This window comes from Triticum urartu, chromosome 7A (assembly GCF_056163025.1).
Source record: "Triticum urartu cultivar PI428250 chromosome 7A, HENAU_Tu73, whole genome shotgun sequence".
NCBI classification, from domain to species: Eukaryota; Viridiplantae; Streptophyta; class Magnoliopsida; order Poales; family Poaceae; genus Triticum; species Triticum urartu.
The window spans coordinates 637,871,127-637,943,215 of record NC_141879.1 but is presented as its reverse complement, the minus strand read 5'-3'; the positions used below and the strand labels follow the sequence as shown (position 1 = coordinate 637,943,215).

The window sequence follows — 72,089 nt, the reverse complement described above, 5'->3', positions numbered from 1 at the left end:
ATTGCTCTTGTCAGTACATTTTGTCCTGTAACGCTTGTACTTCCAGGGATTGGTAGTTGATTATGTAGCATCAATCTGCATCTTATGTTCATTATCCTCTATCCCTTCCAGTATTATCATATATATAATTACTCTCTACAAAATGTAGAGTACAAGAAATGCTTATGAAGAAGATTCTGTGCTGAAATTCTTGAGTTATCCTTCCCTTGCCATCGAGAAGGTCATTATAAAGCCGGTGTTAACTATTAATGTAAGTCAGTCCTTCTAAAGCCTTTATCCTCAACTATTGTTTAATTTGCTCATACTCCCTATCGTTTACTGCTGTTTAGTTTGCTATTTCTACCAAAATGCATGTTCGTAAGAACCATAAGTTCTAAGTTTTACTTGTAAAACCAAATTCCTTATTCATACCATGCACATTACTTAATACTCCCTATATGTATGCTTGTTTTTGTGGATCTATAATCCAGTGTGTGGTGAAGCAGCCCACGTTTGCACCTTGTCATCTCCTGTTTTATCTTACTGATGTGGCTGATGATATGAACAACATGTCATGCACATTATCCAAAATAGATACAATGATTTTCTTTGCCCTTCATCTATGCTTGTTATGTTGACATGGTAATCCAGTAGTGTGGTGAAGCTCCCCGCATTATGAACAATGCCAAATTATGCTATTAATATTTTGAATATACTCTTTATTTTCTAATTTGAAATTGGATAGAATTGACAGAACAGTTATCATCTTTGTTTATACACGTGCAAAACCTGTCATCTCTCTGCTTTGTTTCAGGGTGATATGCCTGATGGCATGCACAAGTCTGCTGAAGGCTGTGAGACAAACCCAACATATATTGCAGCAAAGAAGGCAAAACATCTTGAAGATAGCGAGACAACCCCAAAGTCTTGTCTTGATGCAGTGTTCAAGTTACTTGAGACTAACAGTCAGACAAGCTCACAGAATTCGTTGTCTGAATCAGTTCGACTTCTTCAGTCCCAAGTTCTAGGAGAAAGGCATTTTGCAACTCAACTTCGACTTGAAGTCCTATCTCTAAGAAAGATTGCGGAGAACACCAATGAGAACCTCATCGCTAAACAGCTACACCTGGAAGCTATGACCGACATGCTAGGCCGGTCTCACAGCCTTGCTCAGCAGCTTGCGCAGCAGTTCCCCCTCAAGGCTAACCTTTCTTGAACTTTCTTGGAAGTGGTCTCGGTTCAGTATTATTTTGTTACGCTGCAATGGTGCCCAATTTTTGTAATCTGCTTCTTCGTTGCGCTTTATGATCACTGGTGGCGAACTTTGATGCCCAGTGGATGTAATATACCCTAAATCCTTTATTGTGTAGTGTAGGTTTATTCTTAGTTACTATGCCGTAATTTCTTTATTGTATAGAGTAGGTTTGTTCTTAATTCCTACTAGTTACGCAGCAGCCCGAAATGAACCCTGGCCCATGATTGTGCGAATCAAATCACGAGCTTTTAACAGGCCAAAATTGTCTGGGTCCTTGTTTGGCCCAATCAGATATCGGCTGCGAGCAGGCCGGATGCAAACCGGGCCGTAGTTAGGCCCAACTATATGACGGGCTTTTAACAGGCCGAAATTAATATAGGGCCGAAATGTTAAACAGGCCCTTAACAGGCCAAAACTAATATCAGGCCGAATTACTAAGTGGGCCTTTAGCAAGTGGGCCCAAAAGCATAGTGTCCAGTTGACGGGCCGAATCTGATATGGGCCATAATTGAGCCCAAAGCCTCTTAAAGGGCCGGACCTGATCTGGGCCGTAATTTGGCCCAGAACATGGTAGGCTTTTAACGGGCTAGATCTCATATGGGCCACTATTAGGCCCGGAGCGTGGCAGGCCATTAATGGACCGGATTAAATATGGGCCGGCATTTGGCACAAAACATGGCAGCCAGTTACTTGGTCGGCCTACTAGGGTCCTCAAAATCTTGTGGGCCTACAGCTGGGCCGGCCCATTAATGTCGACGAAATATCATGGGCTTTTAGCTGGGCCGGCCCATTATGACCTGCAAGAATCTTGTGGGCCTTTACCTGGGCCGACCCATTATGGCACAAAAAAATCTTGTGGGCCTTTACCTGGGCCGGCCCATTATGGCCCGCAAAATCTTGTGGGCCTTTAGCTGGGCCAGCCCATTATGGTCCGCAAAATCTCGTGGGCCTTTAGCTGGGCCGGCCCATTATGGTCCGCAAAATCTTGTGGGCCTCTAGTTGGGCCGGCCCATTTAAACTTGTTGGGCCGTGCCACGTGTCGACGTATCATAGGCGCCTTCTGTCCAGTGAGTGGATGACATCTGTCCCGACGATGAGCTGACACGTGTTTCCTCTAGCCAATGATGATTTTACACGTGGAAATCCCCATTGGTCGGGGCTGTTAACGGGTTATCGGATCCAAAACCCGACCCGATAGCTTAATGGCGTTCCGTTACGGTGGATGCCACGTGTCGGTCACCCTTGACGAAAGCACTTCTATGACGCGTGATTTATCGTCATGGAAGTGGACACTTCCGTGATGATAATTTTGGTAATGTCATGGAACACTTCTACGACAGCACAAGTATGACTATCTTGATTCTGTCATAAATTTGTCATGGATGTACATGCATGACAAAAAAAGCGACCTACTGTGACAAACACGTATCATCACGGAAGTGTATTTTTTTGTAGTGGAGTGATTCTTCGTTGCATGTTGAGGGACGGTTATATGATCCAATTATATTAGCATTGTTGAGAGATTGCACTAGCGAAAGTACGGACCCTAGGCCTCATTTTCAAGCATTGCAATACCGTTTTTGTGCCCATTTACTATTTGCTACCTTGCTGTTTTTATTTATTCAGCTTGTAAAAATATATTTCTACCATCCATATTACACTTTTATCAACATCTCTTCGCCGAACTAGTGCACCTATATAATTTTCCATTGTATTGGGTATGTTGGGGACACAAGAGATATCTTGTTTTTGGTTGCAGGGTCATTTGAGAGAGACCATTTTCATCCTACACCTCTCACGGATTGATAAACCTTAGGTCATCCACTTGAGGGAAAATTGCTACTCTCCTACAAAACTCTGCGCTTGGAGGCCCAACACGTATCTACAAGAATAAAGTTGTGTAGTAGGCATCACATGTCCACATGAGTAAAAATGGGACGTGCGGTGTAAGGCGGAACTGGTCGGACCACGTTAGTAGATAACACTCGGTTGCCTTGAAGTTCTAGCAGAATCGTTTTGAACTCGAAGCACGAAGCATCGAAAGATGAACAAGAGTCATATGGAGATATGATCGGCAAAAGTTTTCCCACCGATAAAAGTTGTCTCCATCACTGGTGTCCACATCAATGACTGCGAACTAGATTTGCATCTTGAATCACTCATTATTAATTATGAGAGATATTAGTTTGAGTGGGAGTGCACTTTATATTAAAATATGATTCAACACTAGTGCAGCATTAATTATGTATAAGTATCTAAATCAATTTTGTTTCTATCGTTGTAGATCAATGGCCCACAATATGTTCAACTTAGCCCCTATGTTAGAGAAAGAAAAGTTGGTTTCTAATGGTGAAAACTATATGGATTGGATCTGGAACCCGAGATTTGTTCTCAGGAGTGCTAAGAAGGAGTACGTGTTGGATCAACCCCTGACTGATGCTCCCGGAAAGGATGCAACACCATAAGAAGTTGCTACTTACGCTACTCATACTGATGACTATGATCCAATACAGTGCCTCATGTTAACTTGCATGGATCTTGAACTACAGAAGCATTTAGAATGATCTATGACTCAATTTATAATTGGGTCACTAGAATTTCTATACAAGAAGCAGGCGACGACCAAATTTTTTGAATTAACCAAGGCCTTGATTGAATGCAAGATGAAAGAGGGTCCCTCAATGAGTGAGCATATTAAGGCTTGCTAGCCATGTTGATAGACTGGCTTCTCTGGAATTTGGAATTCCACCAACACTCGATACAAATATTGTGATTACTTCATTCCCCCCATCTTACGATGGCTTTATCATGAATTGCAACATGAATGGGATGGAGAAAAGTGCAAACGAGTTGTTTGATATGCTCAAAACTGCAGAAGCTGGAATGTAGAAGAACAAAACAGTATTGATGATCAACAAGACCACCAGTTTCAAGAAGAAGGGAAAGTCCAAGAAGAGAAATCTACTGAAACCGGTAAGACCGAGTCTCGGAAGAAGAACAAGGGCGGAGCCTCTAAAGAGACTGGATGTTTCTATTGCAAGAAAAAAGGACTTGGAAGCGTAACTGCAAGAAGTATTTGGCGGATAAGAAGAACGGGTTTTTCGGTAAATGTATAATCGTTATACAAAGTTAATGTTATTCTACTTGTAAATTTCTATATGTCATGAGTATTTGATACTGATCGGACGCTCTCATTTTGCAAACCGGTGCAGAGACTACAGAGAGCTCACAAGGAGAGAAGAAATGAAGTCGTGATACAAGTCGGGAATGGTGATGGGATCGCTGCTCGGAGACCGTCAAAGTCATGTCTTTAATTTACCCTCAAGATTTATCTTAGAAATGAAATAATAGTTATTTTACTTCAGAGTTATCTAATGCATTATCCTACGGATTATGCGATGGATATTCTTATAAGTTTTAACAATAGTTGTTCGGATTATTATGAGAAAATGGTTTTTTATTAAACCTCTATTTTTGTGATGGTTTATTCATGATGAATCTCGAAATTTTGTGATCTATAAAATTAAAAGCTAAACGTCTTGAGAAGACTGATAAAAACCACTTGTGTGTGGCACTGCTTAGTTATATCGGATAATTGATCTTCATAGAGATGAAGTATAAAAGTCTTTTATTTGTATTGACTGGATATATTGTGATGTATAAAGTTAACGGATATAAGAGGGCGCAGTGAATATTTATACTTCATCAAATTTATGACTAAATATGATTTACTTGATAAAAGCATAAGGACTGAAATATTTCAGTTAGTTCAAAGAAATTCAGGATGAAGATATAATATCATGATGACAAAAGATACACATGATTCTTCTCTCATGAAGAATTTAAGTCATAAGTTTAGCAAATAATTGAATAATTGAGGAATTATTATTGCCGATCTGCTCTTATTAAATTTTTGGGGATTTATAATAGAAACAACATAATATTCACAAAAGAGATGCACCATCTAAAAGGTCTAATAAAACTATAAAAAGTTCTAGCATATTTTAGACCAATGCTTGATTGTAGGTTTTGTGTTCTTCTCACAAAATTCAAAGGACAATATTTGTCGAAAAATGAATATTTTTTAGAAAAGAATACTCGTTAAAGAAATAAGTGGGAGGATGATACAACTTATTGACATTATTGAATCTACCAGACTAAACCAGAAATGTTCTGGAGTATTTTTGTCTACAAAACTAAGCAAATAATCTACTACATAAGATGTAGAAGCTTCAGTTAAGACTGTAACAAAATGCAAAGGTCAAGAAAGATTATCAAATCTACTGAATATTTCATCCTAGAAGATGAAACATGTGCACTACGAGGAAGAAGTGATGACGCCCAGCTAAGATAGGTATTAATCAAACCATTGAAATCCAAAGTGAATTTCATATGCAAGGAACAAGTTTTGAACTTGGATAAACCTTCATAAGGTGTATTAATGGATCTTCGATTATTCATGGATAATGATCCTGGAAGTAAAGTTTTACAAAAGAGTTTTGTATGAATGGAAGAGTTGATCTTGTCAAATCTTCTTTTTAGTAGCAATACTAAAAGTATAAAGGGATTACAATGGTGAGTGTTGTATATTGATATATAACAGATGAGTAACTAAACTATTTGAAACATGATGTATATAACATACAACCAAAAGGTTTTGTTGGAATACCGGAACAAAATAAATATTTCAAAGCCATATGTATGATTTGAAATAATGTATCAAGTAGCTGGAATTTTTTATTAAATAATTGGGGAATTTTGAATTTAACAAAAGCTTTTGGATACAAGAAGTTTAGCGGGAGTTGTATGGCATTTCTGATATTACATATGTATGGCATATCACTTGATCAGAAATAATATAAAGTATATTAGTAGAAAAGATTAAAATCATGTTTCTAAAAGGATTTAGAATTATTGGATGAAAAATCTATATAGATAGATTGATACATCTGATTCTACTAAGACATGTACTGTGATGAAGTTTTAAAGAAGTTTAAAAGGAGAAAATGTCACATAGGATGACACTGTGCAGAAATCAATAGTGGATGAGCATGTGTGGATGAATAGAGTCCAATTTACTTTAGTAATTGAATTCATCATATATGCTATCAAATGTACAAAGCCATGTGTTTGCATGAACGAATCGTTAAGAGTAAAAACCATGGTGTCTCTAGAGAGGTTCACTATGATAATTACTTAAAGATTAATTACCTCAATTGGGCGAAGGTTTTACTTCTTGTCTTTGGAGGAGATGAAGAGATTGTTTTAAAGAGTTACAAAAAATATTTGTTGTAAAGGTTACACAAGACAACTTCATTACTGATATGGATTAACTATGGTGCTATAATTTTGAAATAGTTTTTTGAGACGAACATCGATTGTGGATCTATTAATGATGTAGATTCAGGCTTGAGAAGTTTTTCAATAGAATATAATCTAGATCAATAAAAGTTTATTTATAGATTATGGTGTAGTTCCAAATGAATATTGACTATATGGAGATATATCAAATGGACTATATGGAGATATAGCGTTACTATAGAATGGACTATATGGAGATATAGTGCCACAATTAATGGAACAAAAAATTAGACAATAAAACCAGATATTCCCAACACAAATGACATTGTGGTTTGAAGAATGTTAGATTCGGTGCTGAAGGCTCTACCACTAGCAAAGCATGTGCTACACCAGATAGCCATTGGAGTTAGTTAAACATGCAACTAGATTATTGACTCTAGTGCAAATGAGAGACTGTTGAAAATATGCCTTAGAGGCAATAATATTTGCATTATTATATTTCCATATTCATAATTATGGAGTTGATATTCCATGCTATATAACTGCTATGATCCTAAAATATGTGATTCAGTGGAAAAATCATATGCACGTGTGGAATGATAAACTGTAAAAATAAAAGGTTCCTAGTCTTGCCTGTAGGACTAGCTCAAGTGTTGTCGGTGAACACATTTTCCTTGTCTTAGGATATCGTTAAGTGTAACGATAGTCCTCAAGCAACATTGAGATTGTGACGTTGGAAGAACGATCATATTGAATCAAGCCAATCTTGTCTGTTACGAATTGAGTTAAAATCGCCTGTAATTGGTTGTAATAACATGGAGTGTTAACGTGTGATTTTTCTCCTTATACCATGAGAGTATCATAGTCACTTCTTACCGTATGTTGGGCTTCGGGCTTGCTAAAACGTCATATGTAACACAATGATCATAACAACAACTTACAGGCTCTGTGGGATTTGCTCCTCCGACGATGGAGAGATATTCTTAGGGCCCTGTCGTTGTGACGGCATCAATCTTCGTCTAGCCAGACACTGGTGAATTCATCACAGGGATGTCGAAACACGATAACGAGAAAGAAGAACAAAACCGGTAACGAGGATTTTGATATAGTGAGCATGGGTGATGACTCTGGAGGTTACCGATGCATCCCGAGTTTTGTGAAGTACCGCAAAGCAAAGGGAACATCACATGATAACCATAGGTTCACTTGAATATTATTCATGTGCTCATGGGGATCGATATGGATGTCCACGGTCTCGCTGTGGGTCATTGAACAAAGGGATTTCCTTCATGCCTATGAGTTACCGAACCTACAGGGTCACAACCTTAAGGAAATCATGATCTGTTGAGTGTTAGTAGGATGGGAGTGGTGAATATATGTTTGTGGAATTATTTCATTAATATTCGGAATAGTTTTGAGAGGATCTGGAAGCGTTTTGGGGTCACCGGAAGGGTTTCGGTGAATATCGGGTAATACTGGGCATTACCGATAAATATATAGAGGTGGAAAATGTTTCTGAGGATGTTAAATTATATATAAAATGGTATAAAAGTATTTAGAACAATTTTATATTTAATTTAATATAATGGGTCTAAAAAGGCCAAGAGGTGGAAGGTAACTTGGGCCACAAAGGCCCAAGTGGGGGAGGCACCTCCTTCCCTAAGGAAGGAATCGAAGTCAAATTGGAGGAGGGGGAGGATTCCTCCTCCCCTCCTTAGGCTAGCGCACTAAGGGGGGTTCTTTCCCCTTGGTGGCAGCCCCTCCTCTCCCCTCTATCCTATATATACATGTAGATTTGTACTGTTTTGATATACAAGTTTTGGAGTCTTCTCTAGTTCTTCTAGTTCTAGTTTTAATTAGTCCTAATTGACTAATTAGGGATAGTCTAATCCTATAGTACTCATAATTAGAGGCCCCATGTGGTTCTAGTCTCCTCCCTCTAATTCTCCTGTGACGGTTAGCTTTGGATGGCAAAGCGCTGCCGGATCGTGAAGGCTGCACGCTTGCAACCAAGTAGAGAGGTTGTGCTTTCGGCCTTCGGTCTGAGGGACTGTTCGTGGGCGGTTTGCGGGATCGTTCATCGACGGTTCGTGGGACTCCAAGTACGATCTACACTGACACGGTATTCTTTCGCTGCAACTCGGCGACGGTAACAATCATGATCCTAATCCGTTATGCATCTTCATATTGATCCGTTATGACATACTGCGATATCATGGCATCAGTATGTTGTCAGTATCTTTGTACAAAGTGTTAACGTTTACTTGTGTCCTTAGACCATGAGAATAGAATAGACCCGGATACCATCCAGTAAATTTGTGGCTGTCAAATGTTACTCCTTAACCGAGTGATTATAAAGATGACTCTTGGGTATGCCAGAAAGTATGTCGTGGTGCTAGATATGTCAAAATTGGGCTTTGCCCCTCCGGCGATGGTGAGATATATACAGTCTGGGCCTACTCGGTATTACGGTGTCCAACATCGTCTGTCGAGATACAGTGACTAGGGAGTTAGTCATGGGGATACCAGAATACAGAACCGAGAAAAGAGTGCAAACCGATGTGAGGATAAGTAGGTATAGTGACCAAGAAGTTGATCACGAGGATACCATCAAAGTCATGCATCGAGTTGTGTAATGTATGATGAGGTAAAATAAATTGTATGTGGTAATAGGAGGTTTGCTCGATAAAGTTCTTCAGTGATGTGTGACAATTATTATGGGTGTCCAAATCCCACTAATAATTATTGACTGAAAGGTGTTACAGACATGCCCACATATGCTTGAACCTATAGGGTCACACAGTTAATGTGTAGAACATTTACAAATGCTAGGATCTAACGGATATTGAGAGAGAATGGCCCCAAAAGTGGTTTGGGAAGTCCCGGAGTGTTCCAGTGATATCCGGAAGTGTTTCGAAACATACATCAAAGTTCTAGAACATTGCAGAAGCTTCGAAAAGGTTTCTGGATGTTCCGAAATGTTTGGCTGGGTTGCCCCCTAGCTTGGGGGGCAAGACAGCCTGGAGAGCCCAAGCCGGCTGAAACCCCTAGTGTTGGGGGAGGGGGGCAAGGCAACTAGTTGGAGTCTCGGTAGGAATCCTCCTGGTGTAGAGGAGGTGGATATCTTCCCTGAATGGTTGATCCCCTTACCTAGACACATATAAATAGGTAACCAGGGTGAACTAGGAGGCACACCAAGGTCTTGACCGAGCCCCACCTTTTGGCGAAGCCCTGTCCCCGTTCTAGCCCGCGTCTCTCTGATTCTCTCTAGATTAGATCCAGATCCCCCACCCCACCCCAGTTATTATAGGCTACATCGTTACGTGAGGATACCTTGTAGGTGTCGTAATCGTTGATGCTAGATTGGGTGGATCATTCCAAGAAGAGAACTCCCGTGGCTAGGGGGGGTAACCTAGCTACCGGAGCCGAAGGACTTTGTCAGTAATTTCATGCAACCATGTCATCTCAGCAATCATGCATGTTAGTCACAAGTTAAAAAAAGGTCATGCATGTGGCGATGAGTAATTTTTTTTGCACTAACCAATTCATGCAACCATGTCATCTCAACAATCATTCATGTCAGTCACAAGTTAATAAAAATTGAATTTATTTTGGTGTGACTATGGACGATATATGTATTTAATGCTTGTAATAGACCCGTGTAGTTCATAGTATTTCACAATTTTGTTAAAAATGGCATTTCCTCAAGGTCAATGAAAACTATTTTTCTCTTTTTATACAATATTTTGTCACATGCTTCTTGTGTTTTATTGTTTGCACTTGTACCATATATATTTGCACTTGTTTTTAACAATGGTTCCCACGGCAATGCGCAGGGTATCATCTACTTTTTATAGATATAGCACACATAAAGTTAGTTGATATAGATTTTTATTGGAAAATAATTTTAAAATATTGCATTTTTATTGGGTATTATATATGTACTACAGTGTAAAAAAACTAGTAGCTACGAGTGAAAGCTACACGCTAAAGACCATTTCAATATCGAAAACATCAGTTATTTATGGAGAAATGGATAAAAATGGATGTATTTAGAACTAAAATACGTCTAAATACATGCATATCTTCAACAAGTATTTTCGGATGGATAGAGTATTTCTTAAGCATCGATACTTATTTATAGAAAGTACACTCTTAATTATGCAGTCCTTTTGCGGAAATAAGTACAGATGCTTAAGAAATACTTCATTTGTTTTAAGCAACTTGCTCTGTAGAAGGTCTTAATCCCGCGCTTAAATAACATGCAGATATACCTAAGGCAAAATGATACTCACGTGCGTATTTGAACAGGCCAAATGGCATGTAGTACGTAGATAGAAAAGGAGAGTGGCGTAGTACGACTCAAGAACAAGCTGACAAGTATACACACATCGAGGCGGCTAACTCTGGTATAGCGAGACTTGAGAGTTCGGGGCTCTTTGGATTGTGATTATATTTGTCATATATTGTTACATAATTTTTGCCATACTTGTCATGCTTGTCTTAATTGAGTTGTTTAAATTGTTAACCACACTTTGGCTTGCCTAAAGGAATCTTACCATATTTTTTGTGTCTATGACATGTGGGGTTCACTGCTCATAAAAATATTTTTGTCCTAGGTGTGGCTACAACCAAACACGTGCATAATTTGGCCAAATTTGCCTAAAATAAGATGTGGCAAAGTGTGACAAGGTGTGGCTGGGAACCAAACAGCCCTTTATCTCATCTGCGTGACCTCCTTGGACCGTTCCAGCGCATCAAATTTAGCGCTGCTTAATTTAATTTAGTTTCTTTATAAGAGGTAGACATATACCGTGGAGTATGAACCAACCGCAGAACTGAGTCGACCTGACCAGGTTTTTGGCGCCGATCGAGCTGGGGAATGGGGGGATAATAGCGACTAGCTAAGTTACTTGCTCCTCAATCAACCCATACATGCGTCTCTTGGCATGACATCTCAACATGACAACCTGTCATCCTCGTGATCATTTAAGTACAGTACAAAACAAAAGCAACCACAACCAAATCATTTTACAAAATGATGAATAAAACAGCTACGATTAAGTCGACCTCATCCGCAGCAACGTCTTCCGGAAGGGTACACGACCTAACGCCTATCATCACCAACTTCATAAATCTGTTGGCTTGACATTTCAACGCAGCAATCTATCGTTCTCGTGATCATTTTTTTATATACATAGGCGTCCGGGTTTGCATACTACAAATACACAATTGCCCTCGGCTGTTCTAATAACATGCAGGACTGGTTTGAGGTTTAGTCTTGTTTTGGAATAGGGAACAAGCTTAGCTGTATCAAACTTTATCTACATACACGGGCATTGACTTCTACTTTTTGTTCTTCCGTTTGTTTAAATTGCACATCAGCTTGACAAAGAAAAAGGATTTGACGGCTAAAATTCAGTACACCTGCTTCGGTGTTGGGACAGCTTAGCCCAGAGACGTATAGGCTTGAAGTTTTCATTCATATATACATGATCATTTGTTTAAACGCCAATGTTTGATTGCACATCATAAGATGGTGGTATACTCCTTCCTCTCGTTGTTTTCCGAGTAATCACGTGGTACCCCTCAACTGCCACCTCGGGTGATTCGGATTGGGGGTAGATAGTCACAGGGCCGAACCCACGTATACACACCCGGTGTCACAGGACACCGGGTAAGTACTCCGATTACCTTAAGCGATCGCTGATATATTGTGTGGGACACTGGTAAAATTCGTACGTAGACACCGGCTGAAGCAAGAGGGTGCACAGGCCTGGCCCATCTATTGGCGATTGAGGCACCCAGCTAGCCACTCCCCAGGCTATCGATCAATTTTGTTAAACTGTATAGAAAGTCCTAGTCTTTAGGATCTGGTGCACTCTTCGTGGTATGCGTGCCTATGATTCAAGAAGTGCTGTTAGCGGCAACAACGTTGCAATATACTGTATCAAAGAGATAATGAAGGATAAGATTCTCATCAACTAATTTGATCGCTTTTATTTAGGCATGCAAGCCTAAAAAACCTGCGCCTACTCAATACTCATGGCTTCTTGCCTCCCCATACAAAGATTCATCATGGCATCGCCTCATCCACCCGCCCAATCGCCATCGAAGTGTCCGTCCTGCCATGGCCTATTCGCCTAATCGCTGGACAATTGATGAAAGATGTACCGCAAGTCGCTATTCCCTTCATAAAGAAATATAAAAGCCTTAGTGATCTAAACGCTCTTAAATTTCTTTACGGAGGGAGCACAATCAAGTCCAAGTGCATACCTATACAACTTTTTTTTGTAGGTGTAGGGCTTTTAGTTTCAAGGATGCCTACCATTTGCTCGTGTTGGTAAGTAAGAATCAAGTCCAAGTGGTTCTCATTTATATGGATTATTCCTCGACTTTTGAATGCACAACTCAGTACTCCTACAACATAATGTAAGTAAGTACATCTTCATAATTATAAATTCTATCAATATGTTTTATTTTATGTTTCAATGTTAGCCTGTTCAAACATAAATAGTGTAGCCTTAGCTGATTAAACTTGTCTTCAAAGTTTTTATGCGTTGTTGTTCAACTTGGGCAAAAAAAACTTCATATAATCAACTACGATTACAAGTAGACCAGTATTTTGATAAGCATTTTTACTATTGCATATCTACAATGGTTGAGCGTGTTAGTTTTATGCATAACATAGTTTGGTGTCCACATATGTGTAATTTTGGCGTGGACACCGGGACATTTTCATCCTGGGTCCGCCCCTGGATAGTCATCAACACCAAATATAATTAATCGCTACTCCCTCCGTTTCGAATTACTTGTCGCATGTATGGATGTATCTAGATGTATTTTAGTTCGAGATACATCCATTTCTACGACGAGTAATTTGGAACGGAGGGAGTACAAAATTGGAACCTTTTCTCTTACGGTCCTTCCTTCGTTCCAACAGAAAATAGTGCTCACATATAAGATCATCCAATAAAGAGTGTTCCATTCACTGTCATTTCTGATTATCTTTTCATGCACAGAGTGGTTAGCACACCTGGTGCCATATCGGTTGGCTTCCATTTTCATATGAATAGCCATATGCATGGTCAAATATGCACTGATTAGTGCATGTATTTTGTCTCCAGCTCCCTTTGCCGAAATAGAAATGTTGTTGACTAAACTAAATATATATTAGTATGTCAATATCATCTACAGGTAGATGATGTCAATTTCCCGTTGCCTTTCGAGCTCCTCTAGGTGTCACAATCATGCACATTTGTCCTGTTTAGCACGAACTCTTGTGATTCGCTGGCCCCTTTAATCGCACAACCGGCAAAAAGATAACCGAGATATGGTTAACCATCAGCCTCACCCTAACCTTACGTATGTCCACTTCTTTTTCTCGCGTGTCCATGGTCCCTCATGGTACCACGACATTTCTTTTCATCTGTCAACTTCACAGCGTGATTCCTGTCAAAGAAAAAAAAACTTTACACCGTGATTCCTCCATTCATCTAAGAGTAGTAGCAAAATAAATATATAAAGTGAGGGGTGCAGACAGGGGAGCCAGCATCGGCTGAAAAGGCCCTTTTTCCTTCCAAAGATTTTTCAGTGGTTCACGTACGTGTGGATTGGTGGTTGGGTTGGCTGGCAAAGCTAGGTTATTGCAGCTTAGTGTGCACCTGGCTTTGTGGATTCGGCTATATATAGACAGGAAGGATAAGCTAGAGAGTAGTTAGCCCCCAATTAAGTTTGCAAAATTCTCAGAGGCATGTGTGTAGTGCTCCAGGACCTTTTTTAAAGGTTTATCGCAATCTTTTACATGATTGTGGCAAGGTGCAATTCGATGCTTTTACCATCGGAAATTCCTCTGAGCTTTTACATTGGCCTTATGTATAGTAGCAGTACTCCGTCCGTTAGGAAGCAAATGGCATCAACGACCTTTTCAGTGTCAAACAATGTTTCATCTCTTTAGCCATTTGTAACTTTCTCCAGCGAGGCTAGCGAATGTCTTTGCAAGAAAAAAGAGAAAAATTACGCCATTCGACCAGACATGCCATTTGAAATCAAGCGGTCACAGGTGAATGGCCTTTCACAAAGCAAATTCACCTAACATTGATACCAGACAAGCGTCACTTCTGAACCTAATGCAATTAGAAAGCCGTCTTCTTCTTTAATCGAAAGGTGAATATATGGTTGAAAGGAAAGGGACGGAACATTGTTTGACAATTAAAAGGTCGTTGATGCGAGGAATTTTAACTCGCTCCACCAAAGGAAGAAATGTCTTTTGTTCCTAGTTCCTACACGTAATACAGCTCATGCTAACCACTTGATCGAGCCTTTAGTACTGCACAAATGGATGTACCACATGACATGACATAGCTAGCTTCTACACCACTACATGGAACTTAATTTATTCCTCCCTGAAAGCCGATTAACCAAGAGACAGACAACACCCCGCAAAGATGGCACAGATTTGCTCTTCTGTCCGTATGATATGATAACCACTAGACTTCTTGGATCTACTACCGAGCTAGCTAGCGAGTAGCGTTAGTGCATGCCTGCCAGGGATTATCCCACAGTTTTATATATAAGCCATGCGCTCAATGTGCCGAAAGCATATCAGGCTGCTTTGTGAGATGTGAGAGCAGGATCATGCGCTCAATGTGCCGGAAGCATACAGTAGTGCTAAAAAAGGAAGAGAGCTCATCACGATAACCTAATGTAGGACAAGAGAAAGTTTAATAAGACCAGGAAATGTTCGGAAAAGAGAGAAACAAAGAGAGGTTATAAACTAAAGAGAGCTAGCAGATCTGACTCGGCCGGAAAGTGGCTGTGAAGATCACTGGATTCCTGCACCAGAGTCCCAAACACTAGTAGAAGAGGGGACAATGGTCCAGGCCGGGTCAGCCCATTAGTCCCGGTTCAGTCCAGAACCGGGAACAATGGGGGCATTGGACCCGGTTCGTGAGCCCAGGGGGGCGTCCGGGCCACGTTGGCCATTGGTCCCGGTTCATCTGAACCTTTTGGTCCTGGTTGATGGGACGAATCGGGACCAGTGGGCCTCGCGCCTGGCCCACCACCATTGGTCCTGGTTAGTGGCTTGAACCGGGACCAAAGGCTCCCCTTTAGTCCCGATTCATGCCACCAACCGGGACCAATGAGGTGCCTATATATACCCCCTCGCGTAAGAGCAGAGCACACTGCTCTGTTTTTTTCTGGCCGAGGGGGAGAGGGATTGGTGGTACTCTAGCTCACCTCCTATGCACACAAGGTGTTCGATGGAATGCCCGAGCCACACTATTTAAGCTTTCTCCTCTCCAAGCTCGACCTCCAATCTTCATTTTCCTCAATATTTGTCTAGGTTTAGCGGTCCGTCACGCTCCGTCCCCGTCTTCACCGCCGTCGATCACCCGCGCCGAGCTCATCGTCGGCACCACCGTGGTGAGCCTCTTGTTCTTATCTTCTTTCTGAAAGGAAAAATATTCTTACTTGTATGTTTACATAGATACTTGTATTATTTTTTTACTTTTATTATTGCATCTTATATAGTGCGATGGTTTTGGTATCCGCCCCCGTCGGCCCTCGTCATGTCTATGAGTCAGATGTGGTATATATATTATCTTTATAACTATTGGTTCATTTATTGTTTATGAAAATTATGCCGACCAACGTGACATAGATTTTATTTATGTAGGATGTATGTGAATCGGAAATTCCAACCGACCCTATTGTCGAGAGGTTAAATTTAGTTGAAGAAGAAAACAATTTGTTGAAGGAAAAAATAAAAAAAAATGAGGAGGAGAAGATGATATTGGAGTTGCATGTTGCGGATGTCGTCGATGATCACAAGATCAAGATGGATGCAATACGCTTGAAGATTAGAAAGATTAGAAAATATGACATTCATACCGAGGCTTGGTATCATTATGTCGTTGGATCAATTGTTACCTTGGTTGCGGTTATGATCGCATTTATTTTCGCATTGAAATGTTTTACATAGTTTCAATGTATGGTTTAATTAATTAGATGCTCTGGAGAGCTATATGTTGTTAGATGAGAACTATGTATCTACTTTGGTTTTAATGTGATGATGAACTTCTATTAATTTGGACACTTAATTATATATAATGCACGCAGATGAACCAGTAATGGATGTACGGTGACAGACACACCTCCGAGTACATTAAGGGCGTGCATGAGTTTCTCGATGTGGCTGAGGCAAACAAGCAGAATGGTTTTATGTGTTGTCCATGCACTGAATGTGGGAATACGAGGTCTTACTCTAACCGGAAAATCCTTCACTCCCACCTGCTTTACAAGGGTTTCATGCCACACTATAATGTTTGGACGAGGCACGGAGAAATAGGGGTTATGATGGAAGACGGCGAAGAAGAAGAGTACGATGACAACTATGTGCCCCCTGAATACGGTGATGCTACAACGAGGGGAGCTGGTGAAGATCAAGAGGAACCAGACGATGTGCCCAATGATGCTGCAACGGGTGAAGCTGCTGAAGATTAAGAGGAACCAGACGATGTGCCCGATGATGATGATCTCCGCCAGGTCATTGTCGATGCAAGGACGCAATGCGAAAGTCAAAAAAAGAAGCTAAAGTTCGATCGCATGTTAGAGGATCACAAAAAAGGGTTGTACCCCAATTGCGAAGATGGCAACACAAAGCTCGGTACCATACTGGAATTGCTGCAGTGGAAGGCAGAGAATGCTGTGGCTGACAAAGGATTTGAGAAGCTACTGAAAATATTGAATAATAAGCTTCCAAAGGATAACGAATTGCCCGACAGTACATACGCAGCAAAGAAGGTCGTATGCCCTCTAGGATTGGAGGTGGAGAAGATACATGCATGCCCTAATGACTGCATCCTCTACCGCGGTGCATACAAGGATCTGAACGCATGCCCGGTATGCGGTGCATTGCGATATAAGATCAGACGAGATGACCCTGGTGATGTTGACGGCGAGCCCCCCCAGGAAGAGGGTTCCTGCGAAGGTGATGTGGTATGCTCCTATAATACCACGGTTGAAACGTCTGTTCAGAAACGAAGAGCATGCCAAGTTGATGTGATGGCACAATGAGGACCGGAAGAAAGACGGGAAGTTGAGAGCACCCGCTGACGGGTCGTAGTGGAGAAAAATCGAGAGAAAGTACTAGGATGAGTTTGCAAAGGACCCAAGGAATGTATGGTTTGCTTTAAGCGCGGATGGCATTAATCCTTTCGGGGAGCAGAGCAGCAATCACAGCACCTGGACCGTGACTCTATGTATGTATAACCTTCCTCCTTGGATGTGCATGAAGCGGAAGTTCATTATGATGCCAGTTCTCATCCAAGGCCCTAAGCAACCCGACAACGACATTGATGTGTACCTAAGGCCATTAGTTGAAGAACTTTTACAGCTGCGGAATGAAAACGGTGTACGTACGTGGGATGAGCACAGACAGGAGGAATTTAACCTAAAGGCGTTGCTGTTCGTGACCATCAACGATTAGCCCGCTCTCAGTAACCTTTCAGGACAGACAAACAAAGGATACCACGCATGCACGCACTATTTAGATGACACTGAAAGTATATACCTAGACAAATGCAGGAAGAATGTGTACCTGGTCCATCGTCGATTTCTTCCGACCAACTATCAATGTCGAAAAAAGGCAAGCATTTCAAAGACGAGGCAGATCACCGGAAGAAGCCCGCCATGCGTACCGGTGATCACGTACTTGCTATGGTCAATGATTTACACGTAATCTTTGGAAAGGGTCGTGGCGGACTAGCTGTTCCGAATGACGCTGAGGGACACGCACCCATGTGGAAGAAGAAATCTATATTTTGGGACCTACCCTACTGGAAAGACCTAGAGGTCCGCTCTTCAATCAACGTGATGCACGTGACGAAGAACCTTTGCGTGAACCTGCTAGGCTTCTTGGGCATGTATGGGAAGACAAAAGATACACCTGAGGCACAGGAGGACCTGCAACGTTTGCACGAAAAAGACGGCATGCCTCCGAAGCAGTATAAAGGTCCTACCAGCTACGCTCTTACGAAAGAAGAGAAAGAAATCTTCTTTGAATGCCTGCTCAGTATGAAGGTCACGACTGGCTTCTCGTCGAATATAAAGGGAATAATAAATATGCCAGAGAAAAAGTTTCAGAACCTAAAGTCTCATGACTGCCACGTGATTATGACGCAACTACTTCCGGTTGCATTGAGGGGGCTTCTACCAAAAAACGTCCGATTAGCCATTGTGAAGCTATGTGCATTCCTCAATGCAATCTCTCAGAAGGTGATCGATCCAGAAATTGTACCAAGGCTAACGAGTGATGTGGCGCAATGTCTTGTCAGTTTCGAGCTGGTGTTCCCACCATCCTTCTTCAATATCATGACGCACGCCCTAGTTCATCTAGTCGACGAGATTGTCATCCTGGGGCCCGTATTTCTACACAATATGTTCCCCTTTGAGAGGTTCATGGGTGTCCTAAAGAAATATGTCCGTAACCGGGCTAGGCCAGAAGGAAGCATCTCCATGGGCCATCAAACAGAGGATGTTATCGGGTTTTGTGTTGACTTCATTCCTGGCCTTAAGAAGATAGGTCTCCCTAAATCACGGTATGAGGGGAGACTGACTGGAAAAGGCACTCTTGGAAGTGACTCAATGATATGTAGGGACGGATATTCTTGGTCTCAAGCACACTACACAGTTCTACAGAACTCTACCTTGGTGACCCCGTATGTTGATGAACACAAGAACAGTCTGCGCTCCAAACACCTGGAGCAGTGCGATGACTGGATTACATGTGAACACATCAGGACTTTCAGCAGTTGGTTGGAAACACGTCTCAGAGGTGACAAGACTGTTTGTGATGAGATGTACTTGTTGTCCAGGGGACCATCTTTGACTGTATTGACTTACAAAGGATATGAGATAAATGGGAATACATTTTACACGACCGCCCAAGATCAAAAGAACACCAACCAAAACAGTGGTGTCCACTTTAATGCAGCAACTGAGAGCGGAAAGGACACATATTATGGTTACATAGTGGATATATGGGAACTTGACTACGGACATGATTTTAAGGTCCCTTTGTTTAAGTGCAAATGGATCAATCTATCAGGCGGCGGGGTACAGGTAGACCCACAGTATGGAATGACAACAGTGGATCTGAAAAATCTGGGATACACTGACGAACCGTTCGTCCTAGCCAATGATGTGTCACGAGTTATCTATGTGAAGGACATGTCTACCAAACCAAGAAAAAGAAAAGATAAGGAAGCGAATACATCATACAATGAGCCAAAGCGCCACATAGTTCTTTCAGGAAAAAGGATATCCTGGGAGTGGAGGGCAAGACAGACATGTCTGAAGATTATGAAAACTTTCACGAAAATCCTCCCTTCAATGTCAAGGCTGACCCAAGCATCCTGATAAACGATGAATATTATCCATGGTTGCGGCGCAATAAGCAAATGACACAAGCGAAGAAAAAGTGAAGACTTTTTCCCGCAGCTATTATGATGATACCATGCCAACTTTGTAACACACAAGTATGCTATGCCAACTTTTTCAGAGTTCATTTGAAAACTATGAATTTAGGTCGAATTTTCTCTATAGGTGCATCTATGTTCATTTTTTTTGTAAAGTTAATCACAAACTTGTGATTCACACAAATTTCAAAGAATTTAAATTTTAACTATTCAAATTTGAAAACTAATGACACTAACAGAAAGTTTATAATTTTTCTAAAACTAATGGCACTAACAGAAAGTTTATAATTTTGCTGACCTAAAAGCAAAAAGAATTGAAAAATAAAGCAAAAAATAAAAGAAAATAAATAATACAGAAAACAAAACAAAAAAACTCAAAAAAAAATAGCAACAATAAGTATTTTGTTGTAAGTAGAAACAAAATAAAATAAATAAAGCAACAAAGAAAACAAAAAACTAAAAAAGTGTTTTCAAATTTGAAAAGTAATGGCACTAACAGAAAGTTCATAATTTTTCTAAAACTAAAAGCAAAAAAGAATTAAAAAATAAAGCAAAAATCAAAAGAAAATAAATAATGCAGAAAGTTTATAATTTTTGTGACCTAAAAGAAAAAAGAAATCACTAAAAAAACTATAAGTATTTTGTTCTAAGTAGAAATGAAAAAATAAATAGAAAAAAAGAAAAAAAATTCCTATAATATTTGTTATGACTAGCTAAAATTACCAAATTGAGTATAATGATAAAACACAGTAATATTAAATAGCAGGAAAAAGAATGACTCAAAAATCAATTTTATAGTAAAGTTATTCATAAACTAGTGATTCACACAAATTTTAAAAAATTCAAATTTAAACTATTCAAATTTTAAAACTAATGGCACTAACAGAAAGTTTATAATTTTTGTGACCTAAAAGAAAAAAAATTACTAAAAAACTATAAGTATTTAGGTCTAAGTAGAAATGAAAAAACAAATAGTAAAAAAAATGCCACCTACTGGGCCACCACGGCCTGAATACGACTAGAAGCCCATCCATGGGCCAGGATTCAGGCCCGCAGAAGACCTAGCAGGCCTACAGGCATAGCGGTGTGAGATTAGGCCCAAAGGCCTGCAATTCTGAGGAGTTCGATGGAGAGGGCGGGGCAGCGCTTATAAACAGGTGCGGCCGCTCCTCAGCTAGCGAGGTGGGACTAAACATCCCACTGCACCGCGGCTTTGGCAGGCGCAGGTCTTTGGTCCCGGTTGATGGCACCAACCGGGACTAAAGGGGGCATTGGTCACAGTTCATGGCACAAAATGTGACCAATGCGCCCCTTTAGTCTCGGTTGGTGCCACCAACCGGGACCAAAGGCCACCGCTTCCCGCCCTTTGGGCTGCTGAAAAAAGGTCTTTGGTCTCAGTTGGTGGCACCAATCGGGACTAAAGGTGGCATTGGTCCCGGTTGGTGCCACGAACCGGGACCAATGCTTCGTCTATATAACTAGCACTTGTGAACATTTCTATTCAGTTTGCCTTTCCCGCCCGACGCCGCCAGGCTGCCCCTCTGCGCTTCGCCGTCGCCGTCATCGCCCCTGCCTCCGACGCCGTCCCGCGCCGCCCAGACGCCGTCGCCACCCCGCGCCACCCCGACTCCGTCGCCGCGCGCCACCCCGCGTCATCGCGGTCACCTCCCCGCGTCGCGCCCCTACACCGTCGCCGCCCCGCGTCACCACCCCGACGCCGTCGCCGCCCCGCGCCGCCGTCGCCTCTCGCTTTGGTCAAGGCCGGCACCGCCCCCCTCTTCCCCCCTGTTTTTTTTTGCAAATTCATATATGTTTTTTCCTGATTATATGTATATGTGTAGTATATGTATGTGTGTATATGTATGCAAAAGATAGATTAACAGGGAAAAAATAGTATTTTTTCTGTTTATTGATTTTTTGGTGATATTTATTATTGTAAATATGCAAATGTTTGCATATTCATATGAACAATGAATTAGGTAAAACCTTTACTTTTTTTCTAAAATTTCTATTTGAACATTATTTAAAAAAACAAGCAATACTACTTCATGTATTTTTAAGAAGGAAGAAGAAGAAAAAGAATGAGAGGAAAAAGGAAATAAGAAGAGGAAGAAAGGAGAAGAAGAGGGGAGAGGAAGACGAGGAGAAATAAATAAGAAGAAGAAAAAAGAAGAAAAAGAAGAGGAGAAGAAGAAAGGAATAGAAGAGAAGAAAAGAAAATAGAATATATATTCTATTTTCTCTTCTTCTCCTCTTTTTTTCTTCTTTTTTTTCTTCAACATGTGGGGGGGTCGATATACCCCCTCCCCGATAATATTATTTTCCCATGTACGTATGTCGTGTCGATATAAAGTCCCGATAACTTCAACACGAGGGGGGGTCGATATATATACCCCCTCCCCGATAATATTATTTTCCCGCATGTACGTATGTCGTGTCGATATAAACTCCTGATAACTTCAACACGTAGGGTGGGGTCGATATACCCCCTCCCGATAACTTCAACACGTGGGGGGGTCGATATACCCCCTCCCGATAACTTCAACACGAGGGGGGGTCGAACATGAGAGGAATAAGAGGATAAAAAAGAAGAGGAAGAAGAAAAAAAGAGGAGAAGAAAGAATAGAGGAGTTATTCTCCTCTATTCTTTCTTCTACTCTTTTTTTTTCTTCTTCTTCCTTTTTTTTTATCGGGAACGTGGGTCGTCCAGGGTCGCTGAGCGGTAGAGGAAACCCTAAATAGCAAGTATCGTGGGTGTGAGATACATGTGGCCGTCGGTGTCGGACACTACATCCACGTCCCACAAGTGACGCGGGCGCCCGCGTCACTTGTGGGACGTGGATGTAGTGTCCGACACCGACGGCCACATGTATCTCACACCCACGATACTTGCTATTTAGGGTTTCCTCTACCGCTCGGCGACCCTGACCCTCGACGACCCTCGTTCCCGATAAGAAAAGAGGAAGAAGAAGAAAAAAAAGAGGAGAAGAATTCTTCTCCTCTTTTTTTCTTCTCCGCTTTTTTTTCTTCTTCTTCCTCTTTTTTTTATCGGGAACGAGGGTCGTCGAGGGTCATTCTTCTCTTCTCTTGTTTTCTTCTTCTTCCTATTTTTTTTATCGGGAACGAGGGTCGTCGAGGGTCAGGGTCGCCGAGCGGTAGAGGAAACCCTAAATAGATTTCTTCTCCTCTTTTTTTCTTCTTCTTCCTCTTTTTTTTATCGGGAACAAGGGTCGTCGAGGGTCAGGGTCGCCGAGCGGTAGAGGAAACCCTAAATAGCAAGTATCATCGATGTGAGATACATGTGGCCGTCGGTGTCGGACACTACATCCACGTCCCACAAGTGACGCAGGCTTCGACGCTCACGTCACTTGTGGGACGTGGATGTAGTGTCCGACACCGACGGCCACATGTATCTCACACCCATGATACTTGCTATTTAGGGTTTCCTCTACCGCTCAGTGACCCTCGACGACCCTCGTTCCCGATAAAAAAAAGGAAGAAGAAAAAAAGACGGGAAGAAAGAATAAAGGAGTTCTTACTCCTCTATTCTTTCTTCTCCTCTTTTTTTTTCTTCTTCCTCTTCTTTTTTTATCCTTGAAGCGTTGTCGAGGCCACCCCAAACCCTAGAGAAGCAGCGTCGAGGCCACTAATTAATATTAGTTCTACGTTTGCCACTAATATATCCATCTTTCATATTTGAATAATAATTGCCATGTTGTAAATATTTGTAGAAACTATGGACACCGCCCGAGACGAAGTACAAGAAGAGTTGTTGGGGGACATAATCGCACGAGGAAGTGATGTCGTCTGCTCGTTGTTTCTTAACGACACCGATGGTCTGGAAGTAGGTGGCTATGATTATGATGGCTCCGGTGATCTAATGCCGGTGCAAGGAGACCGTGAGGACGGCTCCGGTGACACAATGCCGGTGCAAGAAGGAGACCGTGATGACGTCTCCGGTGACCGAACCGAGTCCGGCCAAGTCTATATATTAGTTAAGCTTTTGCTGACTAGCTAATTGATGCATTCATTGTTTTGGTATGTACACATATTAATTAAGTCTTTGTTCTTTTTTCTAGCCCTCCGGATCGAGCACAACTTTGGTAAAGAGACGAGGCCCGAAGAGAAAGTTGAGCTCGGATGAAAAGTTTGAGATCATAGCAATCGCGCCCGACGGCCAACCGATTGAACCCCTCTGGACAAAGAGCGCATTCGTTGCTTAGTGTGGGGTTTTGGTTAGGGACAAGATCCCGATCAGCATCCAGCAATGGTTAAAGCCGGCTACAGAAGACCCTGAGGTGTCTTATGTCAATGATATGCAGAAAAATGATCTTTGGACTGAGCTGAAGTCAAATTTCACCCTACCACCAGAGGATGATCCGGAGAAGCCAGTTAAAGAGCAATTAATCAAGTCTTTTGCTCTTAAGAGGATGGCGGGACTATTCAGGAGGTGGAAGAAAGAGCTGAATAAGTTTGTCAAAAATAAAGAGACACCAGAATTCAAGGGCAGATATGAGAAGATTAGAGATCATTGGCCCGCATTTGTGGCCCAAAAGACATCGGAAAAGAGTAAGAATATGTCGGCGACAAACAAGCAAAATGCTGCGAAGAAGAAGCATCACCATCGCATGGGGTCAGGTGGCTACCTCGCAGCCCGGCCTAAGTGGACCAAGATTGAGAATGATCTGGTTGATAAAGGGATCGAACCAGAGACAATTAACTGGCCAGACTGTTGCCGGACTTGGTTCTTCGGGGTTGGCGGAACCTTGGACCCTGTATTAGGGAAGTGCATTTGAACGGACGAGCAAATGGAAATACCAGTCAAGAGGCTTAAGCACTATATCGAAGCAGCGCAGCAAGGGACGTTCGTTCCAGACAGAGAGAACGACGAGCTCACAATGGCCCTCGGGAATCCTGAGCACCCTGGACGGACACGAGGCACGCCAGGCTCCATTTCGTGGAAGGCTGGGTTTCCGGACGCAGGCGGTTACAAATGCCACGAGAGGAGGAAGAAAGTGGAGCAGACCCAACTGCAGGCACTGCACGCTAGGGTACAAGCGATAGAGGAACGAGAAGAAAATCGCAGCAAACGAACTGCCGAAGCTTCCCCCGAAGCTACCCCGCCATCTCAGCGGAGAAGCAGCATGGCTTCCACCGAGCTGCTTCAGCCGGAGCATGTCTTGACGGCTCCTGCCAGCTATCCCGTGGATGCTATCACGGAGTCTCAAAATTGCCACCTTATGACGCAATGGATTAATATGAAGGTCAAGGCGGCTGTTGGCTCTGTTTTTCCTACTGAACCCGGCGCAACTTTTCACTGCCGGCCGATTCCAGAAGGATATGCTAGGGTGATGGTGGATGAAATAACGGAGGGATTTGAGGACCTCCAGCTTGACCACCCTACCGGTGAAGGGGAGACTCGGCTGGGTTCTGCTCTGAAGACTCCATGCCTATGGCGGAAGGAGCTCATCAACCTTCCGAACTGGACGCCTCCGCCTCCTCCTCCTCCTCCGGCGAGTCAGGGCACTCCGCCTCCTCCTCCGGCGAGTGACGATCAGGGCACTCGGCCGGCTCCTTCTCCGGCGCGTGGCGGCACTCCGCCTCCTTCTCCGTCTGTGTCGGTGCGCCCGAGCAGCCAGCCTCCTCCTTCTCCGCCTCGTCAGCAAGGGCGGAAGAGACCTGCCGCCGCGTCGGCTGCTCCAGCGCGTCGTAGTCCTTCTCCTCCGCCTCGTAAGCAAGTAAAGAAGACAACCGCTCTGTCTGCTCTAACAGCGTCTAGCAGTACAGCCAGAGGCGGGAGGACATACAGATTCGGTCCTTCTCTGAAGACTCCAGAGAAGTTACCATACGAGAGGACCACGGAGGAGAACGCCGAGATCGCGCGAGAAGAAGTGGGGAACTTCTTTGAAGGGGTGAAAGCAAAGAAACATCCACCTCCGGAGGAGAAGGTAGATCCGGTGAAAGCGAAGCGTACTCTGGCTGCCCTGACAAAACCACCCAAGTCTCCGCCGAAAGGAAACTATGAGCGCATTATTGGAAAGGAATTTGCCGAAGCGGAGCGGTCGGGAAGTACTGTCAGTGATCAAAGGCTGAAAGAATGATGAGCTGGGAAACAAATTGCCCAGCTCGGCGAACAAGCAAAGCAATCGTGCCCCCCGCTCAAGGTGCCTAGCGAAATCGCCGCTAATGATCTGAGGATGGTGCCCGGTTATAGCAATCTTGGAGATTACCTGCCCGATGATGTACATTATAATTTCATGGAGGTGCAGATACAAAGATACGAGTACGGGAAGCCTCTCGTCAAAGATGAAAGATCTCTATCAACGATGATGCGAAGATTGCATGATTGGTACTTGAAAATCTGCAGAGAGTCTGGGGGGAGGAGTACTTTGTATGTGAGAGTTAAAAAGGAGCATGACCTCGTTGGAATTGATATGTTGCCTGTTCCATTTGAGGAGTTCTTTCAGTTTTTCAATCAATTGGCTCTCGATAAAGCAACGGTCACCTGCTACTGTCTGTAAGTAGTACTACTTCTGTCATTAAGTCTCTCTATATAGCTCAGCTCTTTCATTGCATGTATTTATAATTATCCTCACTATATTATGCAGATTGAAGATCGTCGAATTAAAGAAAAGACAAATTGGTGATATTGGGTTCATTAACACAAATATCATAAATGCAACTCAGCTTAAATTTCATGCCGCAGATACCGAGGCCAACTTGCTACGATCGTTGGTAATAAATGAAAACAAAGATATAATACTCTTTCCTTACAACTTCAAGTGAGTGTTACTGTCTTGTGCGTATTTGGTTTCCCTTATATATTAGTCAAGGTTATAGTAATGTAATTGATGAGTTATGCATGCGTGTGCAGTTTTCACTATATTCTCCTAGAGATTAAGCTTGAGCAGGGACTAGTAACCGCCTTAGACTCAAGACGAAAAGATCCCCAGGACTATGCGGACATGACTCAAATGCTCGAGAAGTAAGTTAAATCGATCATTATCCACCATATCAGCAACTTTGTTCATTTCCTGATATATCAAGTAATTGTTTTCTTTGTCTGGCAGGGTTTGGAAAAAATTCACCAAAAAAGCTCCGGGACTCTCGAAGAAGCTGCAATTTAGACACCCGAAAGTAAGTACTATAGTAGCATGTTCCGCGCATCTCCTATTGATTCAAGCGCTAGTTTCATTAATACCATTTGACATTCTTGCTTATCAGTTTGATTGACCTCTATTTCTTGTAAAGTGGTTGTGGCAGGAACAAGGGAATGATTTCTGTGGATACTACGTTTGCGAGTCCATCCACCACACGACCTGTGAGTGGGTCTACTTTGACGAACAATATGAAGTGCGTAAATAACAACATTCACAATTTTATTTTATTACCATCATTTGTGTTGAGTTTCATTCATTCATATATATATATATATATATATATATATATATATATATATATATATATATATATGTATTGACCCCCTTCTTCAAATTAGATGTTTCGGAAGCGGGATGAACTCCTAGCAACAGCTCGCATGCGAGCAATTCAAGAGGAATTGGCGGCATTCTTTCTTGACCACGTGATCGTTGAAGACGGAGAATACTATGTGGACCATGAGTCCGTATGTTAGGAGATTATATTTGTAAGAGATAATTATTGTATATATGTAGCCGGTAGTGTCGGATAGATATACGAGAACTTGTTGTTCGACCAATCTCTCGGAGAAGGAGAGGTGGTCGATATCACTTCTCTCTGTATGCATATATGTTCATGACGATCTTCTGTTTCCTTCGTTTGCTTACTAGCTAGCTAGCGTATCTAGTCCTCTCTATACGTATGTATAGTACGTAGCGTCGACCAAGCACGGACATAAGAGAGGACACTTCTCTCTATTAATTATAGCTAGCTAACACAATATATGAAACACCTAAATTAACCCCCCAAAACCCCCAACCCCCCCCCTCAAAAAAAACAAAAACTCCAGCCACAGAAATGCTGGCGCGTGGATGTCTATTGGTCCCGGTTGATGCCACCAACTGGGACCAAAGGCCTTCCTGCCTGGGCTCCGCGCACAGGCCACGTGGAGGCACATCTGCCTAGGCTCCGCGCACAGGCCGCGCATTAGTACCGACCCTTTAGTCCCTGTTCAGGAACCGGGACAAAAGGCCCTTACGAACCGGGACAACAGACCCTTTTTCTACTAGTGAAAAGCCAAGAAGAATCACATGAACAATAATAGTACAGGTGTTTATTATTATATGAGCTCGGGCATGCTCCCCCGTACGTCTAGGGGCAATTTGGCATCAAACTAAAGATATATTCTGAGTGTCGATCCCGATCACGCTCACTCACACGCCTCCTTTTCATTTTGCGAAAGGCTCACTCACGCACCTCCTTGAAAAGAAGTCCAATCCAGCTCCAACTTGTGAGTTGGATGGCTACCTTCTTCCCCTATCATGATAGCCTGGGATCTCGTTCGCCATCTTTTTACTTCTTGTATCAGTTACACTCCTTTTTCTGGCGTTGCTGTCTGAGATGAGATGAGGTTGGTTCTACGGACAGAAATGTAACAAGTTGGCACCCTTTTGGCCAGGAGCGCATGATATATACTACTTCTTTCGTCCTAAAATAAGTGTTTTCAGCTTAGTACAAATTTATACTAAAGCTAGTACAAAGTCGAGACACTTATTTTGAGACGGAGGGAGTACGTTCTACGCTAAGGTTAATTGTGTGATTGGTATCCTGAGCTGACCTGGCCTCCATGCACCTGGAGGGGGGAACAGAGACGAGAATATAGTTCTCGGCCACGATGTCGAACATCCTGACAGTTGCGCATCCTTCTCACGCACAGCACAGGGATATAACTGAGATGCCGTGTGCCTGTGCTGTGATGGTGGACTATCACCACCACCGTAGCATTCTGGTCAAGTGATCAGCCACCTTATAGCATACTATAGCATACCATTACCACGAGTGGTAGTGGTAGTTGGGCGGTGGCTTCCCCGTGCATGGTCCATCCAAATTGTATGACATTGCAGACGAGTGATAAGATTAGGTATGTGCTTGCAGCCGAGGATAGCGTCTCCAGCCTCACGATCGAGATTGTTGCTTCCTCCGGCCTCATGCGGAGGATAGCGTCCCTCCCCACTTTGGCTTTGCCTGTACTATACTCACCAGGCTCTAGGCCACGCACGGCCGGCACGGCGTTGCCGTCCGCACCGCACGCCCACGCTGTTGGTGCGTGTGCATCCTCTCGTGTCAATCCCCAGCCGGCCGCGCCGCGCGTGCGTCACCTCGGACGTCGGACGCGATCAGATAAAGGCATCGCGTCCCGTCCCGAGGAGGTGTGCTTGGTTTGGCTTTGGATGGACGCTGGCATCTAGGAGTGGGGCTGGTGAGGTGCGGTGCAGCGGCCGTGCTCCGGGGGCAGGCGGCAACCTCCATCCATCGCAAAAGCCAAAAAGGAGGTCTGGTCTGTGCCGATGCCGCGGTGGTGCTGCCGAAAGGAGCGGGGGCAGTTGGTGCATGCCAGTATGCATGCCGCCTACCGTTCGCGTCGGCCTCGCTCGGATGGATCACCACACCAAGGGTAGGGAACAAACTTCTTTCTTTGACAAACAGATACATGCAGCAGATGCGGTCGAGATGATGCATCGCGTCCGTTTCCACCACCACCAGTAGATAGATACATGCGCTCACGCCAAGCGGATGAGCTGCAGAGTCAGCACGAGTATGCACGCCTCCCTTCCCTCCACATTCGTTCTCCGTTTTGTGCCCCGCACCACGGCTGTTGCTGTTGCCAAAATTGACCCACAGATAATAAAATACCACGTCGATCGATCGATCGACAATGCTAGTGGCCAGTAATTTTGCACAATACAGAACAGAACAGACGCTGGAAACAGGACCGTCCGCATAAAAAGAACGTGATGCGGAAAGATGGAGAGGGGCCAAACGCATGGCAACAAACCGCGAATAGCTCCGAGAAACATTTCTTGGCAGAAAGATGCGGGAGAGAGAGCAGCAGCAGGTGTGGCTTTCGTCGACCAGCACAGGACAAGGGAGGCAATGCGGCTTGCACAAGTCACTGTGCATGGGTTGGCAAATGGAGACGGCATTATCAGGCGCCCAAACCGACAAGAAGAGCTGTTTCAGATTGAACAAAAAGTTGGCATGGAGTATTGCACCATGCTCATCCCCTGTGACAGTGCAAGTAGATGGCACACACGCACGCCATGTTACCTCACCAGGAATGAGCATATCTCCCATCGAGTGTCCCCCATCATCGACCCATGGGTGGATGGCACAACATGCTAATTTCATACTCTATAATTCTATATATACCCCAGAGTTGAAGAAATGAGCCACTGAGCCCAACCCATAAGATAGGCGTGTATATGATGATTGCAACGTGGCCACGGCCCAGGAGCTGTCTAAATGCCGACCTAAATCGATTTGATTGACCAGGGTTGTGATGAGCTAACCGTGGAATGATTCATTTCCCCCTCCAGATGCTCGGTCGTGCTCAGTCTCATTGACATGGAGTAAGATCGTCGTTTCTGGGTTATTATTGGGTGGGAATAATCTTCCTTGGATGCATACGTCTTTATCTGGTGACATGGTACAGATAAAGAAAGATCATGGAGACATGCAAGCAAAGAAACTGGATTCACGGAGGGACAGGCACCTGACCCTCGATGCATACATATGCCAAGATTGCGAAATCTGAACCAACCAGATAACACATGGCAAGGCTACGCCACCATGGATGGACCCCTACGCCTCCACGTATATATCAATGCATTGCACACACACACATTACTTTCTTCAGATGAGACAAGTATAAAAATGACCTGCTACTAGAGTAGTAGAGGCCATGATGCACGAGTAGGAAGAAATGAGACTCCAGCGCGATGCTGATAGATGGATAGATCATCCAAATGTCTGTCCATAGAGATGGACATGGCCGAGCGGGCTCTGGTGTTCAAATCAGGATTCTTTTCTTTGCTTGCTAAGCGCCGATTTGTTCATTCAAGTTTGAAAGAGATTGTTTCACACCGTAAATGGGGTGCTTTGTCGGGCTCCTAATGGATAGACACCAGGCAGATGATGGAAACAGGGGTGGTGGTATTGACTGGCCACTCGAATTGTGACGTTCAACCAGACGAGCAAAGAGACATTGAACGACACAATTCAGAGAACCTTCTCAATGCCAGCCAGGTTCATGAAAGTTTGAAAACCTACTCTATCCAAGGGTAGAAAAAGGGAATATCCACCCACTGTAAAAGCTAAGAACCAATAGAGATAAGACATTCATCGGAAATCAAGAGGCCAATAATGTCACTTAACCAATAAGCTGCAAGAAACTGGAACTCTACCTAATTCGGTAAATAAAATAGTGTTGTAGTAAGATTTAGGTCGAAATCCAGTGGTAACTATGAGAATCAAAGTGAAGGACAAGTAAAGATAATGGTAGCTTCCTAAAGTCAAGACAGGGGTCCAGAGAAAAAGACAACAAAACCATACAAGCGAAGCAAGCCAGTTCCTGAAGCAGTGATAACTCATGGATTTGTGTTCCTGAAGCTACATGTTGTTTATGGAGCGGGCAGTGCTACTCAGGTACAGGGACAGGGACAGGCAAGCAAAGACTGGTGTACAAGAAAGACGCATCAACTGGAAACTCAGATGGGTCAAAGAAAGCATGTGCTGTTGGTGGCCAATAATAGAGCCAAAATGTATTGATAAGAGAGGCCAATAAAGGCTCGGATCGTTTGGGGAGAAATCCTTATCAGGAGAAGAGAAACGAACAGGGTCAGAAAAGGGCGGGCCATCCGTTGTATTTGCTTGACTTTTTCTGGGTAAGCCATCCAAATCTAGCTCTCAGTGCATCTAACCAGGTTCATGACCACCATCCAAATCATGCATCTCAATTACTCCCTCTGTAAAGTAATATAAAAAGATCATATATTACTTTACAGAGGTAGTACATAATTATTTCTTGGAGTTGTGGTTATCTTAACCTAAGCACCAGTTATTATGGTTCCATGATATTTACTCTATATACTATGACATGAATGGCACAACCTAAAATGTTGCAAAGGGAGGACTAACAACGGTAGACAGCAAAAACAAAGAAAAGAAGTGCTAGGTTTGGAAGTAAAACCTCCAGATTGACTAACAATTATTGTAATTCGCTTGCATTGACCTCAAATTCTTCTCTGGCAGACAGTGCCTTCACACGAACCATGCCTCGCTCCCACTCAGATTTCCCCAACCAAAACCAGCCTGCTAGCACTTGTCCGATCTGCATGTTTAAACACCCATTTCAGACACTTGTCTTGTACAAGGTCTACGGATCTGCCATTCTTCCGCAGAGAGGATGCAACACAGGATGCTGGTTCCTGAAGCTCATCATCCAGCGGGAAGACAATGTCGTCTATTTGTCGCGACAGATGAGGCAGAAGACCCTTCTCCTTCAGCAGTTCGACAATGACAGCGTCCCCAAACCCGAATCCACAGGCTGGTACATCTTAACTTCCAAATGTTGAAAGCAGGCTGAAAACAGGACCGCATAAAAAGAACGTGAGGCAGAAAAAAAGATAGAGAGGGACAAAACGCATGGCAACAGACTGCTGCAAATAGCTCCGAGAAACATTTGCTGGCAGAAAGATGCAGGAGAGAGGGAACCGGGTGTGGCTTTCATCGACCAGCACGGGACAAGGGAGGCAATGCAGCTTGCACAAGTCATTGTACATGGGTTGGCAAAATGGCACGTCATTAGGCGCCCAAAATGACAAGTGTTGTTTCAGATTTAACAAAAAGTTGGCATGGAGTATTGCACTATGCTCGTCCCCCCTGTGACAGTGCAAGTAGATGGCACGCACGCACTCCATGTTACATCACCAGGAATGAGCTTTGTTTAGCTAGCATCTCCCGTCAAGTCCCATCATCGATCCATGGGTGGATGGTACTCCCTCCGTATCGAAATATAAGACATTTTTTGACACTATCACAGTGTGAAAAAAACATCTTATATTTTGATATAGAGGGAGTACAACATGCTAAGTTCATAGTATAATTCTGTATTGATAAGAAAAAGGAAGAAGAAATATGCCCTAGAGTTGAAGAAAGGAGCCACTGAGCCCAACCAATAAGATAGGCGTATGATGATTGTAACGTGGCCACAGCCCAGAAGCTATCTAAATGCCGACCTAAATTGATTTACCCGGCCGGCTTGTGATGAGCTAAACGTGGAGTCATTCATTCCCCCTCCAGATGCTCGTGCTCAGTCTCATTGACATGGAATAAAATCGTCGTTTCTGGGGTATTATTGGGCTAGAATAACCTCCCTTGGATACATACGTCTTTACCTGGTGACATGGTACAGATAAAGAAAGATCATGGAGACATGCAAACAAAGAAATTGGATGCAGAGAGGGACAGGCACCTGACCCTCGATGCATACATATGCCAAGATTGTGAAATCTGAACCAACCAAATAACACATGGCTGGGCTACGCCACCATGGATGGGCCCCTACGCCTCCACGTATATATATCAATGCACGCCACGCACACATTACTTTCTTCCTCTCAGATGGGACAAGCATAAAAATGACCTGATACTAGAGTAGTAGAGGCTGTGATGCACGAGTAGGAAGAAACGAGACTCCAGCGCGATAGATCGTCCAAATATCTGTCCATCTGCTCGCCTGTGCCCCCCACGCTAGATGCTCCCTTGGCTGGGATGGAGTCGGCTCCGGGCCGCCCGGCTTCTGGCATGCTTGCCGAACCGATGCTGGCCGACCCGGTTGCGCACGAGCCACCCCCAGACCCGTCTCCTCGGGAAGCGTCGCTATCGGTGGCAGCGGTCTCGACTGGGCTGGGATTGGCTGTGGCACAGCCTTCGGGCCCTCCCTCCCTGGCCACTCCGGTGCTCCTGGACCCGATGGCCCTTGGCGCGTGCTCTTCGGATGATGCCCCACCGTCTCCTCCCGCTGCTTCTACAGTCCGGCCCGAGCCCACCGCTTCACCGACCCAGCTCCCGTCTCACGGTCCGATGCCCGGAGGGGTGACGGCGGAGGTGACCACCCCGGTGGTTGCCCACCCCCTCCCCCCTCGGACCATGGCGTACTCCAGGAGAGGCAGGTCGACCTCGACACCAGTGACGTCTTCTCGTCGCAGCGCCAGGATCGAGGCGGCCAGGCCGGAGGGTAGCCCAGCTCTGCCCATCCCCGCGCGGGCGGAGCTCAGGGCCGCCGCCCGGAACCTCGAGCCAGGTACCCCGCTCGTCCCAGTAACCCCCGCTACTTGCTCGTTTTCCGCTCTAGAGTCCGCTCCGTTAGGCCACCTAGCTAAGGTGGCAACTGATTCGGCCATCATATTCCGAGGGGAGGTTGGCCCCCTGCTTGTCCAGATTGCGGCGATCCGTGCCCGCGAAATCCTGGACGGGCACCTTGCCGAGGCACGTGCTCGCCTCCAAGACGCCCCCGTCCCCTCCACAGTGGCCCCGCGAGGTCCCCGGGCAGCGATTGTTCCGACTGAGGTCCGGGGCCACACTCGGTCACGCACCGCTGCCCTCCGCGTGCAAAGCGCATCCCGAGTCTTGGGGTCAAGCAGCCCCCCAATGGTCTCGTGATGCGAACCCTATTCTGGAACATCCGCGGCTTCGGCCAAGACGGCCGTCGCCGCCAACTCATCGAGTACATGAGAAACGAGCGAATAGACATTGTGGCCATCCAAGAAACGATGCGTACGGAGTTTTCTCTGTCGGAACTCGAACATTTGAGTTCCGACTTATTTGCTTGGCACTGGCTCCCTTCTAGTGGGAGCGCAGGCCACTCGGGTGGTATCCTTCTAGGTGTCAAGGATGCCACCTTCGAGGTCGGTAGCATGGACCGTGGGGAGTTCTTCGTCAGCATGGAGATCTTTGAGCGTGCCCTCAACTTCAAATGGGAGGTCATTGCCGTCTACGGACCGGCTGACCATAGCCGCTCAGAGACCTTCCTCGCTGAGATCCAAACGAAAGTCTTGGCCGCCCAGCTCCCGGTTGTGCTGGGTGGAGACTTTAACCTCATTCGGTCTGAAGACGATAAAAGCAATAACTTGGTCAACTTTCCCCGGATGCAAATGTTTAATGATTGCATCGCAGACATGGGCCTCCGTGAACTAGATAGGGTCGGCGCCAGGTTCACCTGGACTAACCGCCAGGCCAACCCGACCAGGTCGGTCCTCGACCGGGTCTTTGTCTCCCCGGAATGGGACTTGCGGTGCCCTCTCGCGTCGCTACGCGCGATTACTAGGATCGGCTCTGACCATGTTCCTTTACTTCTCTCCTCGGAGAACGAGCGACCTCCCCAGCCCCCCCGCTTTCGCTTCGAGACGTTCTGGCTGAACCAGCCCGGGTTCGCGGCTGCGGTTGCCGCTAGGTGGCGTGAGGCTCGTGAGGCGCCCCACCGCTCCTTCTCGGCCGTCGACTCCTGGCATTTCTGTGCCAAACGGTCGCGCCAATTCATGAAAGGGTGGCGTGCTAACTTAGGTCGCGACATTCGAGAGCGGAAGCGGACTCTCCTTGAAGGCATCCAGGCTCTTGACCTCCAGGCAGATGCCGCGGGCCTCTCGGCCGAGGAATGGATGCTTAGATACGACTTGGAAGACCAACTCTCGGTCATCTACACGGACGAGGAGGCATTCTGGCGCCTCCGAGGTACGCAGAATTGGGTCCTCAAGGGGGACGCTAATACAGCCTACTTCCAGGCAATCGCGAATGGCCGCCGCCGCCGCAACACCATCCCCCTGCTCTGGGATGGTGATACCCTGCTTCAACAGCTGGAGGCCATCCGGGCCCATGTTGATGGCTTCTACAGAGACCTATTCTCTGCCTCCCCTCGGGGAGGATTAGCGCTTGCCCATGATATTTGGCCGCCCCGATACTGTGTTTCAGAGGAGGATAACATTGCTCTTACGGCACCGTTCTCTGAAGCTGAAGTATGGGCGGCCATTAAGGGCATGAACTCATCCTCGGCCCCCGGCCCCGATGGCCTTCCAGTAAAGTTCTTTCAAACTTTCTGGGAATGCCCTATTTGAAGAATTCTATGTTGGGGCCATTGATCTCACCCGTCTCAACTTTGGAATAATCACGCTGATCCCCAAAGTTACGGGTTCCTCGGACATCCGCCAATTCCGCCCAATCACGGTGATCAATGTCATCTTTCGCATCCTCGCGAAGGGGTACGCCAATAGGGTGGCCCCTATTGCGGACCGAATCATCCACCCGGATCAGTCGGCCTTCATCCAGGGCCGGTATATCCTGGACGGAGTCCTAGTGTTTCACGAAGCCTTACACGAGGTGCACTCCAAGCACCTCAAGGCAGTCTTCCTGAAACTAGATTTCCACAAGGCCTACGACACGGTTAGCTGGCACTTCCTGCGTGAATGCCTGCTCCGTAAGGGCTTTGACGAGAGATGGGTGACCCGGGTGATGCAGATGGTGTGCTCAGGCAGAACCGCAGTGAATATTAACGGCGAGATTGGCCCGTTCTTCCCCACCTTTTCTGGGGTACGCCAGGGCGATCCATTCTCTCCGTTCCTATTCAACGTGGTGGTCGATGCCCTGGCAGCCATCTTAGACAAAGCAAAAGCTGCAGGCCACATCAAAGGCATAGTCCCACACTTAGTAGGAGGAACCGGCGTGTCCCTCCTACAATATGCGGACGACACCATTATCATGGTGGAAGGTTCGGCGAGCGACATCTTGAACCTGAAGTTCCTCTTGCTCTGCTTCCAGCAGATGTCTGGCCTCAAGATTAACTTCGATAAGAGCTCGGTGATGGTTCTGGGATACTCCGACGCCGAGCGTCGGAGTATCGCGGGCCGGCTCAATTACCCGCTCGGGAGTTTCCCCACAGCCTATCTGGGGATACCCATTAGTGACTCGAGGCTCACGGTGGCCGAGCTTCGGCCCACGGTTGGCAAGCTCCAGCACCGCGTGGAGCCATGGCAGGGAGGTGGCTTTCCAAAGCCGCCCGAACGGTGCTGATCAACTCGTCCCTATCCAGCCTGCTCCTATTCATAATGAGCTTTTACAGCCTGCCTGAGACTCTGCACCATGAGATTGCCAGGGTTCAGGGTCGCTTCTACTGGGCTGGTGAGGGAGACAAGCAGAAATACCACATGGTACGATGGTCTGAAATTTGTAAACCGCGTGATCAGGGCGGGCTTGGGATAATGTGCTCCAAGCGGATGAACATTGCCCTCCTAACTCGATGGCTTTGGCGGATTACGAACGGCGAGGGTGGCCTGTGGCTCCGCATCATTCAGCGGAAATACCTACGAGGCCAACCCCTCGCCTTTTGCCAGCGGTCAGGTGGCTCCCAGTTCTGGCAATCTATCATACAGCTGCTTCCGGTCCTGCGCATTGGATCCTCGATTACGGTTGGATCTGGTACTGCCACGCTGTTTTGGTTTGATCGCTGGGCTGGAGATGCCCCCTTTGCGGCTCGTTTTCCGGACCTGTTCTCCATCGCGGTAGACCCGCGCATATCGGTGGCGACGGCCCTTATTGACTTAGGGCGTCTCGCATTCCGGCGTCAGTTCGGCCCGGCAGAGACTGCGGCTTGGGATGACCTGATCGCATGCATTGCGCTTCACGAACCTATGCTTGTGAATGGTGAGGACCGCACTCGATGGCGTCTAGAGCCATCTGGGCTTTTCTCCACCACGTCGCTCTACAAGGCGATAGCCCCCACTCCGGGTCCTGCGGCGCTTACCGTCATCTGGGAGATCCGGCTCCCTTTGAAAATTAGGATATTCCTATGGCAATGGACTCGTGGCCGCCTTCCATCTGGGGTGGAAGTCCTGAAGCGCAACGGCCCCGGCGACGGACGCTGCCCACTCTGCGGACCGGAAGAGGATTCGAACCATATTTTCTTCACCTGCCTGTCCGCGCAGTTCCTCTGGAGCTGTTTCCGCGAGACGGTTGGGGGCAGATGGGACCAGAAGAACTTCCCCGACCTTTTCGCCGAACTCCAGGCACTGCCACCGCCGTCCCGCCACATTACTTGGCTGACCATCGGCGTGCTTGCCTGGACGCTGTGGACTATTAGGAATAAACTTGTGATTCAACGTATTCCTCTTCGGCGCGCTACTGATGCTTTGTTCAAATGGTCTGGTTACTTGCAGCTTTGGCGGCCGCTTAGCCGCCCCAGGGAGAGAGACGCCATCACCTCCATCATCACCCAGCTTCGCGCGATGGCTCTCCGTATGGCTCCGCAGCTTCCCCCTCCACCACCTGAGCCAGATTAGCTATTCTACGTCTTTGACGCCGCCGCCGTGTGTTGGGTGTGCCACCTATGTGGTGTTTGGGCTTGTTGAGTGCCCACAGCAGGCTTTGTGTTGTTTGTGTTGGACCTTGTTGCGGTGGCGTTGTGTGTGTGTGTGCTGGGTGATACCTTGTTGAATGCTTGGTGGTTGCTTTATTTATAAAGCGGGGCGAAATCCTTTTTCGGTATATCTGTCCAGAGCGACGGAGATGGCCGAGCTGGTTCTGGTGTTCAAATCAGGATTCTTTTCTTTGCTTGCTAGGCGCCGATTTGTTCATTCAAGCGATCGAAAGAGATTGTTTCACGACGTAAATGGGGTGCTTTGTCGGACTCCTAATGGATAGACACCACACCAGGCAGATAGATGATGATGGAAACAGGGGTGGTGGTATTGACTGGCCACTCTAATTGTGACGTTCGACCAGACGAGCAAAGAGACATCGAACAACACAATTCAGAGAACCTTCTCAATGCAAGCAAGAATCAACAGAGACATTCATCAGAAATCAAGCTGCAAAAAACTGGAACTCTTTACTTAACTAATTCGGCAGATAATATAAGATTTAGGTCGAAATCTAGCGGTAACTGGTATGAGAATCAAAGCACAAGTAAAGATAGTGGAAGCTTCCTAAAGTCAAGGCAGGGTCCGGAAAAAAAGATAGCAAAACCATACAGGCAAAGCAAGCCAGTTCCTGAAGCAGTGCACTTAAAAAATGGCACGCCCTACCCACACACACAAGTTGTTTATGGAGCAGGCAATGCTACTCAGGGGCAGGGACAGGCAAGCAAAGACTGGTGTGGTATACAAGAAAGACGCATCAACCGGAAACCCAGATGGGTCCATAGAGGCTGAAGGTGACCCAAGCTAAGGGCAAAGAAAGCATGTGCTGTTGGTGGCCAATAATAGTAGAGCCAAAAGGTATTAAGACAGGCTAATGCAAAGGTTCAGATCGTTTGGAAGGCTACTGCAGAAGGAGAGAGAAATGCTTACCCTTACCAGGAGAAGAAAAACAAACAGGATCAGGAAAGGGTGAGCCTCCAGTCTCCATCCTAGGCTATCAGCCATCCAAATCTAGTTCTCGGTGCATCTGATCAGGCTCATGACCATATATCATAGGCTAGTGTCTGCAGAATCTGGTCCCAATCACTGCTCCTGTTCATGCTCTTAACTTTCAGGGGTTATAATTGAGCAGCAGCCAGTTAGTTGGCCTCATCGCACTTGGCTCCATGTGTCCACACCATGCATAATTGTGTCGGTCCTTCTTTACTTAGCATATGATCCCACTGAGAGCTATTTTTAGCGTTGCAGTTAACATATGCATCTCCCACTAAGACATCATTCTATGTTGACAACCACTTCAATGCAGGAATATCAGAACATACTCAAGATAGTCTGAAAGGGATTTAAACCTGCCCATGAATAGCCTGTTGCAGGTATTGCATTGATTGGCATAACAAACTGATACAGCTTTGTATGCCTAGAGTAGAATCAAGGTCCAAGATCAACAGTAAGCCATGTTTCCCTGATTTGGTCAGTCATTATTCAGGGCCAACACAATCACGTAACCTACAGGCTTTCGGAGGATGACATTGCACAGCCCTTAATCAATCCATCAAAGCACTCCATTGTATTTTCTCTATACTTGACTGGTGCACAGCGTATTGATTCTGACACAAAGCCAAATTACACAAAAACAATATCAGTACCGGAGACTTGCTACAGAATAATCTGTCAACATCAATCAAACCCATGTTACAAAGCCTGACTGGCCCTTATTGCTGAATTGCAATATTTGTAATGAGATATTAACAAAAGACAAAAAAATCATGTCAGCTTGTCACATACCTGTTCCTGCTGGATAAAGATCCTGTAGTGATCGGTAGGCCATCTTCACTTAGTTGACCCTTTGTGAGTTCCATCCGCTGAACAATTGCCACTGTAGATTACAAAGATGCGTGGGGTGAGGACTATAGCCCATGCGCATTAGTCTTGCTTAACAGAAATGGGGCAATCTGTAGCAAAGAAGTGTGGTGACCGTCAAAACGCACAGACATAGGGTGTAATCATGAGCTATCACAGTATAAACCTTACCAAGACTTTTATTTTCTTCTGAAGCAAGAAAATAGGCCTGATATTCATTCTTTCTTTCAGTGTCCCGATGGGCACACGATGAATGTGGCGATGCAGCATGAATAGTTGAATGTGGGAACGAAAGTTGTGTGTACATGTTACTACTATCTATATCTAAGATGACTCACAATTGTTTGAAAAGATAATAAGCATGCGAGTTAAACACTGCAGTATTTCATATTACTGAGATAAAAATCAAGACAGCTATCCAAATAACCATTATGTTTATAAAGTTAATACTAAAACAAATAATATAGGAAGATATCAAGTTAGTACAAATGTCAGTGAGTTATGTTGTCCTCATGTCACCAAAATGAAGGATACTATCTACCAGCAGCTAGTCTATGACTCCGGATGTCTATTATAATATTTGTGCCAATTCAAAACCGATCAACTAGATCTTAAGTAAGTGAAATATTGAAGATGTGCAATTACATGTGAAGTCATTTCTGACCCTTAGGCATCTCAAACAACCTCTAGGGATATCCTGCTGCTTATTCAGAAATAGGCCACCTAAATACATAAATAAGTGGTCTGATACCATCAAAGTCCAATGCAGATAACTTGAAGTCACTAGCGACATAAGCATGAGGACACAATCGCATACAGTGAACGTAGATAAGCATTGTCAACAAATTCAGAAATTAGCAGAACAATCAATGTGCTAGAGACAGCATCTGGAGCATTTACAGGTGCTTTCTGCATGTTAAGGGATACAGAAACAACCAAATAAGTACTGATGAGATGCAGCTTGTTATTGTGCTAAAACTGTTACCAATACTGGTGATGCATTTAAAACATCCGGTAAACCAAGAGCATCTAGTGGTATGATTGTGTGAGTAACACATTTATGTTGCAGAACTCTCTAAAGAAGTTACAGAACAGTAACAAATATCCTGCTGCAAGCAGAGTCACATGAGACTGAGTGAATAATAGAGTTTCAGATAAATGAGTGCCTGACTATTGTTTATGAGCCAAAGGTAGAAATCCATCCAATTAGGAGAAGCAACTCAACATTACATATCTTAGTACAAAGCGGAATTGATACTGCAACTTCTTTTTTCGGCATTATAAGCTGCACAACTGGAGTTAGAGGCTGATTGATTTGATGCCAACATTTGGTAAATCAAAAGTTGTCAAAATTTGGCAAGTTTTTGTGAGCTTGGCAAGAAACAAACCAATCACTAGAAATCTTGGCATGCCAAATTTTGGTATCAAACCAATCATGCACTTAATCCTCTCAACCCCTACATTCCAACTGAACTTGTGACCTCCGTACAAACATGGATGTCTCATCAGCTGATCTGCAACTTGATTCCTGGGGTGCTTCATATTTAAAGATGGGATGTTGGTGTTTACAGTTTTATCTTTAACAGCTGATAAGGCGCAAGACACATCCGTTGTACAGAGGAATTACATAGTTTGTTGTGTGCAAGTGGGCTCATGTGAACATCAAGCAATCAACTAAGCACCAGCCAGACGCACCATGGTTTCGCTTCTCATGTAAATCAATAACACTCAAGCTATACTGCCAGTGGAGTATTTAAGTCGGAGCATGATCGGCCAATTAAAGATGAAAACTGATCATGGAATTTCAGAAGAGGACACTTCTCAATGAGGTTAGTATCATCGTAGGCCTCCTTGAGGAAGACGGTACTTCTTGCTCCCTTGTTAGTGATGTAGAAGATACCATGATTTTTTACTAAGCAAAGAAGTAGCTTGCATGGCAGCCTGTACTCATTATGGAAGACTTCTAGCTTATCAGATGTCAGTCGTTTCTGCATTGTCAAGCTTAAGATCTCATGTAGAACAGCAACAGATCGCTTTCGAGCCTGTGGAGTTGCAGGCTCCACTCTCCTAGCATTCAAATAAGGTGAAGGAAATGCCATCTTCTGCCACCTGACTACCTCCTCAAGGTACTTGCGGTTGGGCCTAAATCCTGCTGGATACTTTAACTTGAAAGCAAAAGGACCCAGTATATTCCCATCTTTAGCAACCCCTCTATAATCCATTTGGAAACCATCAAAATTCAATTTTTCTTCTCGTGCTGTGACTGCTAGTGAAGAATCCCAACTCTCCAAACACAGATGGTCCAAGCCTCGCACATCACGGATTGAAAAAAAGTCAGGGTAACTAGGAATCAACTTGTCCTTGAAGTTCTTTGGTAAACCCAATTCAGGTTGGATGAGCTCAATCTTCTCTAAAGGGATTTGGCAGTCCATCGACATCATTAACAGCTTCCTCAGATTTCTTACCAAGATGGGTTCCATTAGCTCCTGTGCTTGGATCTCTTCACCAGAAATATTTCTGGCCTTCTCAGTAAGTGTGACAGCAATGGGCTCACGCGATGTACTTCCACCAGAGACATGGAAGATATTGGGGTGGCGCTCGATAAGTGAAACAAAGTTCCATTTTTGGACAAAGCCAACCTCCTTTTCAAGGTCACGTACAAGTAGTGATCCTTTCTTTTGGGCCAAGATGAGCTCACGGAGACGAAGGAGGAGAGCGGGCTTCTTTTGGAGGTCCATGGCCTTGTCGAGGCCAGGCTCACGGTGATAAAGCTTCTTCTTTGGCCGGCGTCCATGACCAGCAGAAAATGAGGACATTTCCTTGAGTTGTATCAAGGAAAGAGATCTGGGAATGTAAGATAAATGTTCTGCCAATCTTCTTCTCATCAAATTTTAGGTCTTAAATGCAAGTCCGTGCAGGCACCGCAGATCCCAAGTGATCAAGAGCGCAAAATAAAGAAGCAGAAAGTTGTACTTCAAATTCTGCAAAACAAAAAGGGACAGAATGTTCAAACCATTTTAAACAACATGGCTTTGCAACTAATACCAAGAGTCTGTGTCTCAAGTCTCAACAATTCCCATTTCAGAACAACTCGTCGCAGCAGAAGCAGAGCCAAGAGCAAGTTACAGGGTCAGGGTGTGCCACCTCCATTTTTTTTTACTGACATCACACACATAATACAAAATTGACCGAAAGAGTCATATAAATAGCTTAGTCAAGTCTCACTATTAGAACGCTCTTATATTTCTTTACAAAGGGAGTATGTTTAAAATTTGCAAATGTAACAACACGATTGGTTGGCAAGATGAAATAGCCTTACAAGAATAAAAGGTAACATGAGTACAAAATTTCAACATTACACTACATTCCGCTTTTGCATTGCCCTAAAAGCATCAACTACTCTCCACGTGACATATGTGGTAAGCAATTCAAACTAATTCAAAAAAAAAAAGCATCAACTACTCCTACATCATCTTCACTTGCTCAATAAGTGTCACCAAGCTATAGTGTATGAGTTGATCACCTATAGTATTTATCCATTTATCCTTCATTAGACTCATTGCAGAAAATACTCCACTAGCTCTGAAGACTGAATTGAAGTAGTACTGAACTTGGCACTGTAGGAGTGTACTTGTAATTTCTACAATCACACTAGTTAGTACCTCCAGCAGTTGAGCTCGATGCGGCGTTTACCGTTCGAGGTCAGGCCATTAGGACGTCACCGACCGGAGCTCGCCGGCGGCAGAGGACAATGACGGCGAGACTGCTCGTGCTCGGAGGTCGCCGAGTTTGGAGTCAAGCGCGGCCGCGGGCCGTGAGAGAGTGAGGACGGCCTTATGGGGAACGAGGACTGGGGGGCAAGGGCCACCGGGGCCGGGGAAGTCGTGGAGGAGGGAGGATGGGGGCCGGCGCCGGGGCGGCCACGCCAATCGTGGAACCGCCGGAGTGGAGGGAGGATGGCTCGATCTCGATGGGAACAGCCGAACAGAGCAGCACGGATAACGGGCTAGATCGAGAGCTCCTATACGACGCCTGCGGGCGACAAATTGACGACCCTTCGCACAGAGCGGGAACCAACTGGACCGGGCCATTTTGGACGCAGCGAAGGGGAAACCACTGAGCTTTCTTTTTTAAGTGGGAAACCACTGAGCTACCTCCCAACAACACTGCAGCACCTGGTTCACTGTAGCGGCCTGCCACTGTATGAGGGTTCACTGTAGTGAACTGGTGTTTTGGTCGCTTTTTATTTCATACTTTTATAAATAAACATTGAACATTTTTGTAATATACGTTGAATTTTTTAATATACGATGAACATTTTTATGGTGCATGCTGAACTTTTTTTAATATATGATGAACATTTTTTAAATATAGTGAACTTTTTTTTAATATACGCTACCAATTTTTTAATGTGCACTGAACATTTTTGGAATATACGTTGAACATTTTCTTAATATATGATGAACATCTTTACAATGCACGGTGAACTATTTTGTACTCCCTCCGTCCCAAAATAAGTGCAACTTTGTACTAACGATGAACATTTTTGTAATACACTGTGAACTTTTCTCTATAATACACAAGAAAGAGAAGAAATGAAAAAATAAAATAAAATAGAAAAAAGCAAAAAAGAAAATGAAATGAATAAACAAAAAACCAAAGGAAAAAAGGAAACAAAACAGCAAAAATGGAAAAAATGAATCATGTGTCGCTACAAGGTTGAGGCTTTCTTCGTCTTGAAGAGCCGTGAACACAACAGGTGCGTCAAGGCCGGCGTCCTCAACATCTGTTCCCGGGGGTGGGGGGGGGGGGGGGGGGCATGTGTCGCATCACTAATCCCAGCAGCTACAACCTTGTCAATGTATGCAACGACGAGAAGGGTCAGAAGGTGGCGCTTCCTAGGGCACCAGCGATTTAATGTGGCCTATCTACGCCTTGGGGTTCAGCCCATCCAACAAGGAGCGCAGGCTCTTCATGATCTCCTCATCAACAGCGACCCAAAAAGAAACCTATGTGGACGTGTACACCTTAGACGACAAGGGTGGGTGGCATGGACTCCCCTACCTCTCCCGACATTGCGTAGCAGGGAATGGCTGGCAACCGGTGCAGGGCATTGGTTAAGTTGATGGGGCTATCGAAACATGTTTGGGCCTAGGGGAAAAGGAAGCCAGAGCCGAGACATGTCATGTTGTCCGATGAACACGAGTCACATGAAATTCGATTAGCAAGTGTTTCTTACCATTTGGTCTAGTCTGCTAGCAGTGATTCTGCAGCTCACTAGTTGGCTTGATCAACTCAGATCTTGAACCATTGTCAACTAGAGGAATCTTGATCTTAGGGAGAGTATTTCATGATTAAATTATTTAATGGGAATTACTTTTTCATGAATATAAGCCTTATTGGTTTTACATATTTCTATTGTAGATCAATGGCAGCATCTGCTCATGTTTTCAGATTTGCATTGTGTCCTATTCTTAAGAAAGATAAACTTAATGGAATAAACTTCACAACTTGGTACATAAATCGAAGAATTGTTCTCGGGCATGATAAAAGGGGCATGTTCCAGGGGATCCACTTCCAGATGAACCGACTGCAAGTGCTAATGGTACTTCCCGGAACGCTTACAAGAAACTCCTTGACGATTCGACTGAAGTCAGTTGTATCATGCTTGCCTATATGGAGCCAGACATGCAACAACAGTGCGAGAATGTAGAGGCTTTCGATATGATCACGATTCTCAAGTGCATGTTTCAATCTCATGCAAGGACTGGGAGATTTAATGTCTAGAGGACCTTACTAGAGTGTAACTAAAGGACAGTGATCCACTAAGTCCACATGTAATCATTTCGCAAAAAAAAAACATGTTAGGCTCCCCTTTAGGCCAACAGTGGACACAAATACAATTCTGGCTTCACTTTCAGCTAGTTATGGCTTGTTCATATTAAAGTACCATATGAACGGCATGCATAAGAAGCTCACTGAGTTGCATGGGATACTTAAGACGACAGAGCGGGACATTAAGAAGGGTGCACATCAAGTATTGATGGCGCAGAATAAGGCTAAGTTCAATAAAAGTTATTGGGCTAAGAAGAAGGCTATGGCAAAGGGCAAGGATTAGGATATGATCCCTTCAACCATTGTGCCTAAGTTAGGGTCGGATTCGAAGACCACAGACTTTTATAGCAAGGAGGTCGGTCATTGGAAGAGTAATTGCAGGAATTTTCTTGCCGAGAGGGGCACGAAGGTGGAAGTGTGACTTCTACCAATGATACACTTGTTGCATTTACCTTGCCGACTCAGCTAGTAGCCATGGAGGGTGCCAACTCCGAGGTGTGTCCCAACCCCTTGCCCTAGCAGGACGCAATGGTTGCCACAACCATTGTCGGATCTGGGAGGGGGGTTGATTGAGATTTCCTCTCACAAGATGGACTTAGAAGTATATCTTCATTTAACAATGGATTAGAAGTATGTAAGTTAGTTTAACATCGAGTTAGATCTATCTATGTATGTTAGTTTATGATATGTTCGTTTCGATTTAGAACTACTATGTTTGGTTTGTATTTCAATTCGAAATCTAAATATTATTTGTGGAATTCTGTTCGAATCACTATGTTTGTGTCTGAATCTTTCTTTTTGTGTGTTTGAATAATTTTATATGATGAAATGTACAAATTATTTGGAGTAGGATAGCACAATACAAAGAGAGATAGGAGTTTTAGTTATAGGTAACTGAATTTTAGGCTAGCCGTGGGAGTAGAGAAAACAAAGATTCCTACCATCTTCTCTCTCCTATGCCTAAAACTTCTTTTGGGTCACCAAGTACACATATGTTGCTCCTTCGTTTTATATACAAAGGTCACTTCATTTTATTATGTCTAGTTTTGACCATTCATTTTACCAACAAAAATGTGAGTTTTATGCCACAAAAAGTATGTAATTGGATGCACATTTCATAAAACTTTTCAACGATATATTTTTGAAATTATAAGTCAAAGTTTGACACGAAAAATGAAGTGGTCTTCTATAGAAAAACGGACGGAGTATTGGAGATGCTCTTAGGGGCTCAAAGAATTAAGAGGGAGACGAGGATTTCGTGTACCTGAGCGAAGTCGATGTGCAGCCTTCCTCCGATGGACATGTGAGAGAGTGATTCTCCGGTGTGGACATGGCGGTGGAAGAAAGCAGTGGCGGGCGTTGTCACTTGCTAGGGAGAGGGAAGTGAAACCTATGGAATTAAGAGCTTTTTTCCTCCACGGGCTGATTGTACATGTTGATTTTGTTTCCTTTTTAACCATCTATATGTTGTTGTTTTTTAAACGCAGTCCTTTAGGGTCCGATTCATTAAAAAGGGTCTAAGAGAGTTGCCCTGTTTAATTAACGAAAAACCGGGCGAAAACCGTCACAACAGGCCCGCAAAAACTATTACATGTTGATCAGTTAAGAATCACCAAGATTTGATTAGCAACAAATTTCAGATCAGTCAATAGTATGCTTCCAGCTAACCAGCTAGCACTGCCATGGGGAAATCTATTAGAGCTCGGTATTTTCAGAAAATAAAAACTTTTATTCGAAGTACTCGTTATCCTGATCACGAAATGGAAAAGACAAACGATAGATTAAATCAACTTCCAAACCGACACGCTAGGTGGCCAGATTGGCAACCAGCTCCTTGAGAAGATGGGGGCAGCTCCCCATCAGATGCTCAAAGCCATCACTAGCCGTGAGTGCTTTGAATTTGCCCAAAGGCGCGACGAACTCGAAGCATGCATCCTTGAGCGCCCCACAACAATGCTGCTCGGCCAGCACCAATATAGTTGCCACCGTGCTGGTGTTGAAGTGTCCGCGCAGCGTGCCCTCACACTTCGACTTCAGCTTCGCCAGATTATACCTGTCTGCCACCACGAGCAAATGCTGAGCCATCGGCATCACCTCTCCCGCGTCTATATGCGGCAATGAGTCGGTGTAGACGAAGTGGAGCATGGCCTTGAAAACTTTAGCTTCTATGCCGTCCAGCCGAATGCTAGCGTCCGTCCTCTCCTTCATAGGACCGAGGAGCTCCGCGTTGAAGACTGAAGAGCGAGCCGCGAGCACGCTCCTGTGCGCCGGAAACGTCTCGCCCCCGACCTCGAACGTGACATCGGCCCCGTCACCGGTGGAGAGGAGCTGGCCAAATTGACGCTGCATGTCAGGCGATGACAAAGGCACTGACACGGACTCCGGGATGGGTTCCGTGAAGATTACCTTTGCCATGGTAATGGCACACCTGAAAGTGAAGGTATCATCCTTTAGGTAAGCAGATTGCTCCAGTTCATTCTTCCTGATGAACTGGTAGAAGCCACAAAGTCCACTTTGCCTGGAGAAGGTCCATGAGTTGCCGGCTTTGGTGTAGGCTGGCACGGGGTTCCCATCCTGGTCCAGCAAACTGATCTGGGCCTGCACGCTTATTGCGTTGAGGTCGGCAGGGTCGAGGCAGAGGTAGATGGCTATCCATTCGTGGTAGCCGGAGTAGCCGTCGGGGTAGTACTGGAGACGCCAGCGACGGCCTCCGATGACGAACTGCTCAGACGTGATGTAGTTGCCGTGGCCGATCCCCTTGATGGCGGAGTGGCCATCTATCTTGAGGTCGTGAGAGCCGGAGACGGGGGCTCGCCCGACAATGGCCGACGCGGAGTGCGACGGCTGCTTGCCGCCACTGGATGAGGACGAAGAAGAGTTGGCCATGACAAACCCTAGCTGCGACGAGGGAATTGGTATGGAGAAATGAAACCCTAGCTGCGACGCGGTATGGCAGATCGGATCATCAGAGGTTTATAAGTAGGGAAAGAAAAAAGAGGAAAAGCAGGCCGGATGGGAATGATTTATAGGGCACGCCCTGAGGGCCGCTGATCAACCAAAAAAGCACGCTAACCTGAGACCCAGGCACCCAGCCCAATGCACGCATGTCAGTAGGAAGTCCCAAGTCAGCCGGCCCAGTAATAGGTTCCTAATTTCTCCACTCAGTTTGGGTTCTCTCGTTTTTCTCTTTTCCTTTTTATTTTATAAATTTTATTTTCTTACTTTTTCATATTTTCATAAAAAAATATCCAACAAACAATTAATTAATTTTAAAAAATGAGATACAGAAACAACAAAATAAGTATTGATGAGATACATCTTGTTATTGTGCCCATGAGCCTTTTCCTTTTAAACTTTTTTCTTTCAAAATCCATGAGCCTTTTCAAAATTTGAAAATTTTCATATTCATAATAGTTTTGAAATTTATGAACTTTTTCCAAATCCAGGATATTTTTTCAAATTTCCTTTTTTGTTTATTCTTATGAATTTGTTAGGTCCATTTTTGTTTCAAAAAGTCAATACTTGATCAAGTGAACAAAGGAGACCTACGACCGCGCAACCAGATTCCGTTACCTTGTTGGGCCAGGCCCAAGCAAGCAAGCGCGTTAACGCTAGGTGGACAGCCGACACTAATGGCGCCACATAGGAGCTCTCCTACGGAAAGTCCCTAACGGGTCACGAGCATAAATGAGCACGCCATGAATAGTAAATTCTTAACAAGTTGAAATAAATTCAAACAATTCTGAATTATTTTGTTGGTAAACTTTGGCAAATGTTTTGTGCGCTTGAAAATTATCTTTTTGGAATGCCATTCGTGGAAGTTGCGGCAAAAGAAAATTCTGTACTCCAAAATGCTTCTAAAAATGGCATTTTTTGGAGCATCGATTTGTTTGCCAGAACTTCCATGAATATGATTTCACGATGAAATTTTACAAGAACTCAGAACATTTGTCTATGTTTGACACCCAAAAAAAAGAATCAGTTTTTTTGAATTTATTTTCATTTTTGTGACTTTACTCTTCAACCGAACTGATTTGAGCTCGAGCTAAGAATAGTCGTGTCCCTCTCCCACTGTGGTCTTCCCTTGAAAATGGGATAGCAATGAAAGTACAAACACATTGCAAACAAAAAATGAACATTACCTGCAAATACAAAGAGTTGAACACGAATGGAGAAGCGGTTTATTTATTATTTCGAACAGTTACAGTTACAGTAGAGGGTGAAAAAAGGGAACTAGCCCCCAGATTTTAACCCATTACACTTATTTCTAGCAACCGTCGTACTAGAACTTTTAATATTTTTTTGTGGAGTACCAGAACTTTTAACTAAAATCAGACCATGATTTCAATGGCCACATAAAATATTTACATCCGTTGATTGTATAAGGGAGGCCATGAGGTTTGTAGAAATGAGGACCTGTAAGGGGTACTGATTCATCACAAAAACACATCTCAAGTTTTACAAAAAGAATAATACACATAATCTAATAATATATAACCCTCTGATGATAATTAGATTGGTTGTCTCTAATAGATGGAAAAAGTAAATCAGTGGTATACCCTCCGTTCCAATATATAAGGCGGGCACACTTTTTTCAAGATTTAACTTTTATCACAATTTAAACCAAAAATATACATGATTTAGGGAATATAAATCATGTGACTTCAAAATTAATCACACCAGTCCATATTATTGCACGTATGGTTCTATAAGTCAAACGTTTTAAAGTTTGATGAAGTTTATTAAATAAGATATCAATAGCGACAATACCAAATAAATAGAAGAGTCCAGATGATATGAAAACTAGATGAAAGCTCCGCGCGTTGCAGCGGGAATTTGTATAACATAAAAGCTGCACAATAAAAAATGTGTGAATTAATCAACCCAGTCAGTGTCTTTAAAATTTCCCCTGTTGCAATATGTTTTTTATCAATATTTAAAGAATAAACAAATGTGTTTCTCTATGTATAAGCGGAGAATGGAGCAAAACAAAGCAAAATATAAATGCACACCTCAGTTTTCTTTCATGGAGCACCATATTGTGAGTACATGCAAGCGTCATTAATTTCCTTTCTCAACTAATATAGACTTTATGCATCAGTTATTGCATGCATGCGTCACTTATTGCATGTGTTTGGTGTTGCAGTGATATGTAGATCTGATGGCTATTGTAGACTAATCTATTATATCTGACTGCTAAATTAATTTGGGTGATGTGGTTCAAGGAGAAGGCAGAGAATTCCTAGTAGTGGGGGCTAGCTATTTAGATATAATAGATATGTCACACGATGTACCTAGTGACATTGATTTGATATTATACATAGATATTTTTCCCTACAAACTTGGCCAAATTTGATGAAGTTTGAATCCATAAAAAATATATGTATGCATTACATTATGAAATGAAAGGAGTATATCATTTAAAATTTTCTTTTGAATACAGAATAAATGGTATAATTTGTGGAACTCACTAACTAATCAATTCTCCGCGGAGGTGACCTACCTCTTTTCATGTACTTCTACAGAATCGCCCCAGTGGTTTAGGGAGTGGCCGAACTTTTATCACTCTGATTAATACTCCCTCTGTGTCAAAATATAAGTGTCAGAAAACATCTTATATTTTAATACAGAGGGAGTAGTAGTTAAAAAAAAGACCAACTTTATACTCATTTGATAATTCAACGTGCATGGGCATGCACCGGATGGAATTCACGCTCTATGTAAAATCTGGAGTGTAATGACCGTGGTTGATGAATGAAGTTAAAGGTGAATATATTCCTCATGTGTAGAGTACAAACAGAGCATATAGTGGTGACCTAGTTGGGCCATGCCAGTACTAAAATCTTCTAATTTCTTTTGATTGAATCCAAGTTGTCTCTTTTCTTTCGATTCAGCAAAGCTAGTTCGAATAAATAGGATTGTCTATATCTTATCTCCTTTGCCAATTAAGCTTCAAAATTGCAGTCTGATTCAGAAACAATCGAACGATTGTGTAGTTAACTCCAGGAGATTCTCGTTAGAACTTAGGAACGCTGCATGCCATCATATCATATAAGAATAAGATCGACAATTGATATGGACAGATCTTACTACAATCATACTACCACTACTCGCACACTGATATGGACAGATCATACAAGATCGAAGGTACGTAAGACAAGGTCCTCTAGATTACGACAAACTGTTTGCTTCGTCTCATGTGAGACGGACCCCGAGCTATTCTTCAATGGCGCACCGCGCGCACATATTTGGCGGCGAAGTAACTCGTTATCCTAAGGACGTCCCCGTCAAGCCCGTCGACAGCGTCACCATTTTCCATCTCCCCGGCTGGACCTCGCCGAGTTTCCACCGTCGACGGCCTGCCGCCGCCGCATTCCGCTGCACGAAGGAGATCAACGACGGTTTAGACGTGCACGAGTGCAGCAGAGCAGATCGACCGACGGATCGGTTGACAACGTACCGTCGCAGGCCGCGTGGCCGTGGTGGGGGGCGGCGGCGCTCGAGGTGCCCTGCGCCTCGCGTTCGCAGCGCGAGACGGCGCTCGTGGCGCTGGTGCCGATCTCCTCCTCCGGACGAACGAGGAGCCAGCCGTCCAAGCTGGGCGAGGGAGCCAACGGCGGCCTGCAGCGCTGCCGGCTCGACTCCTTGCAGTACGCGATCGCGCTCGCGACGGCCTCCTCCCTCGCCCGGGCGGTGCCGTCCTCGCCGGCGGCGACCCTCCCGTCCGGCTTCGTCGCCCGGCCCTTCCGTCTCCCGCGCCCGTCTGGCCGCTCGTCCGCAGCACCGGCGCGCTGCAGATTTCTGGCGAACCTGCGCAGGCACCGCCTCAGCGCGTGGCCCTTCCGTGCGGCCGTGTCACCGCCCTCCCTCACCGGTGAGCGCGCGCTGTTGGACGAGCTGCTTCGGGCGCCGAGCAAGGACGAGGACGTGGACGACCTCGACGACGGGGAGGAGCCCGGGTCGGAGGCCACCTTAGCGTCGCCAGGGCCGAACGCCGGCGACGAGGAGCTGCCCTGCTCAACGCTCGAAGCGCCGTCCGTGGTCGCTGCCGTCGCCACGGCCGGCGCCATCGCCGCGCACACGGCGCACGGGAACATCCACGCCATGACGACCTGGAAGAAATGCATGGTGATCAGGATTCAGGAGCACTGGGGTTTGCTTGCAGGCCCTTTGTGCACGTAGTACGTCCTTGTATATATATACACGTCGCGATTGCGATCGCGTTCGCCTCCGACTCCGGCGGTGGGGGGGGGGGGGGGGGGGGGGGGCACGGCGGCGTCTGCGGGCGCGTGATTTCCGAAATCCGAGATGCCAGCGAGATTGCCAAAATCCTGTGGCTAATCTATGGAATACTCCGGCGGTTCCTTCCATATACGGAGAGAGTACTAATTACTGCACGGTTTAATTACTCGATCGCTGATTTATCGGATGAGCTAGTAATGCGGACGGATATTATTTTCTAATGTACTCCTCGTTATATTCCCGGCTATAGTAAATCAGATTTGCTATTTCACATCTACACCCTTTGATTTCTAAATATTTGTCTTTCTGCAGATTTTTTTTAAATTTTTCATTCATATCACGAATCAGTACAAAGCAGTTGACCCTTACAAGCACACTGAAATGCAAACACAAAGGACCATGAACACTAGAATACCCTAAGACAACCATAAAACAAAAAGATCTTCGGAGCCATGTGTCATCATCCCTGAATCTTGAGAGAAGACCCCTGCAATAGAAGGATCAGTAACGAGTCGCAAACAGGTCATCATCTTCGACCACGATACAATTGCCGCCATGCTGCTTTCTCCTTTCTTGACACCAGCGCTGAGAGGGCATGAACATCAATCCAACACACCTGCAACAGTCGTCGTCATCTTTGGCTTTGAGTACCGTGAAAAGTGTCCCTTCTAAAAGAAAAAGAACTCGAGTCATCCGACCGGTCCAGCACCGCGGCCGAGCCATCCGCCCGGACAAAGCAGCATCTCCGACCTACATCAACACAAAGGAAGGAGAAGAACAGCAGCAACAAATCATACCAACAAGGAAGAAGAAATGTCTTCGTCTCCCTGCATCCATCGCCCATTTGAGGACCCAAACGGCCAGTGCCGATGGACCTCCAACCACCATAGCCCGCGACCTCGACGAAATCCGGGGATCCCAACCCCACTGGCTCCTAGACGAAGGCAAAAGCCTCGCCTGACTGAGAACGGAGCCCGGAGAAACTTATTCCGACGCGACACCACCGCAACGGCCTCGGCAGCGTCTCCCTCAACCCTAACCCTACCACACACCCACCTAGCGAACAAACTCGAGGTTCCCCCTCCCTCCCGCCGCCGGAGCGGCAGACGGAGAGAGAGGGAACCGGCGACGTCATCGGCGGCGCGTAAGGGAACCCTCTCACCTCCCTTGATCGCCTGGAGCGATCCTACTTTTCCGCGGCGGTTTCATGGCCGTACGTCTTGTGCGAATGGCTGTCTTTCTGCAGATTTCAGCAAGTGATTATATAAGAAGCAAAATAAGTGAATCTACACTCTAAAATATATTTATATACATCCGTATATGATAGTTTTTTTGAAATCCCTATAAAAAGACGAATATCTAGAAATGGAGGAAGTAGATGTAAAATAGCTACCTCACATATAACTTCCTAGCCATTAGATATAGCATATTAAGATTCATGCTTTTTGCCCTCGCTTTTTTGTGTCCTGTTCTTTTGGGAGGAGCTTCGTATCTTGTTTGTTTGGCAAGACAGCAACGCGTGCCTAACAACTATGCTTTGCCTGGGCCGTTCCTGTTGTGGAATTCCTTTTCCATCGATTTTTGTGTGTGTGTGTGTCGGTCTCCTATAGTATTTGGAGCTGGTTTGTCTTTTTGTTGAGCCATTGGTGTGCTTGTGGTGTGGAAACGAGGCGTCATTTTTTGTCATTTTCATTTTATTTTGAGTTTTTTGTTTTCTTTGCAAAAACTATTACTTACTTTTTTCAAAAAAAAAACCCTATCCGATTGCATGTATGCCCTCCATGTGTAACCGAATAGGATGCGGTCAAAGTGCAAAACACCTTCAGCCTGTCTCCAAAGTACTGGCTAGTTTTCACAGTTTTGTTAAGTTTGAGAGGTTTCCTCACAGGTTTTTTTTTTCTTCCTTTTCTCTATTTTTTCTATCCGATTTTTTCTTTCTTTTCATATTTTTCTTTTTTGGTCAAACTCATGAATAAGATTTGGTGAAAAAACCTTTCAAATTCGTGAATATTTTTAAACGGAATTTCTGAATCACATCTAGATGATTTTTTTTAGGATGACTCATCTAAGTTTGTCATCACTTGATCTAGTTTCTCTAACTTTCGTGCAAGCGCTCGATCCCCTTGTTGGTCGATGTTTTCTTTGTCGCACATTAGTTTTCTTGGTTTGATCGGCTTTGCTTTTTCAGCCCATTATTGTGGCGCGTTGGCAACTCGTTTCGCTATGTTGTTTCTAGGCCGCGACATAGAATTGGAAGAGACAAGAAAAAAAGAGACTCTATGGCGGTCGGTACCTTCCCAATTCATTTTGACATTGTCTCCCATTTCTTTTAAACTTTATCAAGACGAGATTTAGCAATGTTTCATCTAAGTTATTCAGTTGGATCTTGCTGCTGTAATTTTCATGCAAAAACTTGGTCTTGCATTGTCGGCCAACGTATCCCTGTGTCACCTTGTTTCCCCTTTATTCATTTGTCGGCTCGTCCGCATTATATGTATGTTATTTTATTGAGCAATTTTCTTCTTGCGCTCTTGTCTGCCATTTTATCTGGCATGTGTTGCACAAGTCGAAAGGCAGGTTATGTCGCTTGTCCAAGTTAAAAGTCTACCCTCGACTCATAACTGGGCCAATAGTTTGTTTTTCATCCCCATTCCAAGTCCATCCTTGACTTGTAAGTCGGCTCATAGTTTGTAGTTGTACTAGTTGCACGTTCATCCTCAACTCGCAACTGGTATCATAGTTTTGTGTAGGTTTTCCCGTTGCAAGTTCACGTTTGACTCGCAACTAGAGCTATATTTTTTTCATCCAAGTTGCAAGCCCATCATTGACTCGCAACTGGGTCTGTGTTTGTTTTTCATCATAGTTGCAAGTCCACCCTCGACTTGTAACTCACCTCGTAGTTTGCAGTTGTCCAAGTTGCAAGTCCACCCTCTACTTGCAACTAGTACCGTAGTTTTGTATAGTGGTTCTAGTCGCAAGCCTGCCATTGACTCGCAAATAGCCATGTGTTTTGTCTTTCAACCCAGTTGAATGTTCACCCTTGACCGGCAACTAGGTCCATAGTTGTTTCATCCTAATTGCAAGTTAAATTTAACTAGTTGACTCGCAACTGGGCTCCTAGTTTCTTAGTTGTCCCGGTGCAAGTCCACTCTCAACTCGCAACTGGAATCATAGTTTTGCGAGTTGCAAGCCCACCCTCAACTCGCAACTAGAGCATGTGTTTTGTTTTTCATCTTAGTTGCAAGTCCACCCTTGACTCATAATTTGGCCAATAGCTTGTTTCATCCCAGTTGCAAGTCGACCATTGAATCGCAACTGGGCTAGTAGTTTCGTAGTTTGCTAGTTGCAAGTCCACCCTCGACTCGCCACTGTGCTTGTAGTTGTCCAAGTTGCAAGCCCACCCTCTACTCGCAACTGGAGCCTATATTTTGTTTTTCATCTGAGTTGCAAGTCCACCCTTGACTCGCGATTCGTCCCATAGTTTATTTCATCCTAGTTGCAAGTCGACATTCGACTCGCAACTGGGCTCTAGTTTCCTCGTTGTCCTAGTTGCTAGTCCACCCGACCCGCAAATGGGCTCATAGTTTGTCCCAATTGCAAGTTCACTCTCGACTTGCAATGTGTTTTGTTTTTCATCCCAGTTGCAAGTCTACACTCGACTCACAACTGGATTCTTAGTTTGTTTTTGTTCCAATTGCAGGTCCATCCTCGACTAGCAAATGGTATCGTAGTTTTGGTAGTTATCCCAGCTGCAAGTCTGCCCTTGACTGTAGTTATCCCAGGTGGACTTGCAATTAGGACTGTAGGTTGTTTCATCGGAGTTGCAAGTCCACCCTTGAATCACAACCGGGCTCGTAGTTTCGTAATTGTCCCAATTGCAAGTCCACCCTCGACTCGCAACGGGGCTCATAGTTTTGTTGTCTTAGTTGCAGGTCCACCTCTGATTCACAACTGATTTCGTAATTTCAATTTCATCCTAGTTGTAAGTCCACCCTCGACTCGCAACTGCTATCGTAGTTTTGTGTAGTTGTCCCAGATACAAGTCCACCATCAACTTGCAACTAGGCGCATAGTTAAATTTTCATCCCAGTTGCAAGTCCAACATTGACTCGCAGTTGGGACTTTGGTTTGTTTTCCATCCCGGTTGCAAGTCCGCCCTTGATATGCAACTTGGCGTCCGATTCATTTTTTTGTTCTAGTTGCAAACGAGGACCGGCCATTTTTATCCCAGTTGCAATTCCAATCCCGACATGCAATTTTTTTTGATAAAAGAGAGCATTCTCTCCGATTTCCATTAATAGAAATCACCATGTCTTACAAAAGAAAAACGGGGAATAGAACTGCAACATAACCCCCTCACCTACACAGTTTTGCAAACCTATTTGAGGGGGGAGGAAAGCCATCCCTCCCCCCCATTTTGTCCTCAAGGTAGCAAACCACAGGGGGTCCAAGACCTGGGCTTAGAAAAAGTCCCAGCCCCTAGCTAGAGAACATGATTTTAAAACACAGGGAAACAAACCAAGGAGCATCACATATAGCCCCTTCTAAACACAGCAGTCTACCATCCCTACATCTTTTTATTACTGTCTCAGGAGCAAAAGATCGAAGAGTAGAATGAAGCAAGAAGGCAGGTCGTTGTCGAAGCGTCTGTTCATTCGCAGCACCAGAAGATGATTCATCCCGAGTAGGTTGAAGCTAGTCACCCCAGGATTCTCCCAGTCTTCAGGCGCCATCCATGAGCTGCTTTGAACACTTCTCCAGCCACCTCGCCGACTTGCTTCACTCCAGCCTCCATTATCTTACTTCTTACGGGGTTTGTCTACAAAACATTCCAGTCATGCAAATTTTTGAGAAGCGGTTTAATAGGTATACAGGGATCATTTACCCCGTTGTTATCAAATATAATACTATTCCTCAACTTCCAAGTGGTCCAGCAAATCGCTGAGATACCTATCATAACCCAGTGGCTCATGAGGTAGTCAGCACTCATGACGTCGTCTCTTTTGCTGTGAACATGTCCATATTTTGGCTAGGGAGCAGCACCCTGGGGTCCAGCAGGGGCATGGGATGCCCGTCTGTTTAAAACTTATGCCTAGTAGCTTATGATCTCCTGTTGTTTGCTTGTTTTCGCTTTGCTCTTGCTGTTTTTCTGCTGCTGTTGATCATAGTGTATTGTGTGTGTGTTGTGTGCTGTCAAATGGGTGGTAAGTCCACCACATTTGAAAGGGGTGAGCAGATCAAGTACTTGCACACAACCAAACAGCAGTGCTTTACATCTGCTCACACCTAAAGCACAAACACATGCAACCAAACAAGTTACAGCCATCTAGGCCTTGGTGCAATGCAGGCACCCAATCAACATGCATGTTAGAATAAATTTGAGGTACGCGGTCGATCCACCGAGGAACAAGCAATCACAGACAATGACGACACCGAGATTTGTTAACGAGGTTCGGCGAACTCGCCTACTCCCCGGGGCAATGACTACGGGCGCTCCTCCCCGAGATACCGCAACACCGGCCACACGGGCGCCGGCACAACCCGCCGGCACCCCCTTGCGAGCCTGTCGCTATCTAGTCATCATGGGTTACAACGTGGGGTGCCTCCTCTTATATAAGAGGCCAAGGGTACAACGTGTCCAACTCCAACACTACAAATATCCTACCCACACTACAACACCAAGTCCAAACATAACCCAACTAGTACAAAATATTCGACACAAACACAACAAACTCCACCTTGGCGAATATTCTCCACCACCTTGAATTTGTCCATGCGTCAAACTTCCATGTACTCCGGACTTGTGTTGTCCCAGACCCGCCGCCTCCGTGAGACCCCACTGCTACTCCCGCAACTCCAGTCTCCGTGACTCCACCTGCATTAGTGCTCCCTTGCAACTTGTAAAGATGCGAAGCTGTTCTCGTTTCAATCATCACGGTCACCTCATCTTCCATCATGAAGAACTCCAGGCGAAATTAGATTCCTCCTTAGCCCTGGCACATGCCTGACTCCCTGAAGCATCCGCTCAACTCCGTCAAACATCTTGATTTTGATGTAACCTACTCCAGCAACACGATAACCTGTGTCATCGCCCACATAGGCTAAACCAAACTCACCAGACTTGTACGAAGAGAACCACTCCCTGTTGGGTGTCGCATGAAAAGAGCAAGCTGAATCCAACATCCACGCTTCACTTTTGGTTGACCGACGGTCTGATACTATGATGACATCACTATTGCTATCTGAGTCATCACCATGAGTTGCCTTATTAGCACTTGCCCCACCATTGAGTTCTGTATATTCTTTTTCTTTTTCTTGTTCTTCCCAGCCTCATATCCCTTCCGCCACTCTTCACCTTTGACTAGCAAACCTTCACCATGAGAGACTTCCACCGCGTTCTTCTTTCTCATATCATAAGATAGCAATGCCGCACTAATATCCTCATTCTTGACGGTCTCCTTGTCGTGCGTCAAAGTAGTGATCAAATGGTCATAGGATGATGTCAATGAACAAAGAAGCAGAATTGCCCTATTCTCGTCGTCAACCGTCGCACCCAAGCGTGCTAGGTCCGTCACGACTTGATTAAAGGCGTTCATATATTCCACAAGATCTGACCCCTCCTGCATCCTCATCCCATACAACTTTTGCTTCAGATACACCTTGGTCGTTGCAGTCTTGGACATAAACTGACTTTCCAGCTTCTCCCAAATCATCTTCGGCGAATTCTCATCCATCACATGATAAATAATCTGGTCCGATAGACACAATCGTATAGTCCCGGCTGCTTTCAATTGTAACTCCTCCCAGTCATCCGCCTTCATCTTAGCTAACTTAGCTTCCTGCAACAACGCCTTCAAGCATCCCTGTTGTGCCAACAAATCTTTCACCCTTGTCTGCCATAACCCAAAGCTTCTAGTTCCGTTGAACTTCTCCACCTCAAACCTGGTACCCTATGGCACCATGGTTCTTTTTCTACTGGCCTATTCTAGCTATTGCTTGCTGCAAAGAATGTCAGACGAATGGACTACTCGGGCTGCAGCATTGAGGAATAGGACGAGCGACTTGCTAACTACTTGCACTGGCAGGCAGCCATTCCCAAGCGCGGCCAGGTCCCGTCATGTGGCACAAGGTCCCGTCCCGCCGTCCCATCCTGACTGCACCACCTTCCTTCCCCTCCAAGGCTAACGCGGGGTGGCGCGGGAGTTCAGCGGGCATTCCTCACCCATGCCTCCCTCCCATGCTTCTGAAGCCTGAAGGCGGTCTTCAGGCGGTCAGCCGGGTTCAAGTTAATCTGGTTGTACTGAGGGAGTCCTGGACTAAGTGGTCCTCGAGCGTCCGGCCTGTTATCCATGGGCCGGACTGGTGGGCTGTGAAGACATGAAGACCGAAGACCATACTCGTGTCTGGATTGGACTCTCCTTGGTGTGGAAGGCAAGCTTGGGGACCAAACTATGAAGATTCCTTCTTATGTAACCGACTCCATGTAACCCTAGATCCCCCCGGTGTCTATTCCTTATATAAGAGTTTGTCCAGGCTTGTCCTTTGCTACAAAAAGGATTGGGCCATCTTGCTGCACTTTATTTACTTTTGTTACTTGTTGCTCGTTACAAATTATCCTATCACAAAACTATCTGTTACCACTTATTTCAGTACTTGCAGGAAAACCGCTTATCATTTCCTTCTGGTCCTCGTTGGTTTCGACACGTAAGAGCCTTCTCTCCCAGCCGACTGATGAAGCGGCTGAGGGATGCCAAGCACCCGGTGAACTTCTGGATTCCAAGCACCCGGTGGGTACCTCCATTCCCTCGATGGCTTTGATCTTCACAGGGTTGCACTCAATGCCGCGTTCAGAGACCAGGAAGCCAAGGAGCTGGCCGGCTGGTACTCCGAAGATGCATTTCTCGGGGTTGAGCTTGATTTGAAAGCGGCACAGGTTGTCAAATGTTTCCTTGAGAACTTCCAACAGGGTGCCGCGCTTCTCCGTCTTCACCGGCTGGTACTCCGAAGATGCATTTCTCGAGGTTGAGCTTGATTTGAAAGCGGCACAGGTTATCAAATGTTTCCTTGAGATCTTCCAATAGGGTGCCGCGCTTCTCCGTCTTCACCACAATATCGTCTACATAGACATGGGCATTTCCGCCGAGCTGTTTGAGGAGGCACTTCTGCATGCAACACTGAAAAGTGGCACCGACATTTCTCAAGCTGAATATCATGGTCAGGTAGCAGAAGGCTCCGAATGGTGTGATGAAGGCGGTCTTCAGGCGGTCAGCCGGGTTCAAGTTGATCTGGTGGTACTGAGGGAGTCCTGGACTAAGGGGTCCCCGAGCGTCCGGCCTGTTATCCATGGGCCGGACTGATGGGCTGTGAAGACATGAAGACCGAAGACCATACTCGTGTCTGGATTGGACTCTCCTTGGCGTGGAAGGCAAGCTTGGTGACCAAACTATGAAGATTCCTTCTTATGTAACCGACTCCATGTAACCCTAGATCCCCCCGGTGTCTATATAAACCGGAGGGGATAGTCCAGAAAGGATATACTCATTACCATAGTCATACAGGCTAGACTTCTAGGGTTTAGCCATTTAAGATCTCGTGGTAGATCAACTCTTGTAATACTCATATACATCAAGATCAATCAAGCAGGAAGTAGGGTATTACCTTCATAGAGTGGGCCCGAACCTGGGTAAACATCGTGTCCCCCGTCTCCTGTTACCATCGATCCTAGACACACAGTTCGAGACCCCCTACCCGAGATCTGCCGGTTTTGACACCGACATTGGTGCTTTCATTGGGAGTTCCACTATGTCGTCGACGAAAGGCTTGATGGCCCCTTCGATCGTTGATAGAGACGCTGTCCAAGGAGAAACCTTCCTCCCCAGACATATTTCTATGTTCGGCGGCTTCGTACTACGGGCCAACTCATTTGGCCATCTGTAGCAGGTCGATAGCTATGCCCCTGGCCATCAGGTCAGATTCGGAAGCTTGAACTACGTCGCAGATATCCGTGGATCTTCAACGGATTTGAGACCACAATGATCGCTTCCCCTTGCTTCGATGAACAAGACTTAAATCTGTCATCGGACCACGTCCAGGAGATGGTTCCTGTTACTGCAACGGCCTTAGAGCCGTCTGATCGTGCCATCTGAGGCCACAGAGTCCGCGGCGTTGGAGCCGCACACAGACTCGACACCTTGCAATACTTGCGTCGGTGGAACTCCGGACTCGTCTCCGGCCATAAGTTCCGAGCCACGAACGCCTGCGGACACTGAGTTGGATCGGCTATCGATCTTCAAATTCAGCGCCGCAGACATCTTCCAGCACTCACCTTGCGGAGATGTGCTAAACTCTTTAAAGAACTTGTCCTTGGAGAAGGACTCACAGCCAAACTATGTTCGGCTCGAGCTACAGGCCGCGGCCGGGACAAAGCGGCAACTCAGGCCGAATAGCAGCCCGCCCCACCACGCAAAAGCAGAGATAAAGCAACTCGGGATTATACATACGACCTTTGGCAAGACCTGGGCAAGAGAGCAGGACACACCAGATCAATCTACGGATCACGAGGACGATCTTCGACTCGCGAAGACGGCTACCTATTCGGACATGACAAACGAAGTCACACCCGGGCCGATAACCGCAGACGGACCCCACTGGAGGCACGCCGCGACACGGCCCGAAGATGTCCCTGCTGCGGATGCTATCGCCGATGACTAGGCGAGTTATTGATCATTGGTGATCCACAACAGAACTCTTAATGAAAGCACCATTGTCGGTGTCAAAACTGGCAGATCTCGGGTAGGGGGGGGGGGTCCCGAGCTGTGGATCTTGCATCGATGGGTAACAGGAAGCATAGAGAAGCGGACCTGCTCAATATATATATATATATATATATATATATAGGTATATATATATATATATATATATATATATATATATATATATATATAGGTATATATATATAGGATGGCCGTTTGGGACTCCTAGGTGCCCAACCTCCTTGCTTATCTACCTTTGGATTGCTTTAGGATGTGTGTGTTGTGTTAGGTATAGACGCTAACGGGTATACCCGTTTGCAGTATTAAATTTGAACATTTATTGCAATTTACTTATTAATTCCATTAACTGCATGTTAATTAGCGATCACTTGCTCTAATTTGGACGGAGCCATTAATTAGCATGCACGTACCAAACACTGCCTAATTTAGTCACGCATGTAAATTAGCGATTAGTGATCACTTGCTCTAATTTGGACGGAGCCATTAATTAGCATGCATGTACCAAACACTGCCTAATTTAGTCACGCATGTGGGTGTAAAACACTAGAAAAATTCTATAGTAATTCATCCATAGAAGGAAATTATTCAAAATTGTCTAATTTTTTCTCTACATATTAGTAGTATTGCTGACATGCCTTTTAAACATAGGTGTGTGTATAGTTGCTATGGGTATAAGAAAAACCTTGTTTCTCCTTATACTATACCTAGTAGTTTTTAGGGTATATACCCAAAAATCGTGTGAGGATAATACATATTTTTTGGTATGATTCATCCAATATCACACATTTGATACATCTCTGTCATGGTATGTTGTATAGATATTCATTTTTATTTGAGCATAACATATCATCTGTTGAGGTATTTTGTTTACGTATATGTATCCACTTATAAAAAAAGGTAGTGACATTTATGGGTATATACCAATAAATTTCACATCGAGTTATTTACGGAAATCTCTTAGTATACACTATTATTTTTTTTCAAAAATTTTAGTATCCACGTACAAATATATCGGACTATGTTTGTACGTATATAATACCTAAAATAAATCATAGAGTATATACATGCATGCAAATTATTTGCAATAAATTGTAGGGTATATACGTCTGTATGTATCTAATACCTAGAATAAATCATAAAGTATATATGTGCATGCAAATTATTTGGAATAAATTGTTGGGCATATATGTTTGTAGGTATCTATGTATTATATTTTTCTACCTTTTTGTCACATAGTCGGGTATATACGTCGACCAGGTATGTACAATATTTTCCTGCCCAAAAGAGTAATTAATTTCTATTAGGAAGATATTAGAACATGGTGTATTCGTTACTCGAGAATTAGAAGGGGTATATGATATTGATTTTACATAGCTGGGTATATACTCGAGAAGATCGGGTATTCGTCACCTGTGTATAATTAGTAGATTTTGGCTATATCATTTCTAGTTACGCAACACTGTCTAATTAAAAATAAGGTAATGTTTTGTATATCACTTTTGTGAGGCGTGCCAATATTTTATTATCCCATAATTTTTAGTAGGTATAATACCTCGATATGTGTATATTTTTAGTAGATATAATACCTTGGGCATATGTATATTCTCAATAGGTATAATACTTTCAATATGTATTTTCATTAGATATAATAGCCCTGGGTATGTGTATTTTGATTAAACATATCTTGACTATGCACTTTTTCGTGGGGTCCTACGCTAGCACTTACAAATATATCTGGCTATCACGCTATGTTTATAGGTACCTACAATTTTTATTAAAATAAATCGTTGGGTACGTATGTACCAAAGTATAAGTGTACAAACTCTTTTAACATGGCCAGCAAAATTCATAAAAGGAAATAAAGCATTCCAGGGACTCAATATCTTCCTTTTTTTGAAAACCAATTCGCAATCAATGGCAGTGCAGCGCATGCAACCAGAAAAAGGAAAGGAGAATATTTGGAAGGTACTAGGGATTATTTCCAAACAAAAAAGTGTAAACGGGTTGGATCCGAACGAGGTGCCTAGACACCTAGGTGCCCCAAACATTTTACCTATATATATATATATATATATATATATATATATATACTTACCTGCTAAGTTTGCTTTATGTAACCTGGTAAGTATCTGCTAAGTCCCTTTTATGAAATTGTGATTACTTTCAACAAATTCAAACTATTTTGAAAATTACCTAACAAATTTTGAAAACTGGCCAGATGCTAGCTCTCGGGCTGCTCATGATAGAGGGCTGATGTGGAGGGGAACACGAAGACGGCTGTGGCCTGTGGGGAGGACCGCATTGCTGCCCTCCTGGACAATGTCAAAAGGTACCTGATGACCTTCATATGATAGATAGTTAATGCGTCTTCTTCCTAACGTCGCTGGGACAATGGTCGTGCCCCCGTGCGTTGGGGCGTGCCACCATCCAGGAGCTTGTCCTCAAATCTGGTGCTGGTGAGCAAGTGGAGCCAGTGGGTGGAAAAGCTATTAGGCACACGTGGTGCCGCAGTTGATCTCCGGGCTTACCTCCAGAAGACAAATCTTGTTGTGGCCTTGTCCGCTAACCTCGCTGACGCACCGCCGCCACCACCACCTCATCCTTCTCCTTGTTGTACAAGTGCCATAGGTAAGAGTTTGATCCCCTTTTCCAATGAGCACATACTCACAGGGAAAGGTATTTTACTGTTGTTGTTTGTGCGCTAGGGGTGGATCCACCCATAAGCACCATTGTTGATAGTATGCCGTGGAGAAGATGGTGGCGCCAGTTGTAGGGACGGAGCAGCTGAAGGTGGTGTTGGCATCATGGACGGAGCAGCTAAAAAGCGAGGCACACGACAACACGCAGTCATTGTCCGGGAAGAAGAGAAAACGAGAGGATGACCATGTTAAGTGTGGTAATAGAACAAGATGTCTTCATTCTGTTACCTCACCTGCCATGTTAAGTGTGATAATAGAAGGACGACATCTTTCACAATATGCAACAATTGCATCATGTATGATACGTCTCCAACATATCTATAATTTTTGATTGCTCCATGCTATAGTATCTACTGTTTTAGGCAAAACTTAAAAACTTCACAACACAAAACTTAACAGAAATCTCGTGAGCTCCGTTAGAGAAAGAAAACAAAAGACAAGCTTTTGAGATTTAGGAAACCATGATATGAGAGGAATTAAGGAGACACAAAAGCTCAAGCTTGGGGATGACCAGGCAGAGGGGCTTGCAGATCGCTAGACGACGGCGTGTTAGCCATCTAGCCGTGGCCGTGTGGGAGGACGATTCTAGCGACCGCAAGTATATAATATTGGGTGGCATAAGGAACCAACAAAAAGGCTGAAGAAAACCCGCCGGTGCACGCGCTGCCTCCTGCCGGTGGCGACCTCCCGCGTGCGGCCGTCGATGACTAGGCGGAGGGGCCTGCGTCCGGGTAGATGCAGATCGCTAGACGACGGCGCGTTAGCCATCTAGCCGTGGCCGTGCGGGACGACGATTCTAGCGACCGCAAGTATATTGGGTGGTATAAGGAATACCAACAAGAAGGCTAAAGAAAACCCGCCGGTGCACGCGCTGCCTCCCGCCGGTGGCGACCTCCCGCGTGCGGCCGTCGATGACCAGGCGGAGGGGCCTGCGGCCGGGTAGATGCAGATCGCTAGACGACGGCGCGTTAGCCATCTAGCCGTGGCCGTGCGGGACGACGATTCTAGCGACCGCAAGTATATTGGGTGTTATAAGGAATATTGGGTGGCATAAGGCCTTGGCCGGCCGCAAGAGGCGCGATCTTCCTCTCCAATAACAGGGGTCAGAAGGAGAAGTTTTCAAAGAAACTCACAAGAAGGCTGAAGAAAACCCGCCGGTGCACGCGCGGGCTCTCGCCGGTGGCGACCTCTCGCGTGCAGCCGTCGATGACCAGGCGGAGGGGCTTGCAGATCGCTAGACGACGACGCATTAGCCATCTAGCCGTGGCCGTGTGGGAGGACGATTCTAGCGACCGCAAGTATATTAGGTGGTATAAGAAATATTGGGTGGCATAAGGAACCGACAAGAAGGCTGAAGAAAACCCGCCGGTGCACGCGCTGCCTCCCGCCGGTGGCGACCTCCCGCGTGCGGCCGTCGATGACCAGGCGGAGGGGCCTCCGGCCGGGTAGATGCAGATCGCTAGACGACGGCGTGTTAGCCATCTAGCCGTGGCCGTGCGGGACGACGATTGTAGCGAACGCAAGTATATTGGGTGGTATAAGGAATATTGGGTGGCATAGTTCTGATGTAAGTCTTGCTGAGTACCTTTGTACTCACGTTTGCTTAATTTATGTTTTGCAGAGAGAGACTTCAGTCTCGCTAGTAGTTCCGCGTGGACTTCGACGTTAGCTTGATACCTCAGCTACGATCTTGTGCCCTCGGCAGGATCTGGTAGATAGTCAGGCTTCTTAGCCTTTTTCCATTTGTAGATGTCTGTACCCAGACATGTTAAGCTTCCGCATGTGCTTGATTTGTATGCTGTGATTGTTGGGTCATGAGACCCATGTTTGTAATATCTCGCTCCTCGGAGCCTAATGAATAAATACTTGAGTCGTAGAGTTATGTTGTGATGCCATGTTGTATTTACACATATCGAGCATATTGTGTGTATGATTGAAATGCTTGGTATGTGCGGGATCCGACAATCTAGTTGTTTATCCTTGGTAGCCTCTCTTATGGGGAAATGTAGTCTTGTGCTTGCATGAGCCATAGTAGTCCGCTACAGCCCGGTTCACCAGAGTCCTACTAGCCCAGCACTACGGCTCAGGACACTTGACTGGCCGGCATGTGTTTCACTTCGTTCCTGTGTCTGTCCCTTCGGGAAAATGTCACGCGGTGACATCCGGAGTCCTGCCTAGCCTGCTACAGCCCGGGTTCCCGGAGTCCTGTTAACCCAGTGCTACAGCCCGGATTCACACGCTGCTGACCGACATGATCGATGTGATTCATGTATGCCTGTCCCCATAGGTTGGTGCCGCTTTGGGTTCACGACTAGCCATGTCGGCCCGGGTTCTCTGTCATATGGATGCTAGCGACCCTATCATATACGTGAGCCAAAAGGCGCAAACGGTCCCGGGCCATGGTAAGGCGACACCCGTGGGAATACCGTGTGTGAGGCCACAAAGTGATATGAGGTGTTACCGGCTAGATCGATGTGACTTGGAATCGGGGTCCTGACAGCTTTGGTATCAGAGCCTGACTGCCTGTAGGATTACCAAGCCAACTGGCCGAAGTCGAGTCTAGAAATGCTTTAGTTATGTAAGGGAATTGATTGTGGAAGGGAATATAAGGCTGTTTTTTTACTCCTTATATCTCATGCCCTCTGATCTGAGTCACCCTCTTCTCTTCCATGGGGATTAAGAACTAGGCCTTCTCATGTATCTATCAGGAGGATGAGTTACTATGATAGAGACTTATAGGATTGATGGATTTAAGCCCCAGTTAAGTTCCTACTATTTCCATATGTTCATAGCTGGCCTCAGAACCTTGAGTTTGTGATGTTGAGTGGCTATGCCACCATTTTTGCAGGTTGTCTCAAATCTTTCAAGCAATTACAGCCGTTTTGCTGTCCGAGTCATCCCAGGTTTCTAAATAGTCAGATGCAATTGCAAATCCTTTCTTCCGTTCCCGATGTCCTTTTGGGCCAGATTAAGCACACTACACGGTCTATGAGGTACTCCATTGCCTCGGCGTATATGTTGGAGCTATTATTATGACCCTAGGTGTCCTCGAGAATTTAGCAATGCTTTCGTATCCCCAGTGTGATGATTCTGGCCATCATTCTTGAAAACATCCCGTGATGCCATTTAGTAGTAGGTATTCTATTCCTGGGTTCTTGAACCCGAGATTCACCCCACTTACCTCCTGTTGATAGTGTTTGCTCGTTCCTTTAAGATATTAGTAACCTTTGCGATAGTCCTCGAGGTCCGTGGTATTTCCTTCTTCCAAATACCATGAACCATTAAGGCAGAAGTTCTTTGAACCAAAAGATCACCATTAGAGTACTCCTGAGGAGTTCTCCATTCATAATTGTGATTCTGTCAGTTCTACCTTTCTGCATGGGTTATCCGAAAGAAATGTTGAGCTTGCTCGGCATACTAATCTATGCATCCACAACTCAGAAAGATATATGTTCCTTTGAGTCGTTCCTCTTTAGTTGTTTCCTGACCTTTGTCTATCAATTGATAGTCAAGAGTATGTGTGCATTCGTGTTCATCGATGCCTATTATTCTTGTGGTCCGTCAAGCCATTCTATTCCGGAATGACTAGGAGAAACAAACTCCAGTACCTCGTCCAGTTCTAGGATTGGGTCAAAGTAGTTGTATTCCGCAGATCAAAATGCCAATCCAGCTTTTGTTCTGTTCTACCTCGGAGTATTACCCCCTTTATGTCAGGATTGTCATAGGAATTGCAGCATCTCTCATGAATTCTTGACGTAGTGATACTCTCTCCATCATTATTCATTTCTCGGTTTCCGTGTTGTTGCAACCGGAATGTCGACAAGTGAATCGTGATGTGTGAAATCAATACTCCAAGCAACCCCGTTGCTTGGTAGTTAAAGGACAATAACTTCATTCTTAGCATGTTGGTTATTGAATCATCGTTCTAAGGTAGATTGTGCTACCTAATCATTGTTTCTGGTGCACTCTCGACCAATGAGTTATGAGTGTGTCAATCCATCACTCTCTTGATCACATTGTCTTGCCCTGAAAAGCAAGATTGTTCTCGAGCTTAGTAACATATCGGTGGTTCGTGATGTTCCAAATATCTTCTTGGAAGTATTACCAGGTTGTCACCTGCCCGCTATGTTGAGTTCGTGATCATGTTGGTTTTCCTCCAAACCGTCCTTTCTCCAAGAATCTGTGTCAGATACCCTGAGCAAGTTGGTTAAGCTAAACAACAACTTGGAGAGTTGAAAGATAAAAGCTTGTCCGACTCAGTTCATTGCAAAGGGATATCTTGCGTGTGTGTGCGTGTGTGTTGGAGAAAGATGATATCTTCATCGATTGTTCCTCGTGATCGGTTGTTGAATCTATTGTCTTGTCAAAACCTTGATTTAGGTGTGGGCTATCATCAAATCAAATTAGAACCAACGATGTTCGTAATGTTGTCTTACTTGCGGTTGTCCCTCGAGCATACACCATTATATCTTTGGTCTGACCAATACTATCACATTGTTCCCATAGTGGTGGAAGTCCAGTGATATGGAAATTCCGATGAGTTACTGTTGAGCCCATCGGCGGCATTTTGTCTCCTCCATGATTGTGTTGAACATCCAGCTAGTGTTGGAAATTTGTGTAAGCATTTTCTTCACGCCCGTTCATGAAGTATATGTTTGGATGAAAGAAGTGACTTCCTTTGATTCACGTGCATTTGATGTAAGTTGCCGCCGTGAATTTGGGAAAGTTTGTTTTGCTTCCTATGGAATCATCCCAAGTCAGTCATGCACGTGCGAAGTACTCTATGGTCTGATAGACTGATCATCTTCATTCCATACATATCCCTAGCACACCAAGCCACTGATTGATTTGTTCAAGGAGAAGAAGTTTCTTCTTAAGAGCTAGACTTACGCAAGGACTTCGATATCCTCGATGATGGTTCCCCATCTGGACTCGGTAGTGTTTTATTATAAGACTACTATGTGGTCATGCTTGTCTGGGACAGCGTGTTCACAGGTTTGTAGCAAAACCGACTCATGTTTTGGAGCTTACTACCATAGTCCATTTCCTGAGAATCTCGCAATGACATCTCATCGATTTGTGTTGCAAACTTTCATTTTCTTTCTAGACTCGATGAGTCTGGAATATCCTAACACCAACCAGATCTGAATCTCGGGCAGATATGATGGTTGGAACATACTCCAAGAACTATATTGTTGGTCCCTCTGTAACCGGTAATGTGGATGTCGTGGCCAACACATCCAGCCGGAAGACCTACTATTGTAGTATCTCGATTGAAGAAAGTTGGCCACCTCCCCATGAGGATTTCGTAGGATTTACCTACGTAGTTAATCCTTATAGATTCTTGTGCTCCCGAAGTTCGACCTTTTACTTGATGTCCTAGATACCAAATCGTATCAATAAATGGGTTATCCTAGCACATCAAGGAGAACATTAGAAGCGGAGTGATAAATGTCTCTCGGTCGATCATCCAGATTTTCTTCCCTTGGCCTCGCTAAGGTGAAATCTGAGAAAGTGTTATCTTCCTTTGCATCTGCATCATCCATCACCATTCATCATGGTGGTATGTTGTGTTGCCAGGATCCTTGACACGGATATTGGTAAAACCTTGATGAATATGGAGATGCTCAAGTTCTTGAGAGCACGCGCAAGAACTAGGTTTTACCGTTGGCGTTAACTGGGATTTACTTCCAGTTTCCTCGGTTATGTTATAACCTTTTCAAACAGTGGACTCACTCTCGACTGTTGAGTTCTTCCCCAGTTACCAGAATCATTCCCAACATTTGCATTTTGTTCCCAACTTGCACCTCAGTAGTTGTTGTTCAGGATCATCTTCAAAAGTGGACTTACCATGGGTCCCATCCATTTCCGACGATAAGAAAAATCATCCATTGCGTTGTCTTCAACAAGGTAGTCCACATCATCCATTCTAGTATGAGTATGCCATTCCTTCAAGCTCCTTCACACGATCGTTTGTGATTGCCTCAGGCTGGTGAGAAGAGCTTCAATGATCTCTGAATCAAAAGTAATTCTTTTTGCCACTTAAGGGAATAATTCTATGAGTCACCTTCCCCGAGGTATCACGTTACAAAATTATGGCAAATATCTCCTTGCTACTTTGAAATTCATGCTCCATCTTATTCGAGTATGGAATTGTTGCCTACCTAGTTAACCTTAGCCATCCGCTTCACTCCATCCCTCTAGGTGTATGCTTCGTGTCTCAGCTCGAGAGATGTTACTATGTCTCATTCCATGAGTTGATCCTGTGATCATTAAGATGA

At 44.9% G+C, this 72,089-nt stretch overlaps 2 protein-coding genes and 1 pseudogene across 3 annotated transcripts; all 3 read right to left on the bottom strand.

Moving 5' to 3' along the window:
* Positions 1 to 39,749: 39,749 nt before the first annotated feature.
* On the bottom strand, positions 39,750 to 44,277 carry LOC125528769 (protein WHAT'S THIS FACTOR 1 homolog, chloroplastic). Of its 2 annotated transcripts, XM_087533281.1 has the most exons (4): positions 43,922 to 44,277; positions 40,431 to 43,240; positions 40,185 to 40,351; positions 39,750 to 40,006 (listed from the first exon to the last, which is right to left on the bottom strand). In XM_087533281.1, the coding sequence occupies exon 2, from the start codon at positions 43,142 to 43,144 to the stop codon at positions 41,993 to 41,995; it is 1,152 nt and encodes a 383-aa protein (XP_087389407.1). In that variant the 5' UTR covers positions 43,145 to 43,240; positions 43,922 to 44,277; the 3' UTR covers positions 39,750 to 40,006; positions 40,185 to 40,351; positions 40,431 to 41,992. The 2 variants fall into 2 exon arrangements, with proteins under 2 accessions (XP_087389407.1, XP_048549164.1); XM_048693207.2 differs by having other exon boundaries at positions 40,185 to 43,240.
* Positions 44,278 to 47,800: 3,523 nt separating this feature from the next.
* Positions 47,801 to 48,980, bottom strand: LOC125519214 (BTB/POZ and MATH domain-containing protein 2 pseudogene; annotated as a pseudogene).
* A 3,142-nt stretch (positions 48,981 to 52,122) lies between these two features.
* LOC125523201 (uncharacterized) lies at positions 52,123 to 53,247 on the bottom strand. The gene is made up of 2 exons (XM_048688251.2): positions 52,555 to 53,247; positions 52,123 to 52,472 (listed from the first exon to the last, which is right to left on the bottom strand). Exons 1-2 carry the CDS (start codon positions 53,219 to 53,221, stop codon positions 52,318 to 52,320), a joined length of 822 nt encoding a protein of 273 aa, XP_048544208.1. The 5' UTR covers positions 53,222 to 53,247; the 3' UTR covers positions 52,123 to 52,317.
* Between the last annotated feature and the right edge of the window lie 18,842 nt (positions 53,248 to 72,089).

Coding starts and splice junctions, on each gene's coding strand:
- LOC125523201 (XM_048688251.2), bottom strand. CDS start 53,221: ATGCATTTCTTCCAGGTCGTCATGGCGTGGATGTTCCCGTGCGCCGTG. Junction 52,473..52,554: donor CGGCCACGCGGCCTGCGACG/GTACGTTGTCAA, acceptor TCCTTCGTGCAG/CGGAATGCGGCGGCGGCAGG.
- LOC125528769 (XM_048693207.2), bottom strand. CDS start 43,144: ATGAGAAGAAGATTGGCAGAACATTTATCTTACATTCCCAGATCTCTT.